The sequence below is a fragment of the Myxocyprinus asiaticus genome, chromosome 50, assembly GCF_019703515.2.
Source record: "Myxocyprinus asiaticus isolate MX2 ecotype Aquarium Trade chromosome 50, UBuf_Myxa_2, whole genome shotgun sequence".
NCBI classification, from domain to species: domain Eukaryota; kingdom Metazoa; phylum Chordata; class Actinopteri; order Cypriniformes; family Catostomidae; genus Myxocyprinus; species Myxocyprinus asiaticus.
The window spans coordinates 18041895-18100134 of NC_059393.1; the positions used below are offsets into that span (position 1 = coordinate 18041895).

The 58240-nt window shown below is 38.5% G+C and overlaps 2 protein-coding genes and 1 pseudogene across 7 annotated transcripts; all 3 read left to right on the top strand.

The window, feature by feature from the left end:
* The first annotated feature begins 17269 nt into the window (after window positions 1–17269).
* LOC127438930 (tropomyosin alpha-3 chain) lies at window positions 17270–34008 on the top strand. 4 transcript variants are annotated; one of them, XM_051694842.1, is made up of 9 exons: window positions 17270–17610; window positions 20469–20594; window positions 26562–26695; window positions 27004–27121; window positions 27206–27276; window positions 27392–27467; window positions 29373–29435; window positions 29520–29589; window positions 31918–32126. In XM_051694842.1, exons 1-9 carry the CDS (start codon window positions 17497–17499, stop codon window positions 31998–32000), a joined length of 855 nt encoding a protein of 284 aa, XP_051550802.1. In that variant the 5' UTR covers window positions 17270–17496; the 3' UTR covers window positions 32001–32126. The 4 variants fall into 4 exon arrangements, with proteins under 4 accessions (XP_051550802.1, XP_051550801.1, XP_051550804.1 ...); XM_051694841.1 differs by lacking the exon at window positions 31918–32126 and adding an exon at window positions 33042–34008 and having other exon boundaries at window positions 17274–17610; XM_051694844.1 differs by lacking the exons at window positions 17270–17610; window positions 20469–20594 and adding an exon at window positions 22481–22955.
* A 1471-nt stretch (window positions 34009–35479) lies between these two features.
* On the top strand, window positions 35480–41595 carry LOC127439061 (hematopoietic SH2 domain-containing protein homolog). Of its 3 annotated transcripts, none has more exons than XR_007896849.1 (2): window positions 35480–35534; window positions 40793–41595. XR_007896849.1 is itself a non-coding variant. In XM_051695096.1 (2 exons), exons 1-2 carry the CDS (start codon window positions 39092–39094, stop codon window positions 41144–41146), a joined length of 495 nt encoding a protein of 164 aa, XP_051551056.1. In that variant the 5' UTR covers window positions 38907–39091; the 3' UTR covers window positions 41147–41595. The 3 variants fall into 3 exon arrangements, 1 of the variants encoding a protein (XP_051551056.1); XR_007896850.1 differs by lacking the exon at window positions 35480–35534 and adding an exon at window positions 35954–36046; XM_051695096.1 differs by lacking the exon at window positions 35480–35534 and adding an exon at window positions 38907–39232.
* A 1815-nt stretch (window positions 41596–43410) lies between these two features.
* On the top strand, window positions 43411–54548 carry LOC127438906 (ankyrin repeat and MYND domain-containing protein 1-like; annotated as a pseudogene).
* Window positions 54549–58240: the final 3692 nt, after the last annotated feature.

A 58240-nucleotide genomic window follows, 5' to 3' on the forward strand; every position in this document is an offset into this window, starting at 1 on the left:
TTGCAAGAGCACTAAATAAAACCCATCTGGTCAAGACTGTGACTCTTGCAGAGTTAAATCCCGATGGGCATGGATATAAAACTGATTTCAGCTGTGAATGTTGTAACTCTGTCTGCCTCTAAACCCTTAATTGCAATCTCTGGGGAAGCCTGTGCTTGCTCCAATACTGTAGTACCAATGTTGAGGAAGTTACTTTGAAACTAAATTGTCAAGCCACAAGCTGCTCATAATTGAAAGAAGGCCTTCTTCAACTGCAGTCAAGCTACATTTCTGTAAAGGAAGCTACATTAAGCTACTAGCTAACTACATTGGGCTATTTCAATGTGTAATGGAAGCATTTAACTAAATATTCGAAAAAAAAAAAAAGAAAGACGCAAAATGGGCCAAACGCGAAGGCATGTGTGCAGGTGCTCGAATATGCAAATCACGTTATGAATGGTTAATCAGTTTTAGGATGCTGAATCAGTCGGTTCATTAAATGATTCACAGATTTATTTGAGTTTCTGCTCATATGTCTGCATATCATATGACTTCTCAAAACTTCATATGAGAGAGTTTACATTTTAGGAAAGTGCATCTGATTGTTACATAAGTTAACATAAGTTACAAAAGTTTGGCTGTCCTAAAGATGCATACGCAATACAATAGCAAAGTTTTTTCATGCTACACTGCTACTTGTTGGAAAAAGTAGCTTTTTACTGGAAAATCCACTCTACTCTTTTGAAAACTGGTGAGCTATAGTCATGCTACTGAAAAACATTGAGTAGTGAAGCAACTTTTAGTTACTAGTTATTAAAGGATGGAGGCCATTAACTACTCTGAAAACCTCAATAACTGGTTTATAGTAAGAGGATATGAGGACAATATTTTGCACAAGAAGTTCATAAAACAATTGGAAGTCTCACTTCTCAAATAAAGGTAGTGTTGTAACTAATTGTGACGTAGAATAAAGATCGTCAATGAATCAGCAACCTTAATTGTTGCTTATGGGCCATTGAAAAATACAAGTACAGTAGAAATTGTATATTTAAACCAATATGATGTGCAAAGCAACATTTTTTTTCTTCTCTGGGATGTGCTACTCTTACACTTGTATTTGACTCATAACATATGTAGGCTACATCATAATTTAAGTTTAATGTTTATATGAATGTATAAGTGAAGTGTATATTTTAGGTGCTAAAACTAGTAACCATTTAATGACCCTTTTAACTTCACTAGGTCCTGCGATGGTACAAACAAATTTGTAAAAGTAGAAATATTCCTTGTTGTCACTCAGTATAGTCATAAAAACGGTGTGCATCATAATTAATAAAAACATTTTCAAAATTATCATTTTAAATGGAGTGTAGCATGTCACACACTGTAGAATCCCAGAAGTATTTAAAGTCAGCTACTGTACCAACCTCTAATGTACTTAACTTGTTCAGTAAGGATTTGGACATTTTGACAGCGCAAATAAGCCTTTCGGCAGAATCCAGTCATGTGCTGTCCAGGGTTTTCTCTCAGCGAGAGATAAGCCTCATTGTTTTGCTTATATTAAACTACTGGCTGCAAATCAGCGATTGGTGAAGCTCAGCAAATCCTATGGATAAAGCAGGCACAAAATATTACTGTGGTTACAGTCTTTATCTATTGTGTCTGTTAAGGGGAACATGTCCGAAATGTAGGGTGCCATCATGAGCAACAGCTGGCTGACTTTGAGAGCATCTTGCTTTCTGAGAACTGTGGGAGAAATCCAAGTGTTTCATATTTTCTAGACAACTGGCCCCTGATGAGGAACACCCATGTGTTTCCCTTTGCACACCATTTATTGGGGATACTAAAAGCACTGTTGTGCACAGTCAGACCAAAAGACACATACAGTTGACTTTCAACCCCTTTGTGACGTGAATCAGTTCTATGATTTATTAGTACTGACTTTGCAAGACACTTTTGGTATCAAATGCATAATTTTAAATAGAAGTATTTGCATTAGTAGTCTCAGAATTGGTTCCCAGTGTACTGTATGGACATTTATACAGTATAGAAGTGTGTTTATACTGTATATATGCATATATATCAGGGTACATATTCAGTTTGACAAACCTGTTCTAAAATCAACTTTGACAGAATTTGCCTTCACCACACCAGTTCATGTACACAGAATGCGGCATAGCACTGCTTCAAATGGAGTAACACGGCTGTCAGTAGGGGTCTTTGAGTTATGTTTTTTGTCAGCGATACTCCTGCCATATCCCCACCTCTTTTCCACCAGTGCATAGAGCCCGCTGTTCCATATGCCACATGTTCACGCTGTATGGCAGCTACGTATTTAGCATGTATAGACAAGCTTCGTACCACATGCATGTTTTGTCATGACTGGGTTGTGCATATTGCATGGCTTTTCTCTGTAATTTTGAATTACTCTATCTGTGATTGCAACATCAATGCAAATTTGTATATCTTTTAGTGCGAGGACTCTGTAATATGCTGTTACCGTAAACTATTATTGGTAGTCAGTTGTGCTTTTAATGTTGATGCCCTGTGCACCACTGATATTGCCATATATTGCATTTAAGCCGTCTGGTAGCTTGTGTTTGCAAGAGAAATTCGCTGTGCAACATAATACATTTATACCAAAGAAACACATCATGAGAGAATTTGGGGGAATTCACTAAGAATTAATTTAGCACTTTAATCGCACTATTTGTTTGCACTGAGTGCCCGATTCACTAAGAGTGCTTTCACACTTGGTTCGATTGTTTGGTCCTCCCTCACCACTTATTGATGTATTCATGCCTTTGGATTTACCACAAAACTTAACATGCACAGAACTGCACTTGTGTTTGTCTGTTGCGGATGCACTGAATGCATGAAGATGTGAATATGTTAGTGTTTGTTGGCAGCGGGTCCACAGATGTGCTGCTAGAGATGCTGAAGAATGTGAGCTGCTCTATTTTATGATAATTGCGTTCATTTCATCAGCAAACCGTACCCCAGGTTTCGTACCCCAGCTTCGCGGGTGCAAACACGAGTTCAGAAAACGGCATTCACATCAATTGAATGAACCGAACTTTGACATCAAACAAACCCAGGTGTGCTCCAAAAGTGTGAAAGTGCTAGTTTAAGAAACACCCTTAATGATTTGTGCAAATTAGGTAACAACAGAAACATATCCACAAAATACGTCTTAAATGCAATTTCCATGGTGCAATTCCCGATCTTTCGGGTTATTTCAGAGTGCTAGGATGTGGAGAATGCAGTACACCATGATCAGGCAGATCTGAGTTGGCTCTTTAAAATGCTGAAATGTTAAATAGCACTGAGTTTTGTGAATAAGGCGCAAACTGTACTGACCCTAAATTACATAGAAAGGAGGTGTGCTTGCACTGAAAAGAATGATGACTTCATTTAAATACATAGCGCTATTCCAGCACAGGTTTTTTAGCACCACACAGTGGACATTTCACCTCGTAACTTCTGCAACACATGTAAGAAGCCACATGTTAAGGCACGGTCAACACATACATTTGCATGGCGAAATTCAAAGTTCACCAAACTTGAACCCCAAGCAAAATTCGGGCAAGGAAATTTTCCGCCACCAGTAGTCCATCAGATGAAATTCCTGATTGTGCGGATTCTCATTGAGACTGTATTTCTTCACAGTGCAAAGGTAAATATGGTCGTGCTTTAATATTTCTGTCTCTACATATCTATTTGGGTATGTGTGTATTATGTTAGTAGGCATGCAAAATTTGACGTGCTTGATGCAGCATCTTTTATGGACCAAGGCAGGAACACGTGCATGCCATAGAACTTATTGCATTGGCACACTCACGAGGCATTTGCCCAGAGCGGGCCTCACCACAGACTACTGCAAACAGCATTTCACAAGTCCTCACTCCCAACCAGCATCACATTGAAGACCTTGGCTCAACCTCTCCCTTCTTCGCTTTCACAATATATCTGATTAGAGCATACAGAGTTCGTGTCCAGATGATTTAGGCTTTTATTGGTGCACTGCCCATTTTAAAATTGCAGTCTGTTAGGGGCGGAAATTTGGGTTTTTCCATTATTCCCATAATCTGAGGCTCTACGTCTCTCTGCAGTGCGCCCTTTCAGAGCAATTTACGCAGAAACACAATAAGGATATTTTCACAGATTTGTGTGTTTTCAAAGCATTGCTCCCCTGAAGAGGGACCTAGATAATGGCGTCCTAGATTAGCTGCTCTCTACTGTCGCACAGTGTGTTCAGCCACCACCATGAACTGCACGAGGTGTGTAGTTCATCACAGTCTGATTTTCATTAAATGTAAAGAACTGAGTGAATTATGCCTACTGAGTATGGTTCCATGCTCAAGTTAAGGCGTACATCTAATGCATGGAGGGTTTAAGCCCAGAACCTTGTCCGATAGTAACTCTGGTTTCAATGAGAAGAGGATTAAAAGCTGTTGATGTTTCTGTGTGAATGGATGTCAGGATGGAGGGGCCTCTGTTTTTGGAGGACAAAGCAACTGGGAGACAAAAGGAGAGCTCAATAACGTCTCACAAGTAGGATTTTAAAAATGGTTTAACTTCCAGTGTTGGTGATAAATTTGGAAGTTTAGTGGCAAGGCCAATATTGTAGTTCCATTTCTTGGTCAATCAGTTAATAAGTTGTTGTTTTCTTTTTCAGCAAAGGTGAAGTGTGTAATTTCTACACCACTACTGGCACAAAATGGAATTGCATAACTTTACCAAACACTCCACCCATCTACCATTGGTAGACAAACAGGTAGTGCAAACTCAATTGTGAAAGTGCTACAGTGTTTAGAAGATTTGGTAAAAAAAACAACAACAAAAAACAACCTACGAATGATATACTTTTAGTTGTATCTGCATATTAAACTGGGATAGAAGAAATTTACAACAACAACAAACAAACAAACAAAAAAAAAACAATAATAACAAAAAATTATAATAATAATAACAAAAAATTTACAGGCACCAATTTTCATTCATCCATTCCTCTGGTTGACCATGAGTACTCCATTGGTCAAATCTGAGAGCTCACATGAAGAATGGAGCAGCAGCAGGCTTTTTGCAGTTACTGTTCATATACTTGGAGTCTTTGCTACCCCTACTGTTCATTTTGAAAAGTAATGATTACAGCTTTTAGACATGGTTGCTAGGTGAAAGTCGCCATCTGATGGAATGGTGTGAGAAAGGTAAAGGCAAAGTCTTTCTAGCAAGTCAGTCCACTTTCGGACATCTTTGGAACACTCTCAGAAGGCTATTTCCAGTCATGCCAGTGCAGCTCCTATCTACTTAGACCATTAGACACCTGCAGCTCATTCAGAATGCTGCTACCAGGATCCTCACCTGAACTGAAAGATCTGAGCATATTACTCCAGTCATCAGGTCTTTAAACTGGCTTCCAGTTACATTTAGAATTTATTTTAAAGTACTATTACTTGTTTATAAATCGCTCAATAGCCTAGGACCTAAATACATTGCAGATATGCTTGTTGAATATAAACCTAACAGACCTCTCAGATAATTAGGATCAAGTCAGTTAGACATACTGTACAGAGAGTTCACTTAAAACAAGGTGAGACAGCATTTAGCAATTATGCCACCCGCAGCTGGAACCAGCCTCCTGAAGAGGTCAGATGTGCCCCAACAGTAGCCACATTTAAATCCAGACTGAAAACACATCTGTTTAGCTGTGCATTTTGTGACTGAGCATTGTGCTGCACTTATTGATTTCACTGAATCATTTTGCTTTTGTCTTTCTTTCATTTTAATTATTCTATTTTGTTCTTTTTATTTAATTTTTATATAACTTTTTTTTTTAATGTATCTTGTATTTTCTTTAAAATGTATATGTAAAGCGCTTTGAATTGCCATTGTGTATGAAATGTGCTATATAAATAAACTTGCCTTGCCTTGCCTTGCCTTACTTGAATGGGGAAAGACCGAAATCTTAAAAACGGTTGGTCAAGATTACGATCAAAGTACATATTTCAAATCAGCAATAAAATCTGACAAAACTGGAATCATAAATTGTGCTTCCTTACTTCATATTACGCTAAAAAAACTAAATTTTCCCAGCTTGAGTAGCTAATGCTCCTGTGCATTCTCAAGTTGATTGACAGACGATGTCTGTATGTAAAAGGTGACTGGCTCTTTTAACTGTAAGGTGGGACTTCCTTTATACATCCATTGACCGTTAGTACTCCTTGGCTGGGCGTTCCAATTTCTCCAACTAATTTTAATAGAAGTGGCCCGTCTCTGCTAAATAGTCTCTGGTAAAGGTGAATTAAATTCTAACTTCCTGTTTCCACCTTTTTCCTGAACGCGGAAGTGCTCCATAATAAATGCCTGTTTTCAGTTTCTTGTTTCTGGTTTTCACTCACATCAGTGTATATTCTTAGCGGGTAATGCGATGTTTAGCGTATTAACTGGGTAGTCAAAAAAGCATGTGACTCCATAGTGCTGATAGTTTAGAGAGTTGATTACCTTTTTTGACAGTGCCACATCCATCAAAGTTTAATGAGTAGGTGCACGACATAAACTAAGGTGAGTTACGTTGATATCATCAACTACTTCAAGTTGTTATGACAGCCAACAACTACACAAGTTGGGTCTGAACTCATTTTTGCACCAACAGAACTAATAAACAGTCCAGTGGCGATTAGAATCATCATGGCGTTGTCGTGAGAAATTGAGTTCCCCTTGAAAACCGGGTCGCCCTCTGATGTCACAGCAATTCTATTGGCTGAGGGACCTATTAATGGGCACTATATTCACTGCCTGAGTAGAAATCCTTTAAAATCATTTTATGATGTTTAGTCAGGAAAACTGTATCTATCAGTACCACTTTTTTTTATTTATTTATTTTTTATCTTGAATTGAAGCTTTTAATTCCACTTGCTTTTATTTTTATCTTTTGAGAAATGACCACTAGATAGCACTGGGCTTGAAGAGTCTGAACTTGAACTGGAAATGCAATTGGTTTAAAATGTTCAGAATATAATACTAGCTTACTGCTAACTGAATACTAAGCAGGCTGCACTGTTTATTGCCTAACATTTAAAACTATTGGCAGCATGTAATACAGACTGCTTTATGCTTTATATCACTAATATACAATTCTAATGCCATCACGTTACATTACGTTGGAAATAAAAATGGTTATTTTACATAAAAATGTCTTTTGGCAGTCTGTCTGCGTTTGGAATGGCATACTACCATATTACTACTATGTGTACTATGGAAGTATTCCAAATTCAGTCAATTAGTAAAGAAAGAGCCATTATGTGGCTGATATTACAGTACTCCCAGTTCATTTGTTACACTGGAAATGGAAGGTCAGGTCAGGGAAGTTGTACCCAGTGCTCAATGTGCTCTGTTGTATAATGGACATTTTTGTAAATGGGTTATTCTAGAATATTTGCATACTGTGCAACACATACTATAATCTGGAGGAAGTAAGGGTAAGTAAGGTAAGAGTATGGTAGTAACCAATTCCCTGACATAGTCTTGGAGTAACATTTCTTTCAATACAAAAGTCATCTGTCTGCATAGGCTGTCTATGTGCCACAAGGGGGTGTTTCAGTTCATGTGAGTCGTAAAAAAGCTGGATATGGAATCATTTGTCAATATTTGCATAACTGTAGGTGAGAAAAAAACTTAACAGACTTGCAGAGTAAAGACTACAGCACAAAACACAGTTTTGAATAAGCTAATCATAAGCTAAAGTGTTTTGCTGATGTGAACTAGCATGCTGGACTGTTTTCCCAGCTAAATATTTAAGGTAATGAGATAACTGCTCATAAAGTAAGAGGAACTTGTTAAACGAAAGTAATAAATACTGTTTTACAAGGAATTGATTTATCCAAAGTGGTGCCCAAATAATGGGATTGAGAACTATGCAGCTACATATGTGTATCCTGTCCATTTTAACACTTTTAAAGATCAAGATGTCAAAACTATCACTATGTTTCTGTATTGGTTTATCCGTTTCTTTGATACTGTTAAAATCAAGCATTTTGGCATTGGTTTTTAAGCTCTTGTTTCTTTAAATCCAGTTATGTCTTATAACCACTATTCCCAAGACAGTCAGGCAGCAATTTGGGGAATTTTTACCATAAAAGGTCATGCTGAGTTGATCCATGGTTTCCTGTGGGAGGGGCCTCTGATATTCCTCTCTCTGGCTCACTCACAATTACGCACTAACTCCCCTTATCTCCAGCTGCAAGCCTACAGAACATATCATTCAGCACTTAACTGAAGTATGTGCTAACTTTTAAGATGAATGTGTCCACATAGTTGAGGGTAAGTTAATTTGTTTGTGTGTGTTTAGCATAAATGCACACACTTCTAGTCACAATGATGTGAGTCCAAAGAAAAGAGACACTCCTTGGGACAGTCATAATATTTGTCTTTTGCGTTTAGTGTGGTTTACTCCCTTTGGGGCATGTTGTCACCATGCTTTGTAGATTGCAAGCTAGGTACCATACACATCTCCGACCTCATATGTACGTTCCAAACTGGTCTCATAGAAACCTAAAAATCTAAATACATTTTTACATGGCTCATTGAACATGTTGTGGTCTTTTCCAAGTGAAATGAACACTTGACGAGCTAAAACAATTACTTTTATTCACTTTCACACAAATCAGAATCAGAAACAGAATCAGCTTTATTGCCAAGTATGCTTACACATACAAGGAATTTGTTTAGGTGACTGGAGCTTCCAGTGTACAACAATACAAAAACATTACAAAATCAGCAGCAAGACATAGATAATAATAAAAAATAAAAAATAGTTACACATACGTGCATAGACACACAGATACACACATACATACATACACACATACACATACGTAGTGCAGTCTAATACAAATCTGTTATCTGTTATGAACAGTGCAAATACAAATCTGTTATGTACAGTGCAAATGTTTTTTTTCTTTCTTTTTTTTTCCAGAGGAATGAAATGGCAGAAGAGGTTGGATGTGTTGGATAAATATAAAAAAAGACTAAACTGTTTATTAGTTATTACTCAATGAGGTAATTTAACTGTTCATGAGATGGATAGCCTGAGGGAAAAAAACTGTTCCTGTGACTGACGGTTCTGGTGCTCAGAGCTCTGAAGCGTCGGCCAGAAGGCAACAGTTCAAAAAGGTAATAGGCAGGGTGAATGGGGTCCAGAGTGATTTTTCCAGCCTTTTTCCTCACTCTGGAAGTGCATAGTTCTTGAAGGGGGGGGGGGGGGTCCTTTGTAGTCTTCTGATGTCTGATTTTGTAGCTGAACCAAACCAGACCAGTTATTGAAGTGCAGAGTACAGACTCAATGACCGCTGAGTAGAACTGTATCAGCAGTGCCTGTGGCAGATTGAACTTCCTCAGCTGGCGAAGGAAGTACAACCTCTGCTTGGCCTTTTTCACAATGGAGTCAATGTGTGTTTCCCACTTCAGGTCCTGTGAGATGGTAGTGCCCAGGAACCTGAATGACTCCACTGCTGCCACAGTGCTGTTTAGAATGGTGAGGGGGTCAATGTTGGGGTGTTCCTCCTAAAGTCCACAATCATCTCCACCGTTTTGAGCGTGTTCAGCTTAAGGTTGTTTTGACTGCACCAGACAGCCAGCTGTGCAACCTCCCTTCTGTATGCAGACTCATCGTCATCTCGGATGAGACCGATGACAGTAGTGTCGTCTGCAAACTTCAGGAGCTTGACAGAGGCGTCCTTGGCGATGCAGTCATTGGTGTAGAGGGAGAAGAGTAGTGGGGAGAGCACACAACCCTGGGGGGCACCAGTGCTGATTGTACAGGTGCTGGAAGTGAGTTTCCCCTGTCTCACAAGCTGCTGCCTGTTCGTCAGAAAGCTGGTAATCCACTGACAGATAGACATGGGAACAGAGAGTTGGTGTAATTTATTCTGGAGTATAGCTGGGATGATGGAGTTGAAAGCCGAACTCCAGCTACAAAGGACCACAAAAAGGATCCTTGCATATGTCCCTGGTCTGTCCAGATGTTGCAGGATATGATGCAATCCCATGCTGACTACATCATCCACAGACCTGTTTGCTCGATAAGCAAATTGAAAGGGATCTAGAAAGGGTCCAGTGATGTTCTTCAGGTGGGCCAACACCAGTCTCTCAAATGATTTCATGACCACAGACTTCAGGGCGACAGGTCTGTAGTCATTAAGTCCTGTGATTTTTGGTTTCTTTGGGACAGGAATAATGATTGAGCGTTTGAAGCAGCATGGGACTTCACACTGCTCCAGTGATCTATTGAAGATCTTTGTGAAGATGGGGGCCAGCTGGTTAGCACAGGATCGAAAACACGCTGGTGAGACGCCATCTGGGCCTGAAGCTTTCCTCATCTTTTGTTTCCGAAAGACGTGGCTCACATCATCTTCACAGATCTTAAGTGCAGGTTGAGTAGCAGGAGGGGGGAGGAGGGGGGTTGCAGGAGGTGTTGGTGTTTGTGTGAAGTGCAGGTCAGAGTGGGTGTGGGGTATGAGATTGGGCCTTTCAAATCTGCAGTAGAACACATTCAGGTCATCAGCCAGTTGTTGGTCCACCACAGGGTTGGGGGTAGGAGTCCTGTAATTTCTGAGTTGTTTCATGCCACTCCACACTGATCAGCCAGCTGTTGCAGCGCCGCATTCAAACACGCGTTTGGCGCGATATACACACTCACCAGAATAAACGAGGAAAACTCCCGCGGCTAGTAGAAAGGCTTACAGTTAATAAAGAGCGCTTCCAAATTAGGACAGCACATCCTCTTTAACGTTGTTACATCTGTACACCAACTTTCATTGATGTAAAAGCAACTCCGCGATGTGATCCGCTCTGAACAGCTGGAAGCCCAGCAGATGTAACGTGCTGGCCGGAATGGCTTCACTCAGCCAGGTTTCTGTGAAGCACAAGGCAGCAGAGGTTGAAAGGTCCTTGTTTGTGTGGGTGAGGAGATGTAGTTCGTCCGTTTCGTTAGGAAGTGAGTGGAGATTCGCAAGATGAATGCTCAGCAGCGTTGTTCGAAAGCCCTGCCGACGGAGTTTGACCAGCGCACCGGCTCGTCTTCCTCGCCTGCGTCTCCTGAACAACAAAGCCGCGCCTCCAACTAAAATGTCTAGCAAAACATCTGAATATTCAAATACCGGGAAAAGGCTGTCTGGTTTAAGCTGTCGAATATTCAGCAGTTCATCTCTGGTAAAACTGACTGGAAAAAGACTACTAAACACAGCACAAACAAACAAAAACAACAAAACAATAGGAGCGCTCCACACCAAGGCGGCCATCCACGGCGCCATCATGATGTATAAATCATGACTAAAAAAATGATCAGTTCATAAACTTACTTTTTAGCCTGTTCCTGACACAATGCTATCTTATGACATGAAAAAACTCTTACTATGGTGCATGTCTAGGTGATACATTTTATCATTTTCATTACATAACCAACTACATTAACATACTTGTTTAAGTGCGATCTAATTATGAAGTAGCTCAACTGATAGAGCATTGCACTTGCAATACAAAGGACTGGGGTATGAGTCCAGAAGAGCAACCAAGTCGACATTTGAGCCGAAAGTGTAATAGAATTGCCTCCAAATTATGTTATTGCTTCAGCAGTTCTGTTTCTCGTCTCACATTTGCTTTTTCTGACACTATCACTTAGGGTAGGGATGTAAGTTTTGATGAATTAAAACTCAATAGAGCATTAACTGTAAAAACCAAATCTGTTTAGGAGAAAATGTATCTCGCTTTTAGCGCCACACAGTGGACATTTCATCTTGCAACTTCTGCGATACATGCAAGAAGCCACATGTAAAGGCAGGATTACACATACATTTGCGGCAAAATTCCGCGGGCGAAGCTGCCGTTGGTGAACGTGTGTGAAAGCAACAAAAAAATAACTGCCAATCAGCCTCTTTTAATGCTTGCACTTTATACTCTGGGAGAGTAAAGTTAAAAAGAAACTCACCGCTTAAACGATATCCTTGTCCATTGTGGATATTCAGTGTAGCTGTTTATGAAGCACCGCCCACACACACTACCAAACCAAGCAACTTCCTATTGGTCAACACGGCGAAAGTTTGCGCAAAGTTCACCAAACTTGAACTCAAGGCGAAATCAGCGCAATGAAATGTTTCACCACTCAAAGTCCATAGCAAAACGCCTTAAAGAGAAGATGTAAAAAAAAATTGCTAAAATGTTGCCACAGTCATGTACGTTTTGTGAGACCTGGGGCAAACGTTGCACTAATGTCTATAAGCATTTGTAGCATAATGTCGATTACCACACATAACTGGTAACACTTTACAATAAGGTTGAATTTGTTAACATTAGTTAATTCCATAGTTAACATTAGTTAATGCATTAGTTAACATGAACTAACAACAAACAACACTTATTTATAACATTTATTAATCTTGGTTAATGTTAAGTAATACATAACCCATTTCTTAACATTAAAAAGATGCATGTTGACATTATTTAATGCATTAGCTAACGATAACTTACAATGAACAACACACTTTTACAGCATTTATAAATCTGGGTTTATGTTCATTTATAGATATATAGTTAATGTGAACTAAAAAGGAACAGTGCCTCTTTACTGTGTTTATTAATGTTAATTTTACAAAGGCCTATAATAATATATAGTGTATATACTACTAACACATTTCTCAACATTGAAAGGTGTATATGATAACATTCATTGTGAAGGAGAAAAGTTGGAGGGATATCTAAGAATTGTCCCTCACCTATGTTCCTGGGTGATGTTTTATTAACTGCTTAAAAAAAAAAAAAAAAAAAAAAAAAAATATATATATATATATATATATATATATATATATATATATATATATATATATATATATATATATATATATATATATATAATGGCAAAGTGATTTTCTAGTACCAAATTAGCAATTTAGCATGATTACTCAAGGATAAGGTGTTGGAGTGATGGCTGCTGGAAATGGGGCCTGTCTAGATTTGATCAAAAATGACTTTTTTCAAATAGTGATGGTGCTGTTTTTTTACATCAGTAATGTCCTGACTATACTTTGTGATCAGTTGAATGCCACTTTGGTGAATTAAAGTACCAATTTCCTTCTGAAACAGCAAAATCTGTACATTATTCCAAACTTTTGGCCACCAGTGTATATATATATATATAACTTATATATGTCTATTTAAGTGAAGAACCTATGATTATCATCAGTAAATGCATTACTAATGTTTGTTGACTCTTAATTAATGATAAATAATGATAATAAAATATTTATTATGCATATTTATGAACCTTATTGTAAAGTGGAAACCATTTGAACATCAATTAATGTGTTACTAACATTTGTTGACTCTTAATTAATGATAAATAATGATAATAAAGTACTTACTGTGCATATTTGTGAACCTAAGTGTAACATACATTATTTCAACATTAATTAATGTGTTACTAATGTTTGTAGGCTCTTTACTTTTATTAAAAAAAGCATTAATTTTAGGTATTGACAGACCTTACTGTAAAGCAAATCACACGTTTGCAGAACATTTATTAGCATTACATAGCAAAGGTAACACATTCATTAAAATATCGCATCAACAATCAATACCACATTTATAGTTCTGAGAACGTTTTTCTGCACTGTGAGGAGAAAAGTAATTAAAAAAATTAAATCTTCAGCAACATACACAATAATTGGGAAATTGTCGAATAAGTTTTGCACGAGTGAACTCCGCTCACGTTTCCTTCAAAAAATGTAAAGTTTAGTTCTTAATTTGCAACTTTATTATTTCTTCCACGTGGTGTCCATTTATAAACCTTTTGAAAAAGCAACGGATGGAAATCCTCCAATCAGAGCAGTCAATGCAGAGTTTCAGCAAGTCTCCTGTTTCCGCGGTAACACTCTACAGCATTGTGGGTAATGTATTTATTTTTTTTTTTTTCATGAATTCGAAAGCTTATATTATACGTATTAAATATAACATATATTCTTAACATTAAACTAGACACATAAATACTGTAAATATGTGTTATTTTTACGTTAGTTGACATTAACTAATGCACTGAGTAATGTTAACTTAAACACCATTTAAATGTTAAGAAATTTATAATTATATACTTTCATATAAATTAACATTAATAAACACTGTAAAGAGGCACTCTTCCTTGTTAGTTCACATCAACTATATATCTATAAATGAACAGAAACCAAGATTAATAATTGCTGTAAAAGTGTGTTGTTCATTGTTAGTTAACATAAGCTAATGCATTAAGTAATGTTAACTTATACACCTCTTTAATGTTAAAAAATGTGTTATATTTCCCTCAAATGCTACTGATTGAACTTAATTTGAATTGAACCTGAAACATTCCTTTAAGACATTTTAGCAAGTCAGTTTAACCTGTTTAATTGGCCCATTGGCAAGTTTTACAAAGCACACTTTGTGCTATATACTGTACAACGCCGCATTGCCCAAGAACACGACACACTTCCCTATACTTCCTTTGGGGCGTGAGTCACAAATAATCTTGAACGAACAGCAAAGTGCATTAAGTCTTTTTCTTACACCACTGTCCAAGGGATGGTAACAAAGGAGGGGCACATTTGATTGGGCATACAGGTGCCAAACATTTGTGAATGCCTAAAGGGTGTACAATGACATCATATGTAAAGATGACAGGCACCAAACCTAAGGGAAGCTGTTTGTCTTGAGCGCAGGTGTTTTTGGACACTGCTGTCAGAATGTTCGTCCAGGTGTTGTGAAGAGTGAGTCATCTATTTCACAGACAAGTAGGTCCTAAAACACACAGTCTGAGTTACATGCCGAACATGTCTCACAGTTTTCCACCTTGATGCTAAACTTCGATGATTGGCACTTTAAAGGGATAGTTTACCTGAAAATTCTGTCATCGGTTACTCAACCTCATGGTTCTCCAAACCTGTATGAATTTTTTTCTTCCGTGGAACTCAAAAGGAGGTGTTTGGCAGAATGTTAAGGCTGAAAAATACTCTACGCATGTACAGTATGTGAACGCTCGATTTTGTGCGCGATTCATAAAATAACGGAAATATGCGTTGCATTCGAAGTGTTGCCGCAAGGGGCGCTACAGCAAACACTAGTGTGAACTGTCCACATCTACAGTGAGTTTTCTCTTTCAACTGAACTACTGTCATGGCAGAGCTACATTTTGAAGAAAGTATTGCTGTGCAAGTAAGATAAAGTCGATATATTTATAGCAATTTACCTGTGTAATAACACATCCAGTTTAATTGCACAGACCTTTGAAGGAAACAGGAATGCAAGAACACATGTTAAGCATTTCCCACGCGCTGGGAAAGTGGTGGCCAAGCGCTCATACTCACATGACTATGTACTTAGTCACCATTCTGTTCTACATACATGGGCAACAGAAAATATCTATTCTGTTAAAAGAGCCAGTTATAGCAGCTAGTTGGAAAGTGTGTGACATTCTGCACTTCTTTGCTAGTTTGCAATGCCAGAACTTTCTTTGGCACTTTGGGTCTCAACAGGGTTACACATCTCTACTTCATATTTGTGCAAATGTTTTATGTCAGAATTAACCAAACATGGCAGTAAATGGAACAGAAACAGTGTTTGCTTTCCACTGTACATATTCACTAGATTACTACTATATTAATTCGATTTTTACATTTTCTGAAGAAAATGTAAATGGTGCAAAACTTAGGTTAAGATAAGTCTTGCTTCTGTAGGTGGTTGCTAAGTGGTTGCCTTCTGACCACTGGCTCGGGTCCCTCCACCACTGTAATTTTAAGAGATGTTTTTTAACCCTGTTTACTGTGAAAATCATCAGTCCGATCGCTTATATAAAAAAGTTATAGCACCTCTTCTCAGCACGCCATGGGATTTTAGGTATCATTCACATCCGTAGCACAAAAGGTACAGGATGAGTTAAGGCAAGGGTAAACTTTGTTTTTCCGCATACCTTTCCATCTCACACGCGGTCCAGAGCTCAACCTTTCAAAGATAACTATTTTGACTGCGACCCCATATGGACACCTTCGACACATACACACTCTGACTGCTTAATTTTACTCTTTTAGCACAGTCAGTGTGTGAGACGTACTAGCAGGTGGAAAACCAAAGTATACTTTGGCCTTAAGTATACTTTGGGCCGTTCAACCCACATCTTTGCGTTAAAAAAGCTAGACACAGCGCCATGAATAGAACACAGGTGTCTTAAGGGCCCCATTTACACCATGCATTAACATACATTTCATATCCGGATAGTATCTGGACATTTTTTAGATGGACTGCATTTACACCTTGCAGTCAAATCCATTTCCACTGTGATCGGATAGAGATCCGATCAAAGTTACCAGCTCAAAATAGAAAACGCTATTTAGATATTACACCAGAGGACGTGGTAACTGAATATTCTCTGTCTTTTGGTAAATTTTTAAAACACTGATGGATAATTCAAATGCTTTCCATCACTTTGACAGTCAGGGTTTTTCCTTCATTAAAAATATTTTGGTGACCAAAGCCAAAGCTAAATTTCGGGTCACCAAACCAAATTTAATATCATTCATCTCGTGCATGCTGCTTTGTGAGAGCTAAATATGCTTCTCATCTGAAACACACGAGTGAAGCCTTGTTTCACGTAATGTTGCGCAAGCCATAGTGATTACGCAACAGGAGAAAGGTGCGAGCGAGTGGGGATTTGAGGAGAGAGACGAAAAATATTCGCATACATTGTTATTGAGATGATATTATTTTACCTGCAAAATATAATGTTTTAAGGGATTTTGTGAAATTTGTTATCCAAAGAATGAGCAATAGTAATAGTGATATTTGCCATTGCAAACAGCCAAGTACCACTAATAAATCTACTAAATTCTACTCGTCTTTAGATGGATGTCACCTAACAAGGACTTGATCTTGATGGGACTAGAACTTTCAAAGCCAAAATGTTGTTGTCTCTCTTCAGAATTCTTGCCAAATTAATGTTCCCTTGGTATAAAGGTATAAAAATTTTGTTCTTTCCATCACATGACAGAAACCATTAATATGTGTTAACATATATAAGTAACAAGGTTCTTTGGCCTTATGCTCAATTATAGGGTTAAATCTGTACACAGGGCTTATCTGCTCACCTCTCCATCCATCTTTTTTAAAAGCAATATGCTCCACTCCAAATAAGGAGAAGTGCTTCGACTGCATTTTGGTCCAGGCCATTCCTTCTTACAAGTGGTTAGATGTGGAGACGGGAGGGGGAGTCAAGGGGAATGTGGTAGATTTTGGTTGGTTTTGTAGAGTGATCCAGCATTGCTGGCAGCTCTTGGTTTCAGGCAGCATCTGCTACATTCTTCTCCATCTCACTTTCTCTCGCTCTCAAAATTGCCTCCATCCATTCGTCTGACGGCACTTTCTGCTGAATGACTAAGAACTACAGTTCATTTGTAGCTTTCTTGAATTAAATTTTTGACGCAGACACTACACTAACCTGCAACTATGGAGGCCATCAAGAAGAAGATGCAGATGCTCAAATTGGACAAGGAGAATGCCATCGACCGGGCAGAGCAGGCCGAGACGGAACAGAAAGCAGCAGAGGAGAAATGCAAGCAGGTAAACCAATAGAAAGCTCACATGGAAATCCAGACGGAATCCAGATAGAAATTCACACAGAAATCTGGACAAAATCCAAATAGATTCCAGATAGAAAAATATACAGAAGACAGTAAATAGACTTTAAATGGAATCCAGATAAAAAATCTAAACTAATATCTAGACAGAATCCAGATCGAATAAAAAAAATCTAGATCAAAATCCAGATCAGATCACATGTAGATACCTCAGAGCAACATAGAAAGGTTAAGAGGTCTTGCAACAAGTGCTGGCAACAACATTTCTCAAGGCTAAGACTGTAATCAAGGAGAAGTGTGCCAAGAAGACGTCATACTTAAACACCACATATGCATTTGAGCTGCAATTTTGTGTCTTTCAGAACAATGTTGACTTGATTTGTACAATTATTTCACAAGAATTGCTATTAGGGTCTCCATAAAATTCTGATTTCCATTATATATTATGTAATGCGGTAGGCCTGCCATTGCCCCAAAACTCGTAAAAAAATGGATGAATTTCATTGCATTAGAAAACTAAAGCAAATGTCTCTTGGTTTAATATTTTATGAATGATAGCACAAGATTACTTTGGAATTTTGGACACTTTCTTTGTTGCCAAACATTAGTGGAACATGTCCATAGTAGATGTGATGAACTACACCTATGTGAACTTAAAAATAATTGACATTGTATATCCAATAAAAATCACCTTGGGACCAGTTGATTTGCAGTGATCCCTAAAAATGGATAAGAAAAGTGAATATAAGGTCAGGCATTGTTTGCAGATGCCAATTGGCTTGGAATTTTGTTGTGAACTGCATATTTCAAGTGTGTGTGTAAGTCTCCAAAATACAATACAATAATGGCAAATTTACTCAGGCCACAACCATGTAAACTGGTCATTAATGAGTAATTATTTTATGTGCTTGAGTAATTGGCCACTCTAGTCTGGAGAAAATTCTGGAAAGTCAGTCTGGACAATATCTGGCCAAAGATTTATGGCTTGCTCATTGCAAACAGACAGGACAGATACCTCAGTAAGTGAATATTACTGTAGCTTCTCTATAAGACAGGTTAATCCATCAAAATTTGTTCCACTATTCAGAACACCAGAGGTTTTAAATGGAAAAGAGAAGTCAGGGTGTCTGGAATCCCAGTAGATTAACAGACCCTATTTTGAGCATAAGAGTACAGCTAAATTGATAGCCACAGATTAGGAAAATATTTTTGAGAATTTATCACTTATTGTGACATGAGAGTTTACCTCAGACTAAAATTAAATGCAGTTATCTGCTGTCCACACCAGAGAGCAAGTCTATGATATAAAGTTGGTGACCAAAACCGTTCTCAACATCTATTAATTTCTTCAAAGCATAATAATGAATTGTTTTATTTCTGCTCTTTGACAATAAACAATCACTGAACTGCAACAATAAAACCTATTTGCATTATTAATATTTTAATAAAAATAACGTTTTTTTAAAAATATTAAGATAAATTGTTAATATATTTAAAAATGTAATGCAGAGGGGGCCTGGGTAGCTCAGTGGTAAAGATGCTGGCTACCACCCCTGGAGTTCACTAGTACAAATCCCAGGGCATGCTGAGTGACTCCAGCCAGGTCTCCTAAGCAACCAAATTGGCCCGGTTGCTAGGGAGGGTAGAGTCACATGGAGTAACCTCCTCGTGATCGCTATAATGTGGTTCGTTCTCGGTGGGGCGCATGGTGAGTTGAGCGTGGTTGCCGCCGTGGATGGCGTGAAGCCTCAACACGTGCTATGTCTCCGTGGCATCACACTCAACAAGCCACGTGATAAGATGCGCGGGTTGACAATCTCAGATGCGGAGGCAACTGGGATTCGTCCTCCGCCACCCGGACTGAGGCGAATCACTACGCGACCACGAGGACTTAAAAAGCACATTGGGAATTGGGCATCCCAAATTGGGAGAAAAAGGGAAAAAAATCCCCCCCCCCCCCCCAAAAAAATGTAATGCAAAATTATAAAAAGTAAATCAATTAATAATAGTGCGCTAAAAGAGTATCACAAATCAGTTGTACTGCGCATGTGTCAAACGCGCTCGTTCGGGCTCGCGGTCAAAAGAGTATACTTTTAAAGTTTGAGCGCGCGACTGTGTGAGATGGAAAGGCATGCGGAAAAACTAAGCCTAACCTAGCCTATACTCTTTTGACTGCATTTACATACGGACACATTTCGTAGTTTGCACTGGCTTGCAGACAGTTCAAACATTCTTTACTGATGATGAAACTTGCGTCTCGTGCACAGTAGTGGTACGCGAAAAACCAAAGCAGTGTTGTGTAAATTACTCAAAAAAGTAATTCACTACAAATTACTTACTGCTTATCTAAAAGTTACTTGAATTTACTGATTACTTCATTTTAAAATGTATCACATTTATAATTACTTTTAAGTTAAAACTCTTTTAAGTTAAAAAAAAATCTTTATCACAGAAATGTTTGTTTTACCGCTCAACAAAATACATTACATTTTACATTTAGTCATTTAGCAAACGCTTTTATCATTGTCACACGCAAGTCTTAAAACTACTTTTTCTACTAAGAAAGTAATTTGATTACAGTAATTCATTACTTTGTAATTAGATTACACCCAACACTGAACCAAGGTATACTTTGGCCTTGTAGAAGCGAGCACAAATGAAGTAGAAAAGTGTGAATATCTTAAAAGTATTAGTCAAACTGATTATCACTAAATAATACCATACAAACAGTATTAACATACAGTACTGGACAAATTTTTGTTTGGAGACCAAACACGTTCCTTTACATGACGTCATGTGTGCAGTGCTGTTTTATATGTTTATTCACTCTTCCTTAAACAGCTGGAGGATGAGCTGGTCGGCCTTCAGAAAAAACTCAAACAGACTGAAGATGAGCTAGACAAATACTCAGAGGCCCTGAAAGACGCCCAGGAGAAACTGGAACTGTCTGAGAAAAAAGCTGCTGATGTAAGTGACACATTTCTATGGACTAAGGCTTAATAAAGCAAATCAGACTGAATCATTTGAACCATACATGACTCTTTACAACTTCTTGAGTCATTCATGATTAGTTAAGATACTTTATATACTGTCACTCTCTGTTGGTCCCTCCCCAACGAGTCAATTTCTGGGTAATGGTAAATGGTTCCAATGAGAATTTATTAGGCAATACAAGTTTACCTCTGTAAAACATGTCAACAGAAGAAAACCTATAAATCAATCTTCATAAAATCTTTTTAAATACTTTTTGTCTGCAAAAATGTATGTATAATCTCATCTTCATGGAAAAGATCACTTAATGTTTTTTTGTGATTTTAAATAAATTATAAGCTGAATCAAAGCAATATAAGACTCAACTAAAGTGAATGGCTTCCACCTGTAGGAACTTGCTTGGCCTTAGGACTACAATGCATAAGTGAGTAAATTGCTTCCCAGATGTGAGTCTTTTTGTAATCACACCTGTCTGGTTCTGAGGTGGTACATCCTGTCCACTGCTCTGATAAGATCAGGTTACTCCTTACTATAACCTCAAAGGAAATGACTGCATTTGAAAAGGAAGCTAAGGAGGGGCAAGGTTGTTTGTGAATCCCGAATGATTCCAGCATGGGGTAAATTCATATGGGCCAATACAAGGTTCTTAATGTAAAGCATTATAGAAATATTTTGTGACCTCAAAAACATGCTTCATGTGGTAGCATCTAAACTACATTAGGATCACACCAACATATTTATTTTTAAAGGTCAGTACAGGTAGAAATATCAATGAAACACTATGTTAGTACATGTATACTGTACATGCTTTTTCTTTATGTTTATTAAAATTGATCATTCTGTCGATCATTGGTCATTCTGTGCTTCTTTGTCCCTATAATGCTATGAAACACATTGTGACATCTGAATATCCTACTTCATCCAATAACAAGACAAATGTAATATATCTACTTTTAAAATGGTTTCCTGTACAATGTTCTAGATTTTTTAAGGGCAGACTGAGAGGCCTGAAGCTGGGGATACAACCACTAGTTCAGTTCTTTGGAGCATTGCCCTGAAAATGTGCTCCAGACAAGCGTACCACATGTCATGCATTAGAGAAAACCGTAAACTAATTATATATCTGAATTCACAGCGCCAAAAGAGGGCTGAAAGGGAAAGATGCACTCCAATGCATGCAAGGCTTTTCACAATGAGTTCAATGGACAAGGGATTTTAGAGGCCTGTTACTGATAAGTCATTGGAACAGCAGGGAAGACTGGGGCTTCGGTTGCCATGTAGAAGCCCTGGAATCCCAAGAATGTAGTGAAAGCAAACAGAGAGGGACACACTTCTGTGACTAATGAAATCAATGCTTCTAGATTTCTGCCTCCTCTTCAGAACAAAAGCCTTTCTCTAAAACCCATAGGTGGTAATTGTTTTGACAAAAAAGTGACTTATAGAATGAGCTCTATGCTATAAAGTTAAACTGTGCTTGATATTAACGTGATTATATCTAAATTAACTGGTTTTGTCAAAATATGAAATATTATTTAAAATTAGAGGATCAACCCTACTACATTATGTTACTGAAAAGTTTCACCCTTTGTATTGCAGCAAAACTCTGACATGAAAGATGTGGAAAAGAATCGCAAATCATAGAACAGTAATGAAAATTTTAAGAACTAAAGAATTATTTGGCTAAAAACGGCAAAAATGACTATAATCAGGGAGCTATTGAGTTTCTATATAAATCAGAGACAGAAATGAAATTAAGACACGAGGCAGAATTGAATAAGATTCCTGCGCGACCCGCGGCCGCCCATCGTGACGTCATCGGGACGGCTACATTGTAGCTTTTTAAGTTCTGTCACATAACATTCCAATGACTCCATGAGACGGGAATAACCTCCCGAGAAGACCTCTCTTTCTGTATTGATCCGGACTTGAAATAAAAGTGGGAAGAATCTGGATCTAGCCCATTTCCTTTCGTTTTAAGTCTTTTTCCCACTTATTTGCACTGGCCATTCAAATACGGCACCATTCCGTTATTGTAACGCATTGTATTTTTGTTCGCGTTAAATTGTTAAATATTTATTTTTTTTTAGCGGTTTTTAAGACCTATTTTTTTTTCGCGCTTTTGCACATCGATTTTATTTTTAAGAGAATCGCGGTTTGTTTTATTTCTAGTTGTAAATATAATAATAATAATAATAAGTGATTAAAATGACAGGTGTTACTTCTTTGGACGCTGTGAAGAGAAAAATTCAAAGTTTGCAACAGCAAGCGGACGACGCAGAAGACCGAGCTTTAGTTTTACAGCGCGAGTTGGACAATGAACGGGAGCTCCGGGAAAAAGTGAGATTTTTTTTTTTTCGTTTGTTTTAGCCTACTTCCTCTTCTTATTTCTGTCTACTTCAGTGTCGTTTTGTTTCAAACTCTCTGGGCTCTTCTACGTTGTGCCTCTGTGAAGACAAGCGTCTATAAAAAAGCCCATATGCTCCTTTAGAAAACGATAATTACATGTTTAGGTGAACAGTTAGACCGGGATGCTAACGTGAGGTTCATGTGGAATTAAAGGCGTTGGTCAAAAGATGGACAATCAACTGGCAAATATATAGGGAATACAAGTGACGTTTTTTATGCACGCTTTCAACATTCGTGTTTAAGTCTGACAAATCATCATAAACTGTCTATTTATTTCATTGAATAACTGTATCTGTAGTCCAGTATTCAGGGGTATCTGTCTGTCTGTCTGTCTATCTATCTATCTATCGTCTGTATGTCTGTCACCTAAAGGAACTATTTATACTTGATTTGTCTCTTAAAAATGTCTTGCATTGGTAGAACCTAATGTATTCATGTTGTTTCAGCCATATTAAATATACTGGACTCTCCATCCATCCATCCATCCATCCATCCAATTATTCTGACACTTGAACAGAACGGTTCATTGATCCAATTCCAAAAATGGTTCTATAGGGTAGAATATGTGAAGCATAAAAGTTTTTCTTAGATGCCAAGATGCATGTTTTTGAAGTTCCCTGCCCCCATACTCCTTGGTGGATATAGCCAATCCATTTTACTACTCATCCCTTGAGAACCCTTAATGCTCAAGGTGATGTAAGGAAATATGGCCAGAACCCTGTAATTTGTCTTTTCCCATTAGAACTCACTGGTATGTGAAGAATGTTCTCCATTAAACCTGAAAACTTATTCATAGCTCTCAAACATATGAACTAGACTTTTTTTTTTTTTAAACCATCTGTTCAAGAGAGACAGAGGATGTCACATAAACTACCATGGCCCAATCTTGAGATCCCAAAGGTACTTAGTCAGGATGTTGTCTGTGTTCAACTTTTGAGTTTCCTGTGGACCCTCTTCATTCTCAAATGGCCATGCAGATATGCAGGAAGCTGGTGCTGCTTAACTAAAATCATGTTCAGAAGGATCTATGTGTTCCTCAAGTGTTTGAAGACAATGTGTCTTTGTCCATGACTTAAAATGTTGTTGCATCTGTTGCCTGCTAGATTTAATGAAGGTCCTAAGTTTGGGGATGATTGTATTCATATAAACCCACCAAACAAAACTTTAAAGATATTAACAGCTGCTCATCACGCTTGGCAACAATTCTCACGGCAACCCTCTTCCACGAAAACTTCACCCTTATCTTCATTGGGATGTTACTTTCAGTCTGTCTTTTCCACAGGTTTTGCAGGCTTTGCTTTTGCAAGTGCAAGACTTCCACCTTTAATGTGACAGAACACTGCTGGCACAAATTTGCATTGACAGTTTCCATGGTGTTAAAAAGAACATCAGAACCTCCTTTTCATGTCCTTTTAAAGTCCTGCCATACAGGAGGAAGCTTGCTTCATAATACTTAGTCTGTATTTGTACTATAGTTTGGCAGCAACTTTGCCCCTACAAAACTCTAATATGGCTCTTTTATTAACAATACCTTTGGATATTAGCCCTTCATTACTTAAAAAGAGACTGTACTTAATTTACACTATTCACTTTCATCTGATTAGTGAGGCACTATTTTCATAATATCAGCCCATAAAAAGGTCATTATATTGATAGCGTTTGACTCAGTGTTTGCTCAGTGTCAAACATGATAGTAGGTACTGTCCTTCACAGAAGCAATTCTTCAACAGCAACAGAAGTACCAGGTTATTTCCCCACATTTCAACCTTTACTATAATTGGACATGGACGTCATTGTGGTTCTAACAAGATCTGCAGTGTTCTTGCGCTAAAAAAAAGCTAGGTGCAGCACCACAAATAAAACATAATACAGGTGTCTCGAGATGCGATTTTAAAACTTGACATTCTTTTTAAGCTGACATTGTATCTAAAAGCATGGCACTGCCGTGCGAGATGCTGAAACAAACGTGAGGCATGGCGCAACACTCAAAGATGTTGGTCTAGCGCATGTTTACACAGTTAAAGCAATTGAAAAACAGTAACGCATTCGGTGTGAACACCCCTTAATCACTTCTGTGCAGATTCCCTTTTGGTTTGGTCTAGTTTGTGAAAGTTTTTATTATGGCGTAAATAGGCTAGGAATCTGAGTTCCTCGTATAATAGCCCACATACGCGTCATTTGGGTTTGCTTTGTACATGATAAACTGTTCAAGGCTTCCAGACGCTTTAGTTCACGTTGCTTGCCTTTTTTTCGTAATAACACATGGCTTCATTAGTGCCTTTATTTTATGCTTTTCTTCAGGGTGATTGCTTTTAAATCTTTTTGGCATTTCACCACAAGCATTCTCCAGAGCTTGTTTTACCATATATGGCTTGCGTCTAAAGCAGCCAGAGAACATGGTGACTAAGGAAAGGGCATGGCTCATGAGGGAGTATCCTGACCCTGAACTGAATGAGCACGTTGGGAGGGGAGAGGAGAGGATGTGGTGTGTGTCCATTTCCAGTGCATTTTTTCTCCTCCCCTCTTTAAGTGTGGCCCTTTTATTTGGATGGGGTTAATACTTTCTACTCCCTCGATATGCTCTTGCTCAACGATGAAGGAATTAAAGGGATAGTTCACCAAAAATAAAACTTCCACTGGGTGAACTATCCATTTAAAAGCACTTTTATATGTTTATATGTGATTTGCTGTATTTGAGTCTTCCCATATGGCTTGTTTCCCCTTTCACTTTTATCTAGGCACTTAAATTTTAAACACAGAAACAGCTTCTTGGCTGCAAGATTTTCCTATTGTTCTAACAGAATTGAGTACTTGCTCAATGGAGTGTCCACACTGTAAGAGGGTCTTGGTGGTATTTGTCATAATTACAGTGCAGTTTTCAATGCATTAAATGGGCAGTTTGGCTGTGAGGTCTCTTTAAACAGAAAAATGTCACAGATGTACCATTGTTTTCATTCTGAGGCCAATCTTTGTTTGAATCACAACGGGTGTTGGTCATAAAAAAGGGTGTAAAAATAATTATTTTCTTCATTTGCTGTTGTGCTTTGTGCAACAGGAGTTCAATTTTTCCATTTTGATTATATGTGTTACATCATCTGAGCACTTTTTAAAGATCTTGTGTTGTTGATGTGTACATTTTGTGTTATATTCCAGTGAATGAGTCCCAACAGACCTGGAAAAATTCCAGGACACCGTTTTTATATCCCAAAATGTATAAAACACTATCGCATGGCTCTCTGGAATACTTGATTCTGATTGGTCAATCATGCCATTCTATAGTCAAATATTTTTGTATTATGACTGTTAAACTCTATAATTACCTGTTAACCCAGTCAGTTGATTTCCTACACAGCTGTGCTAGTTTCATGGGTAATAAAAGACCCCTACTCTTCACGTTGGCATATTTCGAGATAATGATAATAGTGTATATTATCCCTCACATATTACACAATGTACACTTGTGTCTTGGCTCTTACTACACAGGGAGCTCTAAGTCCCTGCTTGCCATATTAACCTTTGACCTTTCCTCGTCATCAGGCTGAAGGTGATGTGGCAGCTCTGAACCGCAGGATTCAGCTGGTGGAGGAAGAACTGGACCGGGCTCAGGAGAGGCTGGGTACTGCACTACAGAAACTGGAAGAAGCAGAGAAGGCGGCAGACGAGAGCGAGAGGTCAATGGAAGTCTTCTACTGAGCTTTGATTCATAAATATTGGCGGGTGCAATGAATGGCTATGTTGCTTCAGGCTTTAATATGGTTGCAACCACCCTGTTTGTGTGGTTATGGTTGACAGTTAACAGTTTTCCCAAGAGAAGACATCCAAGGGTTTTACTTGTGTCCTCAGAAGCTGTTGTTTGGTTATGAAATAAAGCTCTTTACATTGCAAAATTGTTTATCTATCTTAACTATCTGATGAAGCCACCAAGAGTGTTTCTTAATAATGGCATTACTGACCACTGATTCCACCATTTTGTCTCCAGAGGTATGAAGGTAATTGAGAACCGCGCCATGAAGGACGAGGAGAAGATGGAGATCCAGGAGATGCAGCTGAAGGAGGCCAAGCACATTGCTGAGGAGGCTGACCGCAAATATGAGGAGGTTAGTTACAAGCATCTGGAGTAACACTGCTTCCAGATTTTTTGAAGTTTGAAACACTTTATCTTAACTCTGTCTTGTTTACAGGTAGCCCGTAAACTGGTGATTCTTGAGGGTGAGCTGGAACGAGCCGAGGAGAGAGCAGAAGTTGCCGAATGGTACTGTCTGCCTATTCTCAAACTTTGTGGACTTCAAAGCAATTTAATATGCTTAAGTATGGATGTTTACGCTTGGCTGGTTGAAAACATTATTTTTCTGTTTGAATGGTTGCAGCAAAGCTAGTGATTTGGAGGAGGAGCTGAAAAATGTTACAAACAACCTTAAATCCCTAGAGGCTCAGGCTGAGAAAGTAAGTACACACCTTCCATCTGATTACATTCACAAAGTCAAAATTTCAGATGTCTGTAATAAGCATTGCTTAACTTTAGAGCCTGATTAATGCTTTGAAACTGTAACCAAAGCCATGACAGTTGAAGTTCTCAAAACACAACAGGTCTGAGTCCACTAAAGGGGGGTGCACACGGGAGGCGCTAGGCAGATGACATACAACATCCTGAAATTTGAAACCATTGTTGTCTATGAGCATCGCCACCGCTACCATTTGATGTCCATTGATGGCACCTAACTTAGGCAGACTTAGGGCTTGTTTAAAATTCTAACATGCCACTCACATAGTTTTCCATTAAATTCGACCCCAAAAAATCTTTTAAGTAGACAGAAACATATTGCATAGCCTGTTTGGTTAATGCTCTGAGTCACACTAGATTGCTAACATTACCTAACTAAATAGCTAGTTACTATGTAACTTGTAATGCCACATAGCTACTAGGGGTGTAAATCGGATGTTTCATCATGATAGGATCTTATATCGATTCTCTTAGACTGCGATCTGATATTTGCTGATACTTCAAAGTCTGCCGCGATGCGATTTCGATTTGATTCGATTCAGGGCCCTGTGATCGATGTTCCGATACTATGTGCCTATTTTACACAATCAATTAAAAATATTTTGCACTCAAATGCAACCAAAATATAATTTGAATATTTTATTGAGCACTCTGAAAAGTGCAAATTTAGTATCCACGTTGGGACATCCACAACAAAATAAGGTACTTCAGATGTTGAAAAATATTATACAGATAATAATGTGAAAAATAACGTCACACACAAGTGATCATCAATCGTTTGATTACAGCTTATTTTTCAGTTTAATCCAATTCAAAGTACTTACATACCCATGACTTGTTTCCAACTATCCATGCTATCTGCGGTTTTCTTGGCTACAACTTCCACAGTTGTAATGAAAAATTCTGTTACAGTTAACTGGGATAAATGTTAGTAAGGGTGTTTATGTGTAGATGTGTAAAGTCTTATAACTGATGCTGGAGCTGAGCAGTTGATTTCTCTTTCCCTCATTAGTTCTGTTCAGAATGTCGGCGTTGTCAAGACGTTTCACATGATGGTTAAACTGCTCCATGGTAGTTGGATGTAAAATTCAAATGGGTTGAATGTGCAACGATATCGATGGAAGCCCGAATTAATAGCGCATGTTAGCCACTCTTCGTTTGTCATAAGAGCTCACATTTTAAAGAGCAGCCGGTTGACGTGCTCGCACTGATGTCACTGGTCTGGAACTCGCATTTCACGGGAAGCCTGGTTGATGTGTGCGCATGGATAGCAGAGCGCAATTTGGCTTCACAGTCCCTGCGCACATCCTTGTCCCACATGAAAAGCGTATTTAGCACTCATAAAGTGAAATTAATGTAATTACGCATTGTATCGATAACAGTGGATCGTTGGTTATTGGATCGCTGCATCGATCCAGATCGATGAATTGTTACACCCCAAATAGCTACCCATAAAAAACAGAGACTTGTAAAATATTACCAAATTTATCAGTCTAATAATTTAATTGGTCAATGCACAATAAAAATGTATTATTCAGTCCAAAATTATTTACCTTTATTGTAGAGAATGTAAAGTTAACACTCAACTATCTTGAATCTCATCACAAGTTGACTGAACTTTAGCTTGCATGTGCATAACAATGCATTCTATTAGTGATATCTGTGCTTTGTCTTACCTGTGATGCGGAGTGGCACTTCTCGTCCAGTGTGCAACTCCCTTAAGAAGATAAACCCTCTTGCAATGAAACTCTGACTTCGGAATCCCACTTCTTTTGTATCAAAGCATGATTATTTGATGTTGGTGGACTGTTGTAATATGATTGTAATATTGTATATGTATGTTACAGTACTCAGAAAAAGAGGACAAGTATGAAGAGGAAATCAAGGTTCTTAGTGACAAGCTTAAGGAGGTAAAGAAGTCAAATAAAGAATACAAAGTCAAGCAGCTCAATTTCTTGTTTCAACTCCTTTAACTTCCTTATTCTGTTTATCAGGCCGAAACCCGTGCAGAGTTTGCAGAAAGAACAGTGGCCAAACTGGAAAAATCCATTGATGACCTGGAAGGTATGAAGACATTAATTAGTTGTTTGATGTTTTTTAAATGTTGTTTTCACAGTTCTATTCAAACAATCTCAGTGTTGAATGGAGGTTCAACTGAAACTGCTAGCATTCGGAAGGTAGGTTCATTTTAGTGAACCATTTGATTCGGATGGTTTGTTCTTATAAATCGGTTCAAAAACTACATTAATTAGAATCTGAGTGATAAAATGATATAGATATTTATGTAAAAATAAATCCTCGATGTCAATGATAAACGTTAGAGTAATTTTTGATATTTTGCTATGTTCTACATCTGGACGATCGTATCACGTACTTGTAGCTAAAAACGCAAGCAGTTCGGCAAAGTTATACACACAACTAGCTAACTAAATAACAGTCATGAAATCAGTCGGTTAGGAAGTATTAGCTGGCTAACGGTTACATAAGCCCTGCTGTCATGGAAACCAGGGGAGCTTCTCATTTCTGAAATTGTGCTTCCTCATTTCCTTTCCTTGCTTCCTTTCCTCGTTTCCTTGCTCCACCCTCTTTGGAAACAAGGAAAGGATGGAAGGAAAGAAACGAGGAGAGAAGAATCGAACAAGATGTATTTGTAAAATGAAATGTCCTGCTCAATCAAGAATGACTTCAGAGTGCGTTTTAGTGCAGCTGCAGTACCTCAGTGTGCTTGCCATTATGTTATTGAAACTTTGTTTATTGATATGTTCACAAGAAATTCAAATAATTCAGGATGCACTGTTGAGTATGTAATAATTATGGTTTATTTAAACTGCAAAGGTGAAACATGAATTAAAACTGTTGTGTGAGATGTGAAGGGGGAGGAGAATTGCTTCGACCAAAAAGTCTTCCACATAGGATGCTCCTGTGCTTCCTCCATCCTTGCCTCCTGACGGTGATATTTCACAATTGATACGTCCTTCATGGTGGCGGACTTTGATCGGTTTATGCATCAAGTGCTCAACGGACAGAGAAGTGACAAAACGAGGATGCACAATTTTAGAAATAAGAAGCACCCCAGTAATGAGGCTAGGTAGCTGCTAGCTAGAAGGTAGCTATCTGGCTAATATGATATCATTGTAAACCGAACAAGACAGCACTTTATGTACAATTTAGTTACAAAAAATGTCATTATCCATATCGCTATCATAGGCAAGAAAGTATTTACTTCTTGTAATGTTTATTGGCAGTTGGCAATCCAGTTTATGGTGCCTTACTGCCACCTACTGAGCTGGAGTGTGGAGCGTCACAAGAAAGTCTTTGGGTGCTTCTAATTTCCTAAATTGTGCTTCCTCGATTCCTCGCTCCTCCATCCTCCAGCCCTTGACCTGAAAACCGATCAAAGTCCCCCATCATGAAGGACATATCAATTCTCTAAATACACAGAGGATAGAGGACAGAGGAAGCTTACCGAGGATGCTTGAGCAAGGAAACACAGGAGCTTCCTATGCCGAAGGCTTTTCAGTTGAAGCACCTAACGCACGTATAAATTCTCCTCACCATTCACATCTGACACAACAGTTTGAATTCATGTTTAACCTTTGGGGTTCAGATAAACCATAATTGTCACAAACTTTAATTGTGCATCTTGAATTATTAGGTTTTATTATGAAAATATCAATAAATCAATTTTCAACAACACAACGTCAAGTGCTCCTATGTACTGTACTAAGACCAAGTGGGTCAGTAAACTTTTCACCTTCAGAAATGACCAGTGCTGAAGAAGGACATTTTAAAAAAAATTCTGTTTGGACAAGTTCATACAGGTCACAGATGGGTCATCCTCCCCTGTCTATCTAAATAATGGCTATAAAACCTTTAGAAACTCACAACACTGTTATATTGTCATATTGTTTTAGAAGCATTCTGTCAGAGTTTCAACAGGCTCAACTGCTGGGACTCTTCACTGGAAGATGATATATTCGACTGAGTATATGGAATCAGTTTGAACAAGCCTAGTATTGCTTCTGTCCCTAGAGTATTAAAGTATGTCTTTTTCCTACACAAGCGCAACTCAGCTCTTTACAAGACTGAACTCTGCATTCACTTAATAAAAGTCAATATGTCTAGCAAAAGTAACTAGGCAGCATATCTTCTGAGTCAGATGGGAATTTTACTGTCATCACAGTCCTCATTTGTCAAATGATTTGCTTAGATTGTTACTGGCAATTAACCAGCTAGACTGTAGAGCAGGATCTCTGTGAGCTTCTTAGCACGTTTTCATGAGTAGCTCTACCATATCCATTAACTTCCTCTTGTCTCTTTCTTTTTTTCATTTGTTTTTGTTTGCTGCTGCATTTCATCCATCACTTTCCTGCTTTTCCTGCTGATCTTCAGATGAACTCTATGCTCAGAAGCTGAAGTATAAAGCCATATCTGAGGAGCTGGACCATGCTCTCAATGACATGACCTCCCTGTAAACGCATCTCTGTCCTGCGATGTCTTCTGCTATCTCAAATTTCTTGCCACTTTCTTCATGTCTGCCTCATTCTCTTCAATGTGCCATGCCTAAGCTAGTCTCAATAAAAAATACTCCCATTTTCCCATTTCAGTCTTTTAACTTCTGTTTTCATGGTTAATACTTCATTATGAAGATTTGGGAATGGTCATACACAAGCCAATGTATCCAGCTCCTTTGAATAACAAATAATGGTCAATAACACTATCATACTCGATTCATTGAGTGCGTTTACATGCACGTTCGTACACCAATTATGTTTAACAAGGCAACAATGTGTGCAGTCATGTAAATGCATTAAACAGCATTCCTTTATAGGTACAATTTCATAAATGTGTAAGAATAAACCAATTGACATGGGTAGATTTTTGTCCATTACGCGATTTTGTGTTGCGTGTAAACACCAACACCTTAACCGGTGTTGTGCGCATGCATCTTCACAGTTTGACGTTAAAAGCGGAGAATAGCACGATTATTTCAAATGTCATGAAAATGCGGATTTCTTACTTTGTCATACTTCTTATATAAGCTGATTTTTGGGAGTAATCAGTGTATTGGTGTGCATGTAAATGGGCTCAATGTAATTATAGATAATGCAATGACACTTAGCCTAGACCACATTTAAGTGTTAGGAAGTAAAAATTTAAATTTAATAAAAGAAAAGAATCGGCATTAAATGCTAGTGTAAACCGTATTATCCGAGTTAGTTTTGGCAGTTTTCTACTCTTCTCTCTTGTGATATTCCACAAAGGTGAGGTTACATTTCAGTAATGAGTGATTTACAGCTACTACCTTTGTTTACGTAATATTTTACTTATCCTCACTAATCAAAGATTCTTTACTTTTGCTATTGCATTACTTTTAATTATACACAAACATCACTGTAATTGAAAGTTATTAATGACATACCCATTTCATTTGGATGTTTTCAGCACTGTTGTGTGATTTTGGTCAATTAAAATGACCATGGCATCTAATTATTTTCCTTTCTTTGATTTTGTAGAAAAACTATCAAGTGCTAAAGAAGAAAACCTTGGAATGCATCAAGTGCTGGATCAGACACTTCAAGAACTTAACAGCTTATAAGAAAGACGATGAGAGAGAAATCCATCAGTCAACATTCCACAAATATCTCATTCACTCCAAATCTCAAGCTATCAAGCCCTGTTTTCTCACAAAGTAATAATTAACATTTTGAGGCATTGCTCTAACGTTTTCTACACCCTCTGCCTCGAAATCGCTATCAAAAATCTTTAAAAATAAATTAGCCTACGTTTTTCTGAGGTGCTATATCCCCGTTATTCCCACTGAAACAATGCTATAAATAGCTCAATAAATGCTATACCACATGGAAAATGTATACATTAATGTGCTTGGTAGAAATACCTCATCATTCCCTGGAATTGTTGGCATTAATGTGTTTCGCGGGCAAATTAATTCGTTACGTGCTAGTTTTCCATGAAGTGTTTTTGACTGTATCATGCCTGCCACCTACTGGCCATGTGGTACACTACATCAAAAACTTCACAGCTGACTGTTGTAGTGGATCATTTGAGATATAACATCGGGACATCATTGATGTTGATTCTTTTTTTATATACGTATATATATAAAAATGTCTTAATTTTTTTTAATTTCCTTTATTTGTCTCGATTTGGAACACGATTGGCATAAAAAAGTAACATGAAGTACCATTGACATTTGAACATGGTGCCATGGCAATGCTGTTTTTTGACAAATGCCATCTTATGGTATCCTTTGAATTGCCTTGGAGTATCATACAAATACCATGGTACGTGAATATGGTAATGACTAAGCCATCATGAAATGGGGACCAAAGAAATATCTGTTCTTACCAAGACATTTCTGTGAATGCATTGTTGCTTTTTTTTTTTCTGTCAAATTAGTATTTTTGAATGCCTCATAAGTTTCTTTACCACTTTCTGTGTAATAAATTTGTATAAAAAGTCTGTGTATGTATAATCACCATGTTTGATAAATAATATTTAAAAAAAAAAAAAGTAGGCTATCCTTTACATGAACAACATGCAATTCTGTAATATCCATAAAATAATACTACTTTTGTACTTTACAAGGCAGTTCATATTCTAAACGTATTTAAAACCGATATTGTTAAAACATTTTTGAAGATAATGCCAGTTAGATGAAGGCATTATAGGCTTAGGGTTGCCACCCGTCCCGGAAAATACGGCATCGTCCCGTATTTAAAGATAAAATGATGCGTCCCGTATTTAAGCCGGTCAGATGGCGTCAGATCGCCAATTTTAAATTGATATTAGTTGGAAAATTTGCCTACGGTGGTAAGGGACCGTCTGAAACGTCCACACGTTGTGCTAAAACGTGCTAATACTTTGGAGGATGTGGTAAGGGACCGTCTGAAAGGTCCATAAATGCTGTTAAAATGTGGAGTTTTTTCTGTATAAATGTTCAATAAGATCAAACAATGTATGAATACAATCATAAAGGCAAGTACAGGTGAACGAAAAAATAAACAAATAAAATAAATACAAATTATATAAAAATATGTAAAAACCATCCAAAATGTATACATAAGATAAGGAAGACAAATAATCGATTTTTTTTAAATAAATATATATATTTTTTACATATAAATTATGTATTTATTTTTTATTTTTTATAAGTCATGGGTCAGGTAAGTTCTCATTTTAGCATATAAGAAACGATATACATTTTTATTTTATTTTATTAATAACGCATATTAACTCAACACATTTATTGTTAAAACTGTAAATGCGTTTTACACTTAAGCGTCCCTTATTTTAAAACTTCAAAAGTGGCAACCGTACATTGGGTACAACTACATTATTGAACCAATTGTATTTGACCACTTAACACAAAACGAAAGTGAAACATTAACATTTTAAATATCGAGCGCGCGAATATACGAATCCTACTACAGCGAAGGCTTATTGAATATGAATTACATGATGTGAGGCCAAAATAATTAGCTGCCAAGCGGATGTTTTTATTATAATTATTATTACTATGAAAACTGCATCTCATTGACAATACTGAGACAAATTGCATGTTCACAAAGATTTTTTTTTTAATTTTTTTTATGTACAAATCAGTATAGAAATCACAGAGTTACACTTTTTAACTTGGAACAAACAAGATGGTAAGTGGGCGGAAGTCATCTTGGCTTGAAGGGTCTACTCATGAATATTAATTAAGTTGTGTGACTGGACGCATCAGAAAGCTAATTAAGCGACGCCATCCACATGCAATTAATGTTCATGTTATACATAGACCGTAAGGTTTTGCGTTCAGCAATAGGCGATGCGAACTCATTAAATCATTTATTACACAATACCGACTTTTAACTATAGAGCTAGATATTTAAATTTATATTCAGAGTGATCTGAAAAGTGTAGCTTTTTATTGAAACCACACCCCTAAGTTTTTTACAGGTGAGGTCACGTCGTCAGGCGTCTCTTACCGTGTTCCTCGGCAGGTAAGCAATAAACAGCAAATTATTAAAATATATTTTCAAATGTTCTTGTTTAGAACGGCTTTATTCCATGTTTTGGGGTCAGGTTTGGTTAATTTATCAAAAAATATTGTTAAAATGTTTATTAATAAGTTTGACGAGAACTTGACGGGTTTAGCCTAAATAAAACGTTTTTTAGTTTTATTTACCAGAGTGGTTTCACGGCATTATCTCCAGGAACTAATGGTCCCAATACTGCTACCATTACAGTATATCGCATAAATACGCAGACAGACTGCAATATGTGCTTGAACGCTTAAGTTTTGACCTCTGTCTCATCATAAACATAATGATGACATAGACTGGAAAATCAGGTTCCTGAGTTTTTAAAATCTCATGAACAAATCAGTCAGATAACCTCTTTTTGTCAAATGATCTACACTACAGAGTGGCAGGGCAATGCTGATGTGCAAACCTGCAGGTTACCTCCTCATCCGTGTCAGTGAGAGTAGAGTGGGATATACGTTATCTTATCGGTAAGTCAGTGTGAAAGTGGTCATTGTGGCCAGTTTTTGCAGTCGTCATTATAGTGAAGTTGTTTAAATAAGTCGTTATCAACTGGTTTTGCTTCAGGGCCCAGATTTTACATTGCACAGAATGTGGTGATGACCCAAAATTGTTTACTGAAGAAAAGTAAAAATGTCCAAACACTGAAAGTTCTTAATATTAGAATGAACTGCATAGGCCCAACAAAATGCAAAATTAAGTGTTCAGATTCAAAATGTGAATTTCTCAATGAATACATTTCCAATAATAATTCACTACACAAAACTAGAAGTCAACCGATATATCGGTTTTGCCGATTAATCGGCACTGATAACAGATTTCTAGAACTATCGGTTATTGGCAAAAATCCACACCGATACTTTTTTCCCGTTACGTCCGGTGCTGGAGCGGGTATGAAGGGTCCGCTGTCATTATACAGTATGAGAGCGGCCTCTAGAGGTGAAATAAAAACTCACTTCACTGATGCCTTGTGGTGTTTGTTTTGACACGTGAGACTACACTCTGTATGGAGCGGAACACTTCAGATGTGGATTTAAAACATCAACAATGAAAAGGTATGTATACAGTACAGTACACATTGTCATATTATTAAGTATTTAATTTGCTGACAAGATGCTGCATTATTAGAGAACATCAGTATGTTTGCTGACAAGGCTGAGAGGGCGTTAACATTAAAGCTAACCTCAAGCGGTTAGAACAATGTTACAAAAATACATGCAAGTCCTACCCAAATGTTTAAATGACACGATTGTTACCATCTATTTGCATTAGTTTATATCCAGCTGGTCACATTTATGCATTCGTTAGCCAGCTAAGTTACATATTTAAAGGTAGTGATGTGAGAAAGCAAATTAATATCTTCATGCAGCTGAGAGAAACGTATAAACAAATCAGAAACGCATCTGATTTTAATTTTAAAAAAAATTATCCTTGCTGTAATACGATGACTTCAGATCGATCACTTGTGCTAAAAAAGGCTAGACAACAAATACAGTTTTACAGAAAGCAGGTGTCTCAATATGCTTTTAAAGTTCTTTTTAATTAGACACATCATCTAAAAAACAGTGCTCCTGCATGAGACGCTGAATAAACAAAAACAAAGGAAACAAAGATGTTCGTCTAGTGCGCGTTTACATAGAAAAACTAATGGATGGTTGCAAAAGCATTCGGTGTGAACAGCCCCTTACAGTTGGTGGAGGTCTTTGGCCATTGCATCTTGCTCTCTTATAAGCGTTTCTCAGATTAAGCGAGTTGCTTAAATGCTTTGTCAGGAAAGATGTTTAACTTGGAAATGTGTGTCTCGAGATCCTCACGTTCGGTTCCAGTCTGTTGTGTCCCGTCTGTTTGAACAGCCCCTGACCTGTGCTCATAGTCTGAGCCACTTCACCACAGAGTTCAGCTGAATACCACTGCTATCTGTCAACATTGCTACTCTACATACAACTGTACTAAATAACAATGTGGTATTTTGCTGTTGCTATGAAGCTTGAGTCTGGAGTAGTAGGAATCAGTGCAAGTGTAACACCATGTGAACTGTCTATTGAAGCATTTCCCCCCCTCATTTTACTTTTGACTTAACATTTGAGAATATCAGCTGACTTTAAAATTTGAATATTAGTTCATATATAGTATTAATATATATTTACTTAATTTTAAAAAGTACACAACATTTCCATGGTTCAGTCAGTACTGTTTATTTTTGTAATAAAGTTCAGCACTATTTTACTTTGAGTGTCATTTTTCCATTCAGTATCGATTTTAAAAACTATCAGTTGATTAATCAGTTATCGGCAGGTACTGCCAAACTTAGTTATCATATCGGTAAAATCCACTATCAGTCGACATCTACACAAAATGCATTTAGGTCAGCACAAACCATGTTTTTTCTTTTTGCGATTAAACCCATATTTAATGCAGTCTGGTTCTTATTTCTTGTGTACTTCTGTGTATTTTGGGTAGCTTCTACCAGTTGACAGATAAAGTTGCTTCACAATACTGTAGATCAGTGGTGTCAAACTCGGTTCCTGGAGGGCAACAGTCCAGCAGAGTTTAGCTCCAACCCTAATTAAACACACCTGAAGCAGCTAATCAGGGTCTTCAGGAGTGCTTGAAGATTACAAGGAGGCATTTTGGAGCAGGGCTGGAACTAAACTCTGCAGGGCTGCGGCCCTCCAGGAACTGAGTTTGACACCCCTGATGTAGAGTTTAACTTGATGCACTGCAACAACAAAAGATATGGAAAGCATTTTTATTTTATTTTACTATTCTAACTCTGCATGATTACATAGTTGCATTTTATTATTTGCATTTAGCATGATTCACTGCTGTCCACCATATCAAAACAGATGTGTTGCAACCTCCCAGTTTCAATCACCAGAACTACTGGTTTAAATCGCCTAGTTAGATGTGAATCAAGCATGCACTCAGTCTTGCCAAGGTTTAACTTAATTCAGACTACTCGCACTATGAATTCGGCAACAGGAGGTCAAATGTTCTGCTGCTGAAACTGGTCTGTGCTTTTCGAAATTCGAACCACTGCCCCCGAGTGGCCAAAGCTGGAAGTGTTGTTGAGGTGAAATGTCCACAGGGTAGCGGCAAAGATGTGTTGTATTTTTAGTTGTTGATGTAATACAATCAACAGGAATGCATACTTGATTTATTCTACCCTCTAACTCAAACCCCAACCTTAAACATAGCCGTCAGTGAAGTAAAAATTAAATGTTAGAGGTCAAATGCAAAGCCTAAATTGCACTCACCATTATCTATTTGAACGGTATTTCTTCCTGCTATCAGTAGTGCCACAGTCAAAGGTGAACACTTTTGAATTAATGCCTGTCTGAAGGGGGATAGCACTTGTCAGTAATTGGGGGTAATGGGGTCAATTTCAAGGTACATGAACTTTTGGAAGCAGTGTGTCGATTTACTGATGCTAGGTCATTCTACAAAGACTACAGTATTTCTCTTTGTCAAAATATATTTTGTCCCCTAGAGCTGATGATTGCTGCAGACACTTCATGATTGACATGTTGTCAGATAATCAGTATGTGATAGTTGGGGAGACGATGCAATATCGCTCACTCCATGACTTGGTGGCCTTTCACTGCAGAAACCACATTATGACCTTTAACCAACTACTGACTCTGTCCTGTGAACAGGTAAAATGTTTCCAAATACAACAGTATGGTTTCTCTTAAAGGTCATACCTGGTTCAGATGCCTACTGTTTTGTGTGAGGGCCTGATGTCTGTAACAATACACCTTCGACTTGGGAATTTCAAAATACAGATTTGCCTTAAAGCTCTATTTATAGATCTAAACGAGTATGTGTTTAAAAAGTTTGTTTACCCGGCCAACAATATGATAGGGATTAGAGACATGTATATTTCCATTAGCATCATTATCTTTATACAGGTGGTAGTGGTACTTGACGTGTAAAAAATTTTTGTTGTCTGGCTCTCATTCCCTCACAGGGTGGCAAAAAAATAATAAAAAAAACTACATCGAGTTGCTTTTTCCCAGAAAGAAAGACTTATGCCTTTACCCAATTGCATTTTTGAATTCCTTCACAAAAGCAAATGTATCGCCACACTCAAATATCGCCGAACACAGCCTGACTTCGCCCCTCCAAAATGAATCACCCATGCAACCGCCAAGTCCTACAACAAGAATTTATCCCTCCTTAGAGACAGAATTGACCACTCTAAATCTACAGGGCATGGTAATAAAAATAAGTGATAGACCTCTAAATGTACATACATAGATTTTCATATGCTATTTTGCATTTGTTAACTTGAGTTTTAAAGAACGCTATAGAGTAGACAATCTCCACTGTACCTAAAGGAGGTAAATTACAACCCCCCAAAATTACAAAAATTAGTATACCCCCCCCCCAAAAAGTAATGTCATTTTGTTCCAAACATGTATGATTTTCTTTCTTCTGTGGAGCATAAAATTAGTTTTTTTTTTCTCACACTTCTGCATGTTGCCACATCACGTTCAGACATGTGACACGCAAAAAAACAATGACATTTGGCATCATTGAGCGTGTTTACATGCACAATCTTCCACTGGTTACGCTTAATAAGCCGGCAATGATTGTGGTCATGGAAACACCATAAACAGGTTTTCTTTTTCAGGTTAAGGTCATAAACGATTCAAGCAAAAACCAATCAGCAGATTTTTGCCCATTAACCCGATTTCATGTTGCATTTAAACAGCATTGCAGCGATCTTACCAGCTTATCCAATGTGCCAAATGTTGTACACATGCCAGTTTACGTTTTGATGTCAAAAGCAGAGAGCGATGATTTCAAATCTCTTATAACAAGGGTTTCTTGCATTGTCAGATTTTTTTAATGAGCTATTTTTCGGTAGTAATTAGCATGTTGGTGTGCATGTAAACACACTTCTTGATCTTAAACAAAAAAATAAAATATATTTTAGAGTGTAGATGTCTTTCTGTTCTGAAATTTCCAAAAGTTATCAGCTTCAGAAAATGCAAAAAAAAGTTCATAGAACACTTATACAGTATGGTGTCTTTTTGAGCTGCTCACTGCTTGGTTTTATTGTATTGATAAAAGCAGCACCAACATTCTGCTGAAGTCTCAACTTTTGTGTTCCAAGGAAGAAAACAAGTCATATGGGTGTGGACATTTTTTTGACATTAAATTTTGCTTGTAGGTGAACTAACTACATCAGGTTGGCTTATCTGTTTCAGGAACAGCCAACAAAGTCTGTTCCAAAGCCCAGAACAATACATACTTCCATGACTCCAACCCAAGACACACCTCCACCATTACCACCCAGAGCTTCCTTAGTAAGTCGGCCGCAACCTACAATGGAGGAAGACAGATCTGACAGACAGAAAATCCCACCCAATACACATGGTGAAGACAATGGAAACAACCCTACCCAACAGAAACACCAACAACAGTTGAAACCAGTCATGGCTCAAATTGAGAAAAAGTTTAAAAAGAAGTGCAGTCATTCAGAGGACCACACATATGAAGAGATAATAATGATATATGTCAAGAGAATGGTACATTTTTGGCACTGGAGAGCTATAATTTGAACCCTCAGCCAGCAGTGGAAAATTGCTATCAGGAATTGCCTGACAACTGTCCAGACTATCGAAGTACATCAAGCAGCTGATGATATTCCTAACTATGTAGACAGAGAATTACCATTAGAGTACCTAAATCCACCGCCATTTGCAACTGGTTACTAGATAAATAAGTAGATTTGTGGTTTTGCATAAAGCATTTATTTTGTTGTGTTCTGTTTGTTTGATCACATTTCAATATCCATATTTTTGTTGCTACTATTTTCTGTGCTGTCATTTCAATTTCTGACATAATACGTTGTGGACAATGAACAGAAGTTTGCCATCTGGAAAAACCTGTTTGGCACTGTAAAATGCTGTAATGTGACAATAACTGTGTTGATGTCATCTTGAGCCTGTGGGCATGAATTTGAATGTACTTCTCTATTTTAATAAATGCTTTGACACATAATTTGGAAAAACAAAACAAAACACCATAGCTGTTTACTTTTCACTCCACTTTTGAAGTTTTATGAAAGCAAATGATAAAGAATGTTGACGTGGAATCCCTGGATGAATTCAACAATTAACAAAAAAGTATGTTAGAACCATAGGGGTTTTTTTTTTTTTTTTGTGGACACAAACTTTCCTATCCAGATCCCATCCTAGTGCTTTTGAAACTAGGGCCTAGTGCTGGCCCTGTTTGTAGTATTTTATTATTTTCTTTTTGCGGAAACCATGGTTTTACTAGATAGCGCACGCACATCTTTGAGATGTCTGTTTTAGATCTTTTTTAAAATTATTTTATCCCCTTTTTCTCCCAATTTGGAATGCCCAATTCCCACTACTTAGTAGGTCCTCGTGGTGGTGCGGTTACGTGCCGTAATCCGGGTGGAGGACAAGTCTCATTTGCCTCCGCTTCTGAGACAGTCAGTCCGCACATCTTATGTGGCTGTGCATGACACCGCGGAGACTCACAGCAATGGAGGCTCATGCTATTCTCCGCGATCCACGCACAACTTACCACGCACCTCACTAAGAGTGAGAACCACTCATCGCGACCACGAGGAGGTTACCCCGTGTGACTTTACACTCCCTAGCAACCGGGCCAATTTGTTTGCTTAGGAGACCTGGCTGGGCTCACTCAGCACACCCTGGATTCGAACTCGTGACTCCAGGGGTGGTAGTCAGTGTCAATAATTGCTGAGCTACCCAGGCCCCCATTTGAGATTTTTTTAGATTTAGATTAATAAGACCCAGATGGCACACGTACATCTCCAAGATACAAAGGCGTCATGGGCCAAGAGGATTTTGAATGGATTATTTGAACCTCCAAAAACATATTTGTACCTCAGACTAATAAATTCAATGATTTTTGCACATAAAAAGGTTGTCTGTGGCAGAAATCTTTATTCGCATGTCTAAATTTTGTCAGTCCAAATCCAGTGGAGCTTGGTGCCCCCTCAAAAAAAGAGGTGAACAACGCCACTGCCGAGATGTCTGTTTTAGATCTTTTCATTTGGAAAGCCTCGTATTCTTATTAACATCAGCTAAACATCTTAAAAAGATCAGATTTACAAACATTCTGAATCATAAACGTCTCAAAGACATCTGCCTAAGGCCTAACATCCGAGAGGAAATGTCTTATAGAAAGACGTATTGCAGATGAGTAAACTACATGACAATAATTACAGTCAACTAGATGTAAACACACATCAAATAGACGTCTGGGTTATGTAGCCTATGTGTGCTATCAGTTTAGTAGTAACCAGGACTACAGTAACCATTGAACATTACAAGAATGGTATAAGGAGATCGCTGATCGTTAATTAAATGGAAAAGTTGGTCTAGTTAAATGGTCACATAATTTATCACACTGTGTCGCGTGCTGAAGTGCACACGCTTGAGGACGCGCTTTCTGCTCACGCTACATTTCATGTCTGACAGCTGTCAAATAAGCCAACAAATGGGTAACAACATTATATAATAATTTACTTAAATAGATACTAAGACGTACAATAATGTGTGTGAGAGCCCCCTGGGACGTCCCGGTCGCCATACGCGGCGCTTTAACCATCAGGTCCTAAACAAAAACGAACCCAAAACGACACGTGTTTCATTTAAAGCGGGCACCAGCCTTTGTCATGTAATTATATTGTAAATATACCATCTGGAGTATCAGCAATCTCTTAGTGGAAGGGGCGTATAATTCTAATTCTTTAAACGACAATTATTCTTGCGAATGACGTGAAGCATTTTACTCGAAAACGAACATTTATGACGTGCAATTTCTAATGTGGGGCAAGAAAAATTTGCCCAAAAGAAATGGACATGGGATCCAGAAATGGCCAGATGGGTCTAAATATGAAGGAGAATTAAAAAATAACCTGAAACATGGCACAGGAGTCTTCACATGGGCAAATGGAGAGGTTTCACTTACATGCAATTGGATACCAAAAAATAATGGTCTGGTGGTTCTAAGATAAAGATTAGGTTGATTTGAGATTTTTAAACAATGGGATTCAAAAGTAAACATCACAGAGTGCTTACATTTTAACCCTGAAGTATTTTTATTCAGTTCTATAAAGGTTCATTTTTCAAGCATAATCGACACGGAAAAGGCATTTATTCCTGGCCGAGTGGAGCCAACTTCATAGGAAAGTTTTATTTGAACTGTAAAGATGGATATGGAGTTCAGGATTTTCCAAAAGAATCAACATTCAAGGTGGGATAAGACCCAGGTAGCACACGTACGTCTCCGAGATGTCTGTTTCAGATCAAATCAGATTTACAAACATTCAAAACCATAAACGTCTCAAAGACATCTGCTGAATGTCTTATTGACATCCAATATGTCTTATAGACGTATTACAGATGAGCAAACAACAACAAAAATATGTCTTCTAAATGTAAACACACACATCAAATAGATGTCTTGATGATGTACGTGTGCTATCAGGGATATAGACATTATTCACAGTCATGAGGATCCCAGATGGCACACGTACGTCTCCAAGATGTCTGTTTTAGATCTTTTCATCTGGAAAGAATCCCAATCTAATTAACATCTGCTAAACATCTTAAAAATACCGAATTTACAAACATTCTAAATCATTAACATCTCAAAGATATCTGCTGAATCCAAGAGGAAACATCTTATAGATGTATTGCAGATGAGCAAACTACGTAAAAATACATCTCTCAGATGTAAACACACATCAAATAGACGTCTGTGTGATGTATGTGTGTTATCAGGGGATGGCATTTCTCTACAGTTCATCAACATGTTTGTTTGAGTTTATTTGTGGCATATTAGTCGTTTACATAATGGATTTTCAAAAAGACATCGCTTCCACCCATCTATACAGGGTTTGTATCATGCTGATTGATGAACGCTTTGGGCCTGGAGTTATGACACCCTGATGGGCGACAGGATGTGGGCCTTTGGCACAGAGAGAGGCTACTATGACTTTGCACCACACTGGAGAGCGGCTTTACTCCTAGGGCCTTCTCAGAACACATGGGCAGACTGCTCAAGAAACACGTTCTGAACCAACTTCAACTTTTTTCCGTAGACTCAGCAATGGATGATGAGATGATCTCGGTTCTGGACTGTTCGCTTGTCTCCAATCAAGAGATGTCAGAGGACAAAGAATGCTTTATCTTGCCTCCAGACATTGAGAACTATTCTACAGATTCAGACCACCTGCCTGTCCCCAAGCGTCTACGCCAGGAACTGGACTTGCACTTTTCGGTATGAGTGACATCAACGTAGAGGAGCAGTCACCATCCACAACCTTGACTCTACAGCAGCGCATGAATGCAATGTTCGAAGACACAGGTAGGAATGATGGAGGTAGTTGCTTCTAATTGCTGTAATCCGTCCATCTGATCCTAAACTTATTGTTTGTCTACTGTTTATAATTTACTCCTTTTTTGACAACAGATTTGAGAGAGAGACAATAGGCTGGGATGTTGCTGCAGTCCTTAATATGAACAGAAGTCAATTTGGACCCAAAGGTACACCTGAACTGAACTCAGAGAAGCTGATCAAAGTGGCTTCACATGGTGACTGCAAGAACGTTTTTCAAATCTTCAGAGATGGAAAAGTCCATCCTGACATGAGTGACACACGCAGACATACAGCACTCATGGCAGCCACGGTATATAGTGATTGACTATTTGCTTTTTGTTTTGTTGGCAATTAATGATGCTACTGCATGCCATTGTGACAGTAATTTACATAGCTTTCAATTAATGTAACATATATGTTCTTTAATTTAAAATATATTTCATTTTATATTTATATATATATATATATATATATATATATATATATATATATATATATATATATATGATAGATAGATAGATAGATAGATAGATAGATACTTTGGCAGAACTCGCATTTGCCCTTCTTAAAATATTTGTTCTCCTGTTAATACTGAATTATAAACGATATTTGCCAGCAGGTGGCAGCATTGGTATTTCTTGTTCACAGCTACATAGGAATGTTGGGCTAATGGAAAACTGAAGATATGAGATCTTGAATAGCAATGAACACATACAACAAAATAACTTTCATGTGTGCATTGTGTTTCAAACTATGCAGGTTAATTGCCATGATGACATCATCCACTTGTTATTGAACAGTGGGGCTGATGTTAATAAGGTAAATGATGAAGGCATGTCTGCTCTTGCTGTGTGCAATGCCCTTTACTACCCAATAATAGCTGAGAACTGCTTCACATCTTGGTTGTTAAAGTCAGTGTTAGGGAAACTATTTTGAAACTGTTACTTCCCAACTTAAAGCAACGAAACTACAGCCGAGCTACCCTTTTAAAAATTAATTAGCTACACTACAAACTGCTTACAAAAAGTTGCTAACTGCATTGATTGAAGAAAATGATAATCATGATTTAATTCTGCAATCAGAACAGTAGCTTTATTTATCTGGCACAAAAACAATAGAGATTTAATTAGGGTAACATTAAATAATAAGGTTGTCAACATAAAATTGTGCATAAACAGATTTAAAAGTGAAAATACTAAATACAACACATACTTAACATTGAACATATTATGAATAAATTGATTGTAAATAAAACTAGAAAACTATTTTAATAAAATGGCTCCACCGTTCCAATGCCCATCATCTTCCTGGCTATCAAAGCTGCCCATGTCGAGGGGGTTCTCTGCCTACTGGAGTGTGGGGCTCGCACAGACATACCTCTACCTCCAAGTCTTTCAACTCCCTTTGAAGTTTTATTCGCATTTCCATAAGGGAATTTGAGTTGTAAATGATTTGCAGTGTTGGGTAGTAATGGACTACATCGAATATGGATTGTGTAATCAGATTACAAAAAAATCAAGTATTTATTATTAGATTATGGCTGTTGTATTAAAGTAGTTATCTCTTCCTTCTGTGACAGCAAAAGGGCCTTTACCCCCTTCAAATTGCAGCAGGATTACCAGGAGCAGAGGGTCCTGAAATCACAGAACTCCTTCTTCATGCCCTGGCAGACCCTGATGTCAAAGCCGAGGATGCTGATGAAGTTTATGAGCTTGATAATGTCAGAGTTTCTTTTGGCTTACTTTGTGAATTTAGATTGCATTACACCAGAGTTAATGTAAAAGTTACCCTATAATCTTCAACCTACTGTTTGTTTTTTTTTTGTTTTTTTTTTTTGCATGGAGTAACAATTTCTGTTGTTTTATGATGTTTTCTTGTTTATGGTGACATGCAAATTACACAATACATATTCTTGCATATGTAGTATCAGCAATAAATCGATGCTGTATATGCAATAACACAACATTTATAAAAATATATTGCACCACAAATTTTTTTGTATATCTCTTATCAGACATATAAACCCTCAGAACATGTTTGAGCTCCAGACATTTGAGAATAAACATTTCATGGCCTCTGGACCCCCAGCTAAGTTCAGTGGCACCCCTGTCGAGCTTGCACGGTAAGGCAGGAGGACTCCACTGCATGTCGCCTGCCAAAGAGATAGTGATTATACACTATCTGTAAGAATGCTGTAACTACATGAAGTTGCATGTTTTCAGCAGAAGGTAAAAAAGTCTCAATAGCTTTTATTTTGACTGCTACTTTAAGGAACAAAAACAGCATCTATAGTGCATTTAACGTTTTGGTAAAGCAACACATTTCAGAGTGTAATGGAATATCCAGAAAATATGTAGGAATGGACTTCATTCTATCCATTGGGATTTTATTGTATTCAGAAAAGTAGGATATAACGGGTTAGCAAGGTCTGAAATTAATGAGGGCTTGGGGCAAAAATGCCACCAAAAATGCCCCTGAAATTCAAAATGTGGAGGCAAAAATGTATTTTTGTTTTATTTGTAACATCAGATATATTTCTTAATATTCTACTCTAGGCCTAGGTATGCATGTTATTGAATGAAACATAAGATATATTTATTAAGATAGAGAATTTATGTTAATAAATAGATTATTACATTGAAGGATTTGATTTTTTTAATTTTTTTTTCATATGATTAGAATAGTTGTGCCCTCGTAAAGGTTACAAAACGGCATTAAAAATCAAATCCAGCGGGCAAATTTGGCCCCTTAATGGAAACGGTCATTTTGACACTGCTGGCAGATGTTTGTTTTCTCAACCCACATTCTCTACAGAACAGAAAAGCTGTTTCAGAACTGGAGAGAATTACATTTTGATGAAAGATTATGAAAACAAACAAATATGTCCCTTCAAAATAACATGGTCTGATTAATCAAACACAACAAGACCAGGTCAAATTTCAAATTTGATTTGATGTTGTCTTTAGGATCAAGGTCATTATATAAAAACATATTGAAGTATTAGAATATTAAATAAATGTACATTTTGCTAAATGCAATAATGAAAGATCAGTGTGTACAATAATAGTAATTAAAGGTTTGTTTGCTACTGAATTTTACCCCCAGAATGTTAGAGATGTGGTGGCCCTTCTCCTTTCTCACAAAACAAGTACTAACCATGTGTGGAGTGGCCATTCACCCATCTCTGGCCATTGCTAGTGGTAATGACCTTGTATGTGAACAGTATTTGGACAGTTCTTCCTCCTGAATCATTTGTAGATTGCAGCTTTTCCAGGAAATCACCCTCAAATACATGCATAATCAAAGATGCACTATTAATATATATGTAAAGTCATTACTGAAGGATAAAAGCGAGAACCACATTGTAATTATTTTTGTGGGTCTCCAAACTTTTATCAGCATTGACAAGCAATGTGTATTAACACTCTTTTCCCAGGCTGTGGATGAACTGCTGCCCAGGGGAGCAGATCCTAATCTCCTGGTCACTTGTTGCATAGGCAGTGCCCTCTGTGCCCTTGCAAACATAGGGCACATGTCTGCGGGCTGCATCCACGCAATAAAGTCAAGCTGGTGAGCCCCTGCAAAAAAAAAAAAAAAAAAAAAGAAAATCTGTATTTTGTCCTGTTTTCAAGTACAAATATCTAACCATCCTTTAACAATGTAAATTTACCTGAGAAGCAAAATTGTGCAATTTATGTAGATATTAAGATTTACTTTTACACCATCAGCAAATAGTTTTAAGCATAAATCTAACAATATATTTTTTTTAGGTTTATACTTAAAACAAGGAAAAACAATTGGGCTAGAAAAATAGAATCGATTTAATATGTATTCTATGTAAACAGTTCTTGTTTTAAGGATGTTTAGATACATAAATACTGATTAAGAATGTTTCTTTACACTTTCTGACTAATTTATAGTTAAAAATTAAATGCTTTAGAGGCATGTCAGTCAAGGAAATACAGAAAAATAAATCAATGTACAGTATGTTGAATGTCAGTTGTATGTAGTTATTCCTAATCATTGTGCTCTCTTTGATTACATTTTGGTTCATTCAGCTTGAGAAGTTGATCAAAGCTGGCGCTAACATCTTCCAGCCTGTCGTGATGGGCGAGGGACACAGGTGTGCTGTGGGAACTGTTGTGGATTATGTGCACTACACATTCCAACAGGTGCAGCTTTCATCGTGAGTTCATATAGAGCCAGATTCAGCAAAGCTTTACTGGTGTGATTGTCAGCATTTAAAATCGTGCCAAAGCACATATAATACTAAGAGGTGTAATGAACAATAGCGAGACAAACAGACCCAAGAGCAGAGGAACAGTTCAAAGGATTTATTAACAGTAATAATGAGCAGTCACTGGGTTGAGGAATGTAGAAAATCCCGACACCAGCTGCAGCAGCGGGAAGCGATCTACAATGGCGTGCTTGTCGTAGTCGTGCAAGGGGCAATCCGTGAAGAGTGTGTTCGTAGGATGAGTGTGTGCATTGTGGAAGTCAGGAACAGATTCATAGAATCCTCCGTTGAAGTTTAGTGAGATGCAGAACAATGGCCAGCAGAGATGAGCGGACTTAACTCCTGACACGCGGGCAGAGACGAGGTATCCTCCGTGGAAGACCAGCTGACACGCAGCAATACTGGAAGGCAACCACACATCCGACATGCGGGCACCATCAGATACATGAGAAAGGACCAACTAGGCAGAGAGAGTGAGATTAATACTCAACATCAAACAACAATCTAGCAAAGATACTGAGAACACGACAAGCTTAAGAAGGGAGTGAATTAGAGGAAAACAGGTGTTGCTCGGCACGCTAATCACTGGCATGATCAGCGTTCCCCCAGGAACAATCAATATTCCCATGGAAACGCTGATCATACATGCTGGCCGCACCTGTGAGACATGAGGGAGAGAAAATGACAAAACATACAAAACAAACCGACAAACTCACCAGAGGGTGACAGTACCCCCCAGGGACACCTTCAGGTGTCCCCGGCACAATTACCTTGCCGGAGGTGAAACTGATCTATGAGGGCGTGGTCCAGGATGTCCCGAGCCGGGACCAAACATCCCTCCTCAGGTCTATAACCCTCCCAGTCAACCAGGTATTGGAACCCTCTGCTCCTCCACCTGACGTCGATCAGTCTCCTGGTCATGTACACCGGAGAGCCATCAACAAGATACAGAGAAGGTGGGATGGGTGTGGCTGGGTGCAATTCAGAACCTAAAACAGGTTTGATTTTGGAGATGTGGAAAACGGGGTGAATACGTTTAAGGTAAGGAGGTAGTTTGAGATGGACCACCACTAGACTAATAACCTTGGTGATAGGAAATGGCCCGATAAACTTGGGACTCGGTTTACATGAGAGGAGTCGGAGCGGGATGTCCTTAGAGGACAGCCAAACCTTCTGCCCACACGCATAAGCAGGGGCCTTAGCCCGGTGCCAGTCTGCCGACCTATTAATGCGAGCGCCAGTCCATATGCGGGTTTCTCTTGCGGCTTTCCAGGTGCGTCGGCACCTCTGCATAAAGACGTGGGCGGACGGAACTTGTACATCGGGTTCTTGTGCAAGGAGCAGAGGGGCTGTTAACCGAGACTGCACCCAGACTAAATGATCACTCCAAGAAGACGGATTACATGAGGCCACACAGCGCAGGGCCTTTTCCAGCTCCTGATTCACCTGATCAGCTTGTCCATTTGTCTGGGGATGAAACCCAGAGGACAAACTCACCGTAGCCCCCACCTGTCAACAGAATTCTTCCCAAAAACATGATAAAAATTGTGATCTCTGTCAGGAATGACATAGACCGGGAGGCCATGGATGTGTAAGACGTGGTTATTGACTGCTACTGCTGTCTTCCTCACTCAAGGTAATTTGGGGAGGGGAATAAAATGAGCCGCCTTCAAGAACCGGTCCACTACAGTCAAAACGACTATGTTGCCATGGGAGGGGGGGAGACCAGTTATGAAATCCATGGTTATGTGCGACCAGGGTTTTGAAAGGACAGGCAGCAGTTGGAGGAGCCCATCTGGGGGTTCACAGGATGTCTTATTAGTCGCACAAATGTGGCAAGCAGCTACGAATCGACGTAGCGTCTGAGTGCGAGTTGCCCCTGGATGACAAGCGACGTTGGATGAGTGACCCCACTGTAGGACGTGCGTCAGGGCAGATCACGGAACAAATAACTGGCCTGCTGGGCACGTGGTAGGGGGCGCGGTGTTTAGTAGCGCCGCACAGACTTTAACCTCCACCTCTCAGGATATCATGCCCACCATGCGAGTGGTGGGTACAATAGTATCCGGTGGGGCAGTGGAGGTCTCGACCTCAAACTATAGAGATAGGGATTTGGGCTTGATGTTTTTAGAGCCCGGGTGATAAGACAGCACGAAGTTGAAATGCGTGAAAAATAGTGCCCAGTGAGCCTGTCTAGAGTTGAAGCGTTTGGCGCTGCGAATATACTCTAGGTTCTTATGATCTGTCCAGACCACGAAAGGTATCCCCGAACCCTTTAACCAATGACGGCACTCGCCCAAGGCCAACCGGACAGCCAATAATTCTTGGTTGCTGATGTTGTAATTCCATTCAGCTGGTGTTAAGTGGTGCGAAAATAGCACACGGATGCTTCTTTCCATCCAAGGGGGAAAGCTGCGACAAGAATGCTCTGACACCAACCTCAGATGCATCCACCTCCACAACAAACTGACTTGCAGGATCGGAAGTAACGAGGATGGGTACGGTAGAAAACTGCTCCTTTAATTTAGAAAATGTGGCCTCAGCTCGTGAGGGCCAACAATAAAAGTCAGTGCGTATGGAGGTGAGGTCCATCAGATGTGCAGTGATCTGACTGTAGTTCCTTATAAACCTCTGATAAAAATTAGCAAACTCAGAAACCTCTGCAATGCCTTGCGAGAATCTGGGGTTGGCCAATCGGAGATGGCTTTAACCTTAGTTGGGTCCATGCGCACTCCCTTGGATGAAACGATGAACCCCAGGAACGGAATCGACTGTGCATGAAAAGCGCACTTTTCTGCCTTGGCGAACAGCCAATTCTCTAACAGTCACTGAAGCACTTGCCTGACATGCTGCACATGGTCTTGGATATTCTGGGAGAAGATCAGAATATCATCAAGATAGACAAACACAAAACGATTGACCATGTGTCTAATCACGTCATTCACGAGCCCCTGGAAGATGGCAGGGGCGTTGACCAATCCGAAAGGCATAACCAAATATTCACAGTGCCCCCTATGGGTGTTAAAAGCAGCCTCATCCCCCTTTCTAATCCGGACAAGGTGATAAGCATTGCGTAAATCCAACTTTATAAAGACAGATGCTCCCTGCAAGAATTTGAAGGGTGAGGACATCAACTGTAAAGGATAGCGATTCTTCACTGTAATATCATTCAGCCCCCGATAATCTATACAGGGTCTAAGCGAGCCATCCTTCTCCACAGGACTGACTGAACACCGCCCTCAAGTCATGGTATGTCAGTGGTACTCTGGATAAGTCTGCAGTTTCATCCTGCAATGAAACACAAGACTGGAAACAGCAGAGTTAAAACAGTGCAACAAACAATAAGGACTCCAAGCAAGAACAGTGTTGGTTGACCAATCTATGTGTGGGTTGTGCGTTACCAACCAAGGATGCCCCAACACTACCGGTGCCGATGAAGAATGGATAAGGTAGAAGGACAACTGCTCCATATGATTCCCAGAGATGAAGGTGACCGGCTTTGTGGATTGAGTGATGATGGACAGCGACGTGCCACTTAGGGTGTGTTGGCGGTGATGGGTCTTTCCAACTGGACCATAGGATTTGCCACTTAGAAGCCAATTCAAAATCCATAAAGTTCCCTTCAGCTCCAGAATCAACCAAGGTGGAAACCGTGTGACAGGCAGATCCGTACTGCAGCCGGGCCGGGAGAAGTGTCTGAAGTACAGGGGTTTTGTCCAGAGGTGTTGCGCTCGCCAGTAACCCCTCTCCTACCGACGAGTGATGTCTTTTAACAGACAGGAAGCAGAGAGATGATCAGAAGCAGCACAGTAAAAACACAGTCAATTAACGAGGTGTCTCTGTTTCTCCCTGTGTGAGATTTGAGTTCTAGCGACTTGCATATGCTCAGTGTTGGGCCATGATACTGGCGAGTTGGCTGGAGAGGCATAACGGGTAGGAGGATCAGCCACCAGGGTAGGTGGAAAGCAACGTCAACGGTGGTGATGGCGTAGGGTCAGACGTTGATCGACTCGGATAGCCAAACCAACAGATACACGAGACAGAACTAACGAGGCGGAGAGAGTGAGATTAGTACTCAACATCAAACAACAATCTAGCAAAGATACTGAGAACACGACAGGTTTAAGAAGGGAGTGAATTAGAGGAGAACAGGTGCTGCTTGGCACGCTAATCAGTAGCATGATCAGCGTTCCCCCGGGAACAATCAATGTTCCCATGGAAATGCCGATCATGCATGCCGGCCGTGCCTGTGAGACATGAGGGAGAGAAAATGACAAAACATACGAAACAAACCGACAAACTCACCGGAGCTGTGACAAGAGGTGGACTACGGAGGACTTCTCCTTTGATTGTGCACTAAAAATTAACAGAATACTATGACTGAGCCAGTACATAAAAAAATCGGTGTCAGTACATAAAAAAACATTCATGCCTTACTCTAATTCACTAGGGTAAACCTGCTAGTCAATGATTTCACATTCAGAGATGTCACGTTTGATTTGGCAGGAAATTTTATGCTTCCATCATTCATCCTTGCATGTTTATGTCATGTCCATAAACAAAGAAAAGAAGGTCCGCTGGCAAATATGCTACTTACTTGCTCAGGCAAAATATTTTTTTATATCTTTACATCTCGTAGTAATTTCTTATTATTATCAGTGACTCTTGGTGTAGCTTGTCAGATTCACTGTGATATGGTGATCACAGAAAAACAAAGCAAAACAAAGTTTGCCTCGAGTAACTTGTAATTTTATGTTTTAACCACAGATGTCAAAAGAGAGCCCAGAATTCTGTAGTGTACCTTTAAAGTAAATGCTGAAGATAAATAGGGTGAAGGAAATAAGGATGGATGGATGGTGGGTGGATGGATGGATGGAAGGAAAGAAAGAGAAAGAAAGAAAGAAGGAAAAGTTACGGGAAAACCATAATTCCGATCAGTTAGAAAAGACATATCACACTAAGTTTGGTAAATGTAACTCTAGAAAGAGTTACAGTCAGAAATTATGGTCTTGGTTTAGAGATTTTGAAAAAACACTAAACCAACTATGTAGGGTAACAGTATGTTGACTTTGTCAATGAGAATTAATGTACATATAAAATATGGTTTCTACAAAGTAAAAATTACCCGTTAGTGTAATTAAACTTATAAAAAAAGATCTAATTTATTACCTAAGCCAATTACAGTTCGCTCACCACACCCATTCTTCCCTCACCAGGACCAACAAGTAGCTCACACCCCATATCATGCTCCCAACAAATGTGAGAGACAAGCTTATAATGCCCGGCGGCAGTTGCTAGGCCTCATGGGAGATCTGCTGAGACAGGCAGCGATCCAAATGTAGAGACGCCGCATTGAGGAGGAACGCTGCCAAGGCATACTCAGTGAGACAGGGAAATCGTTTCTATAAATGTACAACAGTATGGATTTTGTCCCTCTGGTTTCAGGGGGTGTAGAAGCATTGCTCGAAGGAGTGTTTTTTTTCTGTGTGTGTTCTATTGATTAAAATCACAGGTTTATGTGGTTACTAATGTGTGTGATTTTCTGTTGTTTGAAGGTGCTAGTTCCACAGAGAGGTTTGTGTACACTGGAGTAGGGGCCACACAGTGTCTACTAATCTCTCCTGATGAGAATAACAGGGCTGCCTTTAATGATTGCATAAGTCGGAGAGTACAGATGTATACATAAACTTTTACTAGGGCTGTCAATTTAACCTGTAAATCAGTGCGATTAATTATTTAAAAATAAAACTTAAAAAATGTTTACGCAATTAATCATGCCCCCTACTTGACTAAGAAATTGTCTTTCCATCAATCCCTACCCCATTCATGTTTTTATGAGTCTCAGTCAGCAGAGGGCAGTAACAGCAACTCCAGCTATCAGGCAATGTGCAGCTGTACAGACAACAATCTACACTTACCGATAGCAGACAGCACAAGATGAGGACATTTAAACACAATACAAGGGTCTCATGATGTGTTTTTCTAAGTTTCAAACTTTGTTTAACTTGACACAGTGTTCTAAAATGCTGTTTATGACGCAACACAACTAAAGCAAGATGCTCCAAAAGCATCCGTCTGAAAATAATTTAATCATTATTTATTTAATTATTTTTATTTATATTTCTCCATAAATATTTCTCCACAAATATTGATATATTCAATTAATTTGATTTATTAATCTGCATATCATGTAATTAATTTTACCAAAATTTTAAATTGATTGACAGCCCTAATCATTACACATTCTTGACCCTAAAGGCTAGGATATACAACGTTTTGGCACGCTGTTCCGTCTCGCGCACAATTGAGTGCTAATCCTTTTAAAGTATACCCCTTTGACTGCAAGCCCATATAGACGATGTGCAAAGACGCATGTCTAGAAAAACTAGGCTACGCACCTACAGTCCGTGCGTGCTGTGCTGATGATGAAATTTGCGCCACACGCACTGTGTGCCAGATGCAGAGGCCCGCGAAAAACTAAGCATACTTTGGCCTTACAACTATGCCTGTTTGTTGTTGTAATTGCAGAAAACCTCTCTTCAGATATTGCTACCAGTGCAGTCGTTCGGTAGGGGTGGACCTATCTGCTTGTAGCTGCTGTCTTGAGGTCTTTTACTGCAGCAAGACCTGCAAAATGAAGGCCTGGGAGTGTCACTGAGACGAGTGTGTCCGTGTGCGAGGTCAGTAAAACACTATGTATCCCAAACAGCACCATCTACATTCACCAAGTGAAAATGACATTTACTTAGACGCGTTGTTGCGCTAACAAATGCTAGATGTAGCGCAACGAATATAACAAATGCAGGTGTCTCAAGACACGCTTTTTTAATTTGAAACAGCGTACAAAAAACAGACACTAAAAAAACAGAGAGGTGCAATGCAAAAGATGTCCATCTAGCACATAGCATGTTTATTGTGAACACCCCCTTATGGTTCCAGTTATGACGAGACATGCTTGTTAAAGCTACATTCTACTAGCTTTAAAACCACATAAGGTTGGCACAGATTGTATGCAACATATGAAGTAGCTTTTGAAAGTCCAGTATGTAATTTGTGAGCAGGGGACTAGGCTTATAAAACAGATCTTCAGAGGTTTTAAGAAAGAAATAAGACATGACCCTCTCTTGTAGGGGTCTGCTCCAGTGAGAATATTCTGAGTCAAGACATAATCTTTGGCAACAGCACTGCTTGTATAGAATCATGTGTGAAGACAAAGGTCACACTTCAAGAACAAATGAAGGTCCATCACAGGCACCCGAGAATCAAGCCGAGGGTTCACCAGGGCAGCAAAGAACCTGGGGGAAGCTGATTGCTGTATATTTAGGGTATTCACAGTGCAATTTGTTTCCCCCATTGATTTGTTTATGTGGTGTGTCTCCATAAGATGGGGTACAAAAATGCTCTACTGGGCAAGACAGCTAACATCGACCCTTAAGAAAAATCACAAATGAGATCTCTTTAATATCGCAATTGTTTCTCCTACACAGCAATGAGTTTAAATGGAGAGCAAAGAGACTTTAGTTTCCTCTAGAGTTTTAGAAGAGACCTCAACAATGTCTTAAACTGTGCTCAGATTTGTAAAGATACCAAAGTCTGCAACCAAAAGTCAGAGATTTCAATATGATCTCAAAGATTTATTAATAAATTCTTCCAAGACCAAATTGTCAGAGCTATAATAACCAGCTCCAAACTATTACTTTGTCAATAATTGCCTCATTTGTTTCTATTTATATTTTTCCTTATTTATCTTAGAATAAATATCTAAGGCAAAGTGACACATAACTTAAAACTCCATTAAGTCTCCTAAGCTATTAAAGAGCAACCTCTGAGCAATGAAATTTTATTCTACAAAATGGAAACATCCAAACATACACTCACCGAGCACTTTATTAGGAACACTATGTTCCTAATAAAGTGCCCAACATAGTCTTCTGCTGTTGTAGCCCATCCGCCTCAAGATTCATCGTGTTGTGCATTCTGAGATGCTATTCTGCTCCCTACAATTGTACAGAGGGGTTATCTGAGTTAACATAGTCTTTCAATCAGCTCGAACCAGTCTGGCCATTCTCCGTTGACCTCTCTCATCAACAAGGCGTTTTCACCCACAGTACTGAAACTCATTGGATGTTTTTCGTTTTTGGCATCATTCTGAGTAAACTCTAGAGACTGTTGTGTGTGAAAATCCTGGGAGATCAGCAGTTACAGAAATACACAAACCGGCCAGTCTGGCACCAACAATCATGCCATGGTCAAAATCACTGAGATCACATTTTTCCCCCTTCTGATGATTGATGTGAACATTAACTGAAGCTCCTGACCTGTATCTGCACGATTTTATACATTACACTGCTACCACATGATTGGATGATTAGATAACCGCATGAATAAGTAGGTGTACAGGTGTTCCTAATAAAGTGCTCAGTGAGTGTAAGTTATTATATAAAAATTATGAGAAATATTATGAAATTATAAGAAAACCTTTAGTTTTTTTTTCAGTGGTCAGAGGTCACAGTAGCAGAGGTAAACAAGCATCAACTTCTTTCTGCCAAAATGTCAAAGGCAAGACCTTCCATCTGAATGTGAATGTGACCCCAGAAATACACGAATATGACCTTAAAGATAATTACAGTTTTATTTAGTTGTTACAAAGGCTTAAAGGTTTTCCCAAAATCCAATTACATAATCCAAACATAATTGTAAGTGTAAATGTAAGGTGGCCTCACCTTTTTTATTATTCTATCAAAGAATGTGGAAAGAGGTGCATTCCATCTGAAACTGTTTTTTTTTAACCTCATAAATCCTTGTATAATGTAATAAAAAATTATGAAGGTCTTGTAGGAATTGACTTGGCAAATTAAAAAAATGAATACGAAAAAAATGTATGTAAAAAAAAAAGTTATAAAATCACTCTCTATATATACAGTATGTATGTATGCATGCATATATATATATATATATATAGTGTGTGTGTGTGTGTGTGTGTGTGTGTATAAATATATACTGTGTATAGATATATAATTATAATATAATGTAT

Bases quoted from the DNA above. Each gene is read 5' to 3' on its own strand.
- LOC127438930 (XM_051694842.1), top strand. From the start codon at position 17,497: ATGGAGGCCATCAAGAAGAAGATGCAGATGCTCAAATTGGACAAGGAG. The intron at 27,122-27,205 runs GTTAGTTACAAG...TCTTGTTTACAG, and splicing joins CTGACCGCAAATATGAGGAG to GTAGCCCGTAAACTGGTGAT. The intron at 27,468-29,372 runs GTAAGTACACAC...TGTATGTTACAG, and splicing joins TAGAGGCTCAGGCTGAGAAA to TACTCAGAAAAAGAGGACAA.
- LOC127439061 (XM_051695096.1), top strand. From the start codon at position 39,092: ATGATTGACATGTTGTCAGATAATCAGTATGTGATAGTTGGGGAGACG. The intron at 39,233-40,792 runs GTAAAATGTTTC...TATCTGTTTCAG, and splicing joins TGACTCTGTCCTGTGAACAG to GAACAGCCAACAAAGTCTGT.